At 44.7% G+C, this 72,089-nt stretch overlaps 2 protein-coding genes across 4 annotated transcripts in view; both read right to left on the bottom strand.

Annotated features, from left to right (window-relative positions):
• Tmem248 (transmembrane protein 248) overlaps window positions 1–8,625 on the bottom strand; it is an 18,983-nt gene extending 10,358 nt beyond the window's left edge. The window contains exons 1-3 of the mRNA XM_052755575.1: window positions 8,380–8,625; window positions 4,515–4,692; window positions 1,446–1,731 (exon numbers count right to left, since the gene is read on the bottom strand). Of these exons, the coding sequence (XP_052611535.1) occupies window positions 1,446–1,731; window positions 4,515–4,682 (454 nt within the window). The 5' untranslated portion in view covers window positions 4,683–4,692; window positions 8,380–8,625. The remainder of the gene's footprint in view (window positions 1–1,445; window positions 1,732–4,514; window positions 4,693–8,379) is intronic.
• A 9,634-nt stretch (window positions 8,626–18,259) lies between these two features.
• Window positions 18,260–70,873, bottom strand: Rabgef1 (RAB guanine nucleotide exchange factor 1). 3 transcript variants are annotated; one of them, XM_052755573.1, is made up of 9 exons: window positions 70,795–70,873; window positions 49,664–49,849; window positions 47,296–47,462; window positions 37,827–37,996; window positions 28,553–28,634; window positions 27,076–27,208; window positions 25,004–25,095; window positions 23,119–23,375; window positions 18,260–22,145 (listed from the first exon to the last, which is right to left on the bottom strand). In XM_052755573.1, exons 2-9 carry the CDS (start codon window positions 49,840–49,842, stop codon window positions 21,747–21,749), a joined length of 1,479 nt encoding a protein of 492 aa, XP_052611533.1. In that variant the 5' UTR covers window positions 49,843–49,849; window positions 70,795–70,873; the 3' UTR covers window positions 18,260–21,746. The 3 variants fall into 3 exon arrangements, with proteins under 3 accessions (XP_052611533.1, XP_052611534.1, XP_052611532.1); XM_052755574.1 differs by lacking the exon at window positions 70,795–70,873 and adding an exon at window positions 70,465–70,614; XM_052755572.1 differs by lacking the exon at window positions 70,795–70,873 and having other exon boundaries at window positions 37,827–37,993; window positions 49,664–49,866.
• Window positions 70,874–72,089: the final 1,216 nt, after the last annotated feature.

Below are 72,089 nucleotides of genomic sequence, written 5' to 3'. Positions count from 1 at the left end.
TCACTAACAGTGACTGGACAGGTGGACTTTGCACACAGTGACTTAGCATGATATTTTAAGTGGACACTCATCATGTGACCCCACTGCAGTCAGGTGGCTACAAAGCTATCACAGGAAGACCGTGTAGAGAATACAGTTAATTTTAAGCTTCTAAGATGCTTTTTGTTTTTACTTGTCGCATACACTGGCCTCAAACTCAATACGGATAACCTTGAACTTACGATCCTCCTGCTTCTACCTTAAGTACCACCATGCCTTTTTCTTTTTTTTTAATCCTCTGGGGTTTTTGTTTTGTCTTGGTGTTTTGTTTTGTTCTATTTGAGACAAGGTCTCAGTATATAGCCCATTGTTCTGGAGCTTGCTGTAGACTATGTGGCCTCAAACTTACACAGACCCACCTGTCTCTGTTTCTTGTGTGCTGAGATTAAAGGTGTGTGCACCAGCGTTTTTGTTTTTGAGGCAGGGCCTGAAACTCACAATCCTGCTGCTTTCCTCTCCCACATACTGGGATTATCACTGTGTACCAGCATGCCCGGCCCAATGCCTTCATGACCTAACACAGCATCTTCATATGTGCTTACACTGCTCTTGGGTCCAAATAGAGAGCTGAAGAGATGGCTCAGCAAGGAAGAACACTGGGTACTCTTGCAGAGGACCAGGGTTTAGTTCTTAGCATTCATATGCAGCTCACAATCATCTGTAACTCCAGTTCCAGAGGATCTAACACCCTTTTCTGCAGTCTGCAGGTACCAGGAACACACGTAGTGCACATACATCCATGCCAAACACCCAAACACACAAAATAGAAGCTTTTAATAATAAAAAAAAACCAATTATAAATGGACCTGTGCACACAAAACCTATGCTGGTCAGAGATCAATTATACTGAGACCAGAAACAGACCTTGCGGGCTGAGCTTCTCTCTCCTTCTCCTCCTCCCCCTCTCCCAGTGTTAAAGAGGAACCCAGGGCCTCACACACACAAGCCCTGTGCTCTAACACTGAGCTGTACCCCTGGCCCCATCAGTCCTGACTCCAGTGAGCCTTTAGTAAGAGACTGTATAGCCAGGAGTTGGTGGCACACACCTTTAATCCCAGCACTCGGGAGGAGGAGGCAGAAGCAGGTGGATCTCTGTGAGTTTGAGGCCAGCCTGGTCTACAGAGTGAGTTCCAGGACAGCCAGGGCTGCACAGAGAAACCCAGTCTCGAAAAACCAAAGAGAGAGAGAGAGAGAGAGAGAGAGAGAGAGAGAGAGAGAGAGAGAGAGAGAGAGAGAGACTGTGTATGATTCCTGAAGCCCCGACTGAGTGAAGATGCACAGCAACCATTCCTTCTTGACTTCATGAGGTCCACGTCTCAAGAGGAGAAACACCCGCAAACACAGAACACTGAACCTATCTCAGGTGCTGCCTGAGAGCTCTGAAAGGAAAAGTAGCTGGCACACACCTGAGAGTCCGATCTGATGTCCAAGGACGGTAGAGTACAGGTGTGTGACGTTTCGAGAGTATCCTCCAAAGGGCTTGAGAGGGTCCAGGGTCAAGGTAATGGCCACTGAGATATTGATGGGGCCTGACTCCTCCAGGGCCTGGGGCGGCTGGGTGGATGATCTGGCCTGCCCAATGGTCATGGTGCTCTCAGGGGGGGTGGTGTCATTGGAGAGATGCTTCAGTGTCTCGTTTTCTGATACACACAAGTCCAAATCATTAAAGCGCAGCAGAAAAGTATTCCAATCCTTCAGCAAAGTAAAACAGAGAGGTAGATATGAGTCCCAGCATCTCCAATGCAGGAACTGCCATGATCCTTAACTGCTACCACAGGACAAGAGGAAAAGGATGACTTGAGAGTGACCGTCAAGTCACAATACACCACCATCCTGCACCTGCAGTACAGGGTGATATAATGATGCTAGCCCTGGAAACCTGAACAGCATACTCTATACATTATCTGAGAACCCAGCAGATTATACTTAAGAGAAAAACCAACTAGCCTCAGATCAAACTTAAAGAGGGATCTTGAGGGGCTGGAGAGATGGCTCAGTAGATAAGATGGCCCTGCCAGAGATTCCCAACACCCACAGGGCAGTTAGCACTAACTCTTAACTCTAGTTCCAAGGGACCTGACACCCTCTTTTGGCCCTGAACACACATGCTGTAGATATAAATGTGGCTATACACATAAAATAAAAGTAAATAAAGGCAAAATAGGGCTGAAGAGATGGCTCAGAGGTTAAGAGCACTGGCTGCTCTTCCAGAGGTCCTGAGTTCAATTCCCAGCACCCACATGGTGGCTGAAAACCATCTGTAATGAGATCTAGTGCCTTCTTCTAGCATGCAGGCATACATGCAAGCAGAATACTGTATGCATAATAAACACATCAATCTTTAAAAAAATAAAATAAAGGCAAAACTAAAAAGGTTGTGAGGGTTGTGGAAATAGCTCAGTGGTTAAGAACACTTGCTGCTCTTATAGAGGAACCAAGTTCGGTTCCCAGCACCCACATGGTGGCTTACAACCATGTGTAACTCCAGTGCCAGAGTATCGATATGCCTTTTGTTCTCCTTGGGCACATAGTACACATACTTACATGCAGGCAAACACTCATACACATCAACTAAATATTAAAAAAAGTTATCAGCCAGGTGGTGGTAGCACATGCAGGTGGATCTCTGAGTTCTAGGCCAGCCTGGTCTACAAAGTGAATTCCAGGATAGCCAGGGCTACACAGAGAAACCCAGTCTAGAAAAAAACAAAAACAAAAACAAAAAGGAATCTTGAAAAAAAAAGCGGTTGACTGCTGTGGGATGTTCTGTATGGCAAATGTGTTGCTGATTGGTCAATAAATAAAACACTGATTGGCCATTGGCTAGGCAGGAAGTGTAGGCGGGACAAGGAGGAGAATAAAGCTGGGAAGTGGAAGGCTGAGTCAGAGACACTGCCAGCCGCCATGATGAGAAACAGCATGTGAAGATGCCGGTAAGCCACGAGCCATGTGGCAAGGTATAGATTAATGGAAATGGATTAATTTAAGCTGTAAGAACAGTTAGCAAGAAGCCTGCCACGGCCATACAGTTTGTAATCAATACAAGTCTCTGTGTTTACCTGGTTGGGTCTGAGAGGCTGCGGGACTGGCGGGTGACAGAGATTTGTCCTGACTGTGGGCCAGGCAGGAAAACTCAAGCTACAGGTTGACACATTAATTAAATCACTAATTCACACTCATTTAGTAGCTTTTTTGTTTCGTTTCGTTTTTTAAGATTTATGTATTTATAGCTGGGTAATGGTGGCTGCTCAAGCCTTTAATCCCAGCACGGGGAGGCAGAGACAGGCAGATCTCTGTGAGTTCATGGCCACCCTGGTCTACAAAGCGAGTTCCAGGACAGGCTCCAAAAGCTACACAGAGAAAGGCTGTCTTGAAACCCACCAAAAAAAAAGAAAGAAAAAGAAAAAGAAAAAAAAACTGTATTGGAAATAAAAATTTTTTTAAATCTCTTTAGGTTTTAGAACTCCTTTTTTTGTTTTGAGACAGTTTCTCTGTACAGCCCTGGCTGTTCTGGAACAAGCTCTGTAGCCCAGGTTGGCATGGAACTCACAGAGATCCACCTGCCTCTGCCTCCTGAGTGCTGGGACTAAAGGCGTGCACCACCACTGCCAGGGTTATGGGTTCAGCATGGCATCTTCATACACATTTCATTATACCTTGTTCTCACTCACCCCCCTTCTCCATGCCTTCTGACCACTTCTATCTGGTGCCCTTGTCTGTCAGTCAATAGGATCCCTTATCTACTAAAAATACCATGTGTACAAATGAGAAAACCAAAAGGTAGTATGTGTCCTTAAGTGTCCTAGTCACAATTTCAAAACAACAATGTAACATGTCTATCAGAAGAGGTGACTTCCCTAACTCACGCGCTCTCTTCCTCTCTGGAGATAAGGTTTTACTCCATGGCCCAGGACAGCCTTGAACTCAGACTTCTGCCTCAAGGTCCCCAGTGTTGGATCACAGGAGTACACCACCATACCCAGGCCTCTTCTGACTCAGGTATTTGCTTGGTTGTTTTTTATATAAACACACTCTTCCAAATAGACCTGTTTCACTACTGCAATAGTCTACATGAACCTCCTATTATTTAAAACAACTATTAGGTATTCCCTAACGAAGTAGTCACAGGGAAAAGGGCAGGAAATTCTGTATAATTATGTATCTTTTGCTGCATGTATTCTACGCACTTGAGAGGCAGAGACAAGAGGATCTGGAGTTCAAGACCAGCGTATGCCACATGAGACCCTGTCTCAAAACAACAATAACAAACCCCTCCAGGTGTGGTGATACACACACAATATAATCCCAGCATTCACAAAGCTAAGGGAGGAAGAGCACATCAAACTCCAGGTCAGCCAATGCACAGTACATTTCAGACTGGACTACAGAGTGAGACCTTGAAAATCAAAGAGAGCTGTGCCCCACTTCTCTATGAGGTCCATCCAGCACAAGTGGAAATGAAGAGTACACTGTACCTCAGCCATTTCTGGGGACTTAATCTCCTTGATCTTGAAGAAGTAGCCCAGGGTGAGGAAGGCAATGGCCATGGCGCTGACACTGATCATAAAAACCACCAAGGGCGGCCGGCTGCTGATGTACAGCTTCAGGTTCTCCAGGGGGTTAATGCTGAACATGCTTCTCATCAGCTGCAACCTGCAAGAGATTCGGCACGTGACTGGTGGCCTGTCTGCACACAGGAGCTGGAGCACTCACTCTAGTTTCATACAATAGTACTGTGAGATAAAAAGCAGAGTCTAAGGAATACCCACTCAATGAATTCATTTACAAGACTAAAAGGAGCCAGGCATGGTGGTGCACACCTGTGACCCCAGGAAGTAGAAGATCAGGAATCAAAATTCATCCTCAGCTACTAGCAGAGTCAGCCTGAAAATCTGAGACATATGTTAAAAAAAAAAAAAAAAAAGTGGAGGGGAAGGGTAGAGCTGTTAGCTCAGGTGGCAGAGTGCTTGCCTGGCATGCACAAAGCCCTGGGTCCCAAGACCCAGGCATGGCGGCACACACCTTTAAGATCAGCACTTGAGACACAGAGACAAAAGGATCATGAGTTCAAGTTTATCCTTAGACACATAGGACCAGGCTAGGCTACAGGGCACTCTCTTACCCACACAGTACATTAGTATTATTAGTTCATGCAATTAAGACTTTTATCTACTGATCTGCCTTGTAAAGGTAAGCAAGTGCTCTACCACTGAGTTACAGCCATAGCCTCCACTGCTCTTGGTTCTAGACACTTTGCTCCAATATTTTAAATTCTAACTTAGCTGTCTGTGATCTCTCTTGGATGTCATATAGATAGTTACACTGTTCAAGAACAAGAGCATTAGTAATATTTCTTTTCAAATCCTTTTATCTTTTTCTTTTTTTAACTACTTAAATGAAATATCAATAGTAGTAGCTATAATAAAATTCTGGCCTCACTCAGACTTTAGCAAAAGTGCTTTGTAATGCTTCACTATTAAATCTGGGACACAACATAAGCTTCTGACGGGAAGCTGTGCTGGCTAGTTTTATGTCAACTTGACACAAGCTGGAGTCCTTTAAAGAGGGACCTTCCACTGAGAAAATGTCCCCACTAGATTGGCCAGTGAGCAAGCCTGTGGTGCATTTTCTTGGTTGGTGATTAATGTGGGAGGGCCCAGCTCACTATGGGTGGTACCATCCCTCAGCAGGTGGTCCTGGGTGCTCTAAGAAAGCAGACCTAGCAAGCCACGTAGAGCAAGCCAGTAAGCAGCACTCCTCCATGGCCTCTACATCAACTCCTGCTTCTAGGTCCCTGCCCTGTTTAGATCCTGCCCTGACTTCCCCAAGCAATGAAGTGTGACCAGAGAGAAATGAAGAAACCCTTTCCTCATGGTGATTTATCACAGCAACAGAAGCCAAACTACAACAGACTTCTCAAAGGTAAGGAAATACTTACTCCTAAGTTTACAGAAAGATTTTCACTATGTTATTTCTTTTTTTATGGGGGAAAGGGCTGAGATAGGGTTTCCTATATTCCAAATTGACCTTGAACCCTGAGCTTCCTGCCTCTACCTCCCAAGTGCTGAGATTATAGACATGCTACCATGTCTTTCTTTCCACCGTCCCCCAACCTTGGTTCTGGGTATTTAACCCAAGACCTCTTGCTTACTATGTATCTATTGAATTCAGCCAAATACTACATTTCAATGAATGCCTCATCTATAATGTCTAAACCATCAATATTTGCCTTTTAATCTGTTGACATAAATAATCTGATTAATCTTGTTCATGCTAATTTCACTGTTTGAAGAATTTTGGAATGACTGAAGACTAAGAGCTTTGTTTTGGTGTTTGGGGGTGAACACCAGTCTTACAAATGCTAAACACATGCTAGATCACAGAACTATACCCCAGCCCCTGATCAGGACTTTTAAAAACTCTCAGTTTTTCTATGAATTCATAAATGAGATTAAGAAGAGAAAAACTTGGGGGATGGGGGGGGGGGCTTTAATCCCAGCACTTGGGAGGCAGAGGCAGGTGATCTCTGTGAGTTTGATTGAGGCCAGCCTATTCGACAGAGTTAGTTCCAAGACAGCCAGGTCACACAAAGAAACCCTGTCTCAAAAAAACCAATCAATCAATCAATCAATAAATAAATAAATGAAATGAAATAAACACACAATTAACAACAAGTTTTGGGGTGCTGAAGATAAGGCTCAGCTGCTCTTCCAGGGGACCTGGTTAGGATCCCAGGACCCCAGTGGCAGTTCACCAGTGTCTAAGATGACAGGCCTGTGCCACAGGCCTGGCCCATAGTTGGAATTCCACAGACTTTCCATACTGACAGAAACATCCTGCAGGTGCGCCATCCCTACACTATACTCTCCTGCCTCCCCTATCAGGACCACGTTTTCTCGGATGCACGCATAAAGGAGGAAGAGTACTAAACACGAGAGGGAAGAAGGGTCAAAAGGAAGCACGAAGCAGAAGACGATGCACTCTTGAACATGTTGAGACAAAAGCAAAGACTGGAGCCAGTGACAGCCTGGGAAAGCACAAGCTCCAGGGCGGTGACATGGCCTCGGCTTAATTTCCCGAATGTTAAACCCACACGTGGATCCAGAGAATTGGAGCTGCATGCCTTACAGTATGTGGAAATCACCCCTTGATTTCCCGTATTAAACTATGAGGACAGATAAGAATTGACCCCAACTAGCCTTGCCACACAGGCTACCACTACTCTGTTTTTGAACAAGGCCTGGTGGCACACACCTATCACCCCAACACTTACAAGGCTGAGGCAGGAGAGTCACAACTTCCAGCTATACTGAGAGTTTGAGGCTAGCCTGGACTACACACCAAGACTGTCTCAAAAAACTTTTTTTTTTAGCCAAGCTTAACCAGCATGGTGGTACACACCTGTCATCCCAGCACTACAGAGTCTGAGACAAGAGAATCAGGAGTCCAAGGTCAGCCTGCATAGAGAATTTGAGCTATCCAGGGTTGCATGGGACCCCCATTTCCAGGACTCAGAAGATTAAAACCAAAAACAATACCGTTATTACCCACACTATCAAGCCTGGCAGGGTGGCACACACGTGTACCTCAGAACTAGTGAATCTGAGACAGGAAGGTCAATAGTTGAAGGTAAGTAAGCCTTGCCTACATAGGGAATTCCAAGCCAGCCCGGGCAGCATGAGACCCTGTCTCGAATATACCTATGATTGTAACACCCAGAATTCCACTACTCCGTTTTGGGCTGGTGTAGCTGGGTGGCCCCCTCCCACCTCCTCTCCAACGGGACAACTATCAACACCACCCAAAGTCAAAAAAACTAAAACGGAACACAGAAAACACACACACGCACCCACGGAGGTCGGAGAGATGGCTCCGAGGGTTAAGAACACCTGCAATTCCAGAGGACCAGAGCCAGGTTCTCAACACCCACATCATCAAGCAGCTAACAATGGCCCGTGTAACTCTAGTTCGAGGGACACAACGCCCTCTTGTGGATTCCGTCGGTCCTTGCACTCACGTGCACAAACAGACACACACACACACACACACACACACACACACATTTCTAAGTTTTTCAAAATTGAATTTTTTTTTCTTTTTTTCTAAAGGACGCTAGCAGTTCCACCCAGCCGCGTCCAGACCACAATAAGCCCCGGCTCCGGGCGCAGGCCTCAAGCCTGGGGAGGAGGGCGCAGGCCAGGGCCAGCTTCCTACGGAGGTGAGCGGGGCCGAGGTGGACGGAGGAGCCTGAGCACCGACCCGCACCGACCCGGCCTGCCCGCCCGCGGGCCCCGGCCCCCAAGCCCGCTAATGCCGACGCCGACCCTGTCCGCGACTCACCGCCTCACAGACCGGCGGCTCCGCGGACGCCCGCGGCCTGGCCCTGCTCACTCGCGGCGGCGCGCGGCGGGTCCCGGGCTGCCCCGCACCATCCTCCCCGCCGCTCCGGAGACAGACAGCGAGCGGCTCCGCGGGGGCCAACGTGACCACCACCCCTCCCTCAAGACAGTCCGGAGCGCGCCGACGCGACGCCGGCTCCGCGCGCTGCGAACGCCGGGCTTTCCGGGTGAAAGCCGAAAACCACGTCACCACAAACGCCGCCGTGCCCTCTGACCCCGCGCGCGACGGCAGCGCGGCAGGGACAGAATTGCTCGCGCGCGCGCGGCCCTGGTTGAAGAGGTGGGGGGCGTGGCTTCGTTTTGTTAACAGGCGTTTAACAGAGAGGACGGTACTGTTGGGGGGGGCGGGCTGCCTGAAGTGTATCGCTCTCGTCCGCGGACTGCGGGGAGCTGGTTCGATTCCGGCCGGGAGTGCATTTGCGTGTCATGGTGTGAGAGAGTAAGGAGAGCACTATTTTTCGTTTTATTTTTGCTGGGAGTTGTGGTTTGTTTGGCGACAGGGTCTCGTGAATCGCAGCCTGGCTTCGTACTCACTATGGAGCCCCACTGTAGGTTTCCAGCTGTGTTGCCTGGCCTGACTTCAAGCCATCGTTGGGAAAATATAAGTTCAAAACTGGGTGTGGTGGCGCACCACTTTCATCCCAGCGCTCGGAGGCTGAAGCAGACGGTAGATATCTGAATTAAAATATATATATCTATATAGATATAGATATATATCTATATAGATATATATATATATCAGTGTCACACAAACACAGAAACAGAATGAAAGTATCCCCACAAAACAATTCATTTCTGTAAACAGGGTGTACCATGACCCAAACCAAGCTAGCAAGCGCACCAAAGCAGATGGGCTGAGCTCTCAACTTGCTGCTCAAGCTGCCATGCTCCCAGGCTATCATGGACTCTAACCCTCAGGAACCGTAAACCAAAATAAACTCTTTTTTTTTTTTTAAAGACTTATTTATTTATTATGTATATAGCATGGATGACTGCAGGCCAGAAGAGGAAACCAGATCTCATTACAGATGGTCGTAAGCCATCATGTGGTTGCTGGGAACTGAACTCAGGACCTCTGGAGGAACAGTCAGTGCTCTTAACCTCTGAGCCATTTCTCCAGCCCCAAAGTGAATTTAGATCTTTTTGTTTTGTTTTGTTTTTTGTTTTTTTTTTTTGGTTTTTCGAGACATGGTTTCTCTGTATAGCTTTGTACCTTTCCTGGATCTCACTCTGTAGACCATGCTGGCCTCGAACTCACAGAGATCCGCCTGGCTCTGCCTCCCGAGTGCTGGGATTAAAGGCGTGCGCCACCACCGCCCGGCCTAAAATAAACTCTTTCTTCCATAAATTGCCTTGATCATGGTGTCTTATCAGTTACAGGAAGGTAACTAATACAACCCTCCTCTGTAGACTGGACTCTGGTTTAGAATCCACTGGGTGCGGTTTCTATGCCTGCCTGGACAGCAGGACATTTCAAGCCATGTCTCAGTCCTCTGGGACCTTGGTGACCTTAGAAGAGGCAAAATACTAACTTTTTAATTCCTCTGACCACATTCATATAGACCTCCAAGTATGAATATTGAAAACCCAGAAGATCCGTTACACTTGTCCACCGGTCTGGTCTTGTCTTTTTTTTTTTTTTTTAAGACAAGGTCGCTGGGCAGTATGGCGCATACCTTTGATCCCAGCACTCTGGAGGCAGAGGCCGGCGGATCTTTGAGTTCGAGGCCAGCCTGGACTACAGAAAGAATGCCAGGACAGCCAGGGCTACACAGAGAAACCCTGTCAAAAAAAAAAAAAAAGAAAGAAAGAAAGAGGAAAGAAAAGGAAAGGAAGGAAGGAAGGAAAGAAAGAAAGAAAGAAAGGAAAGAAAGAAAGAAAGAAAGAAAGAAAGAAAGAAAGAAAGAAAGAAAAAAAGAAAGAAAGAAAGAAAGAGAAAGAAAGAAAGAAAGAAAGAAAGAAAGAAAGAAAGAAAGAAAGAAAGAAAGAAAGAAAGAAAGAAAGAAAACTTGCTGTATAGCCATGGCTGGCTAAAACCCGATATGTAAGCCACGCTGGTCTCAAACTCAAAGATCCACCTGCCTCTGCCTCCAAAGTTCCGGGATTAAAGGCGTGCACCACCACACCCACAGTCTTGTCCTTTTAACTGCTGTGTAATATTTAGATCGTACTTGGACAAAAAACAAACACTTTCAAACTTGTATTCTATGTTTTTGTCCTTTAAGGCAGTCTCTGCAATTATCAGAAAGAGCAAACCAATAACTCCATTGATATAAGCAGAGGTTTGCTATCAGTGTATTAAGCTTTAAATCTTAAGAGTTTTAGTATCAGGGTTGGAGAGATGGCTGAGCAGTTAAGAGCACTGGCTGCTCTTTCAGGAGACCCAGGTTGGATTCCCAGTATTCCTAAGGCAATGACAGCCATCTGTAACTCCAGTTGGGCAGGCAATGCCCTCTTCTGGCCTCTGCAGGTACTGCATGTATGTGGTGCACAGACATGCATGCAGACAAAAACTTCCACACACATAAAAAGTTTTAGTGTCAGCCAGGTGGTGGTGCACACCTTTAATCCCAGCACTTGGGAGGCAGAGGCAGGTGGATCTCTGAGTTTGAGGCCAGCCTGGTCTACAGAGTGAGTTCCAGGACAGCCAGGGCTACATGGAGCGACCCTGCCGCAAAAAACAAAAACAAACAAACAAAAAAAAAAAAAAAAAACTGAGGCTGGAGTAGCTATTGAGAGTTATTTTAGGCAGAGGGTCCTCTGTATCTCCTCCATGGGCTTATTGTCAACACAACTGTTATATATTTTAATTTGGTGCCTATAATCTAGCAAATTTTGTAGTGGTTTGAATGAAATGAATGAAAATGGCCCCCATAGGTCCAATATGTTTGAATACTTGGTCCCCAGTTAAAGGAACTGTTTGAGAAGAATTAGGAGGTGTGGCCTTGTTGGGGTGGGTGTGTCACTGGGGTATGTTTTGAGATTTTAAAAGTCCACAGCAGCACTGTGGAATAATCCTCTTGTACACTGTAAATATTTGTCACTCGAATTGGTTTAATAAAATGATGATTGGCCAGTAGCTAGGCAGGAAGTTAGGCAGGAAAGCCAAACTTGAGAATGATGGGAAGAAGGAGGGCAGAATCAGATAGTCACCAGCCAAACGCAGAGGAAGCAAGATGAGAATGTTGTACTGAGAAAAGGTACCAAGCCACATGGCTAAACATAGATAAGAATTATGGGTTAATTTAAGTGTAAGAGCTAGTTAGTAATAATCCTGAACTAATGACTGAGCCTTTGTAATTGATATGAGCCTCTGTGTGGTAATTTGGGAAGCGGCTTCTGGGTATTTGGGAGTTTCTGGCAGGACAGAAACTTCTGCCTTCACACCAGGCCTGGTATCATCTCTCTCTACCTGCTGCCTGTAGATCAAGATGTAAAGCTCTTAGCTACTGTTCCAGTGCCATCACTGTCTGCTTTCCACCATGGTGATCATGGACTAACCCTCTGAAGCTGGCCTGTAAGCAAGCTCCCAGTTAAAGTGCTTCCTTTAATAAGAGTTGCCCCAGTCATGATGTCTCTTCACAGCAATAGAACAGTAACTAAGACAAATATAGAAAGCAGAAAAAACAGCTTTTTAAAAAAATGGGATGAGATGACACCAGCCTGTTCTTTACTGTCGCCTGTCTATTCACTGTAACTGGAAACTAGAAACAAAAGCAAGAGTACTCAGGGTACAGGGAAATCAGTAGGGCACTGGGGCCAGATAGCAAGCAGAGAACAAAGGGAGTCTTAAGAGGAAAGAAGCCAGGGGTGGTGCGCACGCCTTTAATCCCAGCACTCGGGAGGCAGAGCCAGGTGGATCTCTGTGAGTTCAAGGCCAGCCTGGTCTACAGAGCGAGATCCAGGACAGGCACCAAAACTACACAGAGAAATCCTGTCTCGAAAAACAAACAAAAAAAAGAAAGAAAGAAAGAAAAGAAAAGAAAAGAAACAAGAAGGAGGAAGAAGAAGAAGAAGAAAAAAGAAGGAATATTCTATCTAAAAGAAGAACTAGTTTGGAGACTGTGGGCTGAAGGAACAGAATTAGGACCCAGCCAAGCTAAGCACCGTGGCTCATGGGAGACTCTCTAGGGACCCAGACTGTCTCCAGTGCTGTGCTTTTATTAGAGGCAATTGCATACAAAGACACTGTAGTCACTGAGCCATGTTTAGAAGGAAATCAAATGTTTTACTTGATTATTATCAGGGAGAACAAAGACGAGGAAGTACAGGAGGAAAAGCCTCTGGGAACAGAACAAGCCGGTACATCCTAAGAAATAGGTCTTCAAGTTGGTGCTATCTGTTGTAAAGATCATTTCCTTCTGTCCTTCGAGTGTCAAAGGTCAGCGCACTCTAGAACACTGGGTGAGTTTCCTTCACAGATGAGGCTACAAAACATAGCAACAGAAAAGCCTTAAGATATAGCACGGGGCTGGAGAGATGGCTCAGTGGTTAAGAGCACTGGCTGCTCTTCCAGAGGTCCTGAGTTCAATTCCCAGCAACCACATGGTGGCTCACAACCACCTGCAATTAGATCTGGTGCCCTCTTCTGGCCTGCAAAGACACATGCAGGCAGAACACTGTATACATAATAAATAAAATAAATCTAAAAAAAAAAAAAGATACAGCACGATCCATCTTCCTTGAGCTGGAAAGCCTGTTGCAGGGCTGTTTCCTTCTGTCCTGAGCATGCCAAGGGTTGGGGCGCTCTTAGATGCAGAATATGTTTCTCTCTCAGCCAAGGCTGTCAGCCACACCTAAGGAAAGGGTTTCGTGAATCTGATAGGTTCCACTCCCTCTTGGGGAGGTTCTTTACTCTCCGAATTTAAATGCTTCGTCCATCTCTGACTGATTCCTTCTCAGGGTGGTGGCCTATGTCAAGTACTTTTAGAAACAGGCAGGTTAGTACAATTCCCCAATCAGAACTGCCAGAAAGCTTATGACGTCACCAGGGACACCTGTGGAACTAGGGATTGACACCTTCCACTGTCATCCAACCTCCAGAAAAACCCAACCACCATAGAGTACTTTGCCATTTGGCTTTTTTTTTTTTTAAACCTGGATCTGTACATGGGATATTCTTGGATACCCTGGTATTTTCTGCTTTGTGGAAAAACTCCCTATCCTAGGTTCATTGCCAATTCAAAAGAGGGTCATTCCCCTGAGCCAATGCAACAGGGCCGTGGGACACATCTCTCCTAAGGAAGAGGATCTGAGCACTCCCCAGATGAACTTGAAATCTAAGATAAGCCCCCAGCTTGTTGGGGGAACTGATCTCAGTGTCACACAAAGAACACAAAGTGAAAGTAACCCCGCAAGGAAATCTGTTTTTGTAAAAAGGGTATATCCCATGACCCTAAACCAGAGTAGCAAGCACACCAGGGCGGGAAGTTCACTTCCTTCTGATTCTATTGCAGGCGATGCCGCTTCCTTGCACAGCTCCGTGGACTTATCTGACCTGGGGCCAGCTTAGAAGATAGTGATGTTTGCAACCCCAAGACATTCCTGAGTGTTACTTTTGACAAACAGATGGACACAGGGACAGAAAGCTGGGCCACGAAGTGGAGAAACTGCGGTACCCAGGAAATGCCATGTGTTTATGATATAGTCAAAGGGAGGCAGGGTTATTGCATACAGCTGATCAGGGAGGCGGGGTTATTTTATATAGCTGATGAGGGAGGCAGGGTTATTGCATACAGCTGATCAGGGAGGCGGGGTTATTGCATACAGCTGATCAGGGAGGCGGGGTTATTGCATACAGATGATCAGGGAGGCAGGGCTATTACATGCAGATAAACAAGGAGGTAGGATTTATGGGATGCAGCTGGACAAAGAAGACAGGTTTAGCTGATCTCAGTACGAAAAGCCTGTAGGCGGAGCAGTCTTCAGGCTGTAATATAGGGCAGGACAGGTTATGATGAACATTTTCTACATGTCTGTCAACACATGTGGACCAGAAGGGAAGGTTCCCCTGGGTCTGGGGCTAGGGTTGTTGGCATGGTTATGCCTGTATCAACAACGCACATTCACTCAGGGTTTCTTCTGTTCCCCATAAGGCAGTTACTGTGTCTCATCCCATCGGTGAGAGCTTGACCTCACAGTCTGACACATTGGAAGGTAGGCATGAAGGAGGAGGGCGTGATAGTCAAGTCTCAGGGTCGTCTAGGGGCAGGGCAAATAGGCCTGTCCCAAGATGACTTATAAGTTGAGCATGATATCACAAGCCTTTAATCCCAGCAGTCAGGAGGCAAAGGCAGGCGGATCTCTGTGAGTGCAAGGCCAGCCTGGTCTCACTATATAGTGAGTTTCAGGACAGCCAAGGCTATGTAGAAAGATCCTGTCTCAAAAACACAAAACAAACCAACAAAACCCAGGAAGGTTTATGGAATACCTTAAGCAAGCTAACTTTTGATAGGGAAAAAACAAAACCTCACAATTCCCCCATTATACATTTTTTTCCTTTAACCTGGCCAGGATATGCAGTCTTTTTAAGGTTTATAAACAGTAAATTATTATTATGATAAGTGACTGGGGTCACTTGGTGAGAGTGATTTTATTGGGCCTCTAGAAGAGGGCCCTAAGACAAGGGATTAATTATTCTCTCTGTCTCTGTCTCTGTCTCTGTCTCTCTCTCTCTCATTTGTTTTGTTTTGGGAAAAGGGTCTCTTTATGTAGTCCTGGCTGTCCTGGAACTTACTCTGTAGACCAGGCTAGCTGCTTCTGCCTGCTGGGATTAAAGGCTTGCGCCACCACCGCCTGGCTCCCCCTCTCTCTTTAGCATGGTATAAGGTAAACCTGCCTTCTGAGAGGTCCCTGGTTCCTTGGGGTCCCTGGTCCCTTGGCCAGGCAATTGACTGAGCCCAGCTGGAATGTTAGGGCTCCATGCAGGCTGGAGACTCAGTTCCTTAGACAAGAAAGAGTTTCCTCTTAACAAGCCTTACCTACCTACCATTTTAACATCCTCATTTGAAGAGCTAACCTGTTGTGAGTGACTGGCCTCTGCGCCAAGCAACTGCCATCTTTGAGAATTCAGCATGCCCCCCTTGCAAAATAACACCCCAGATGGCTTGCGAGAGTTTACACCTCACTCCTAAGTATCCGACTGCTCCCTACCAACTGGCAACTCTGCACAGGCCTGGGGGAAGGGCTGGAGTGTACACACACACACACACACATACACACACACAACCCGGGAAGAACAGAGGGTGCAGCATCCAGCTCAGCTAGGACTCGACCTGACTAGGAGCAACCGGGGAAGAGAAAGGCTAGACACATACACTGGGCACTCTGTGAAGTGGCACCAGCTACAGAAACAACCCAGAACCTCAGTGCGTGGGTTACGACATACAGAACAGGAGGAGGCATTAGCGAATCTCCGGTGTCTGTAGTGGAACAGTCTCAGGCTGCAAAACATCTGGGGGAGGAAGCTGCAGTTGCCATGAGCATTTTGCACACACTAATCAGTCCTTCCTCAGTATTCATATTTGCACACACTGTCCACAGTCACACTCCAGAGGAAGGCCTTGCCTTCATCCCTCTGAGCCTCCCCCCGGGGAAGGCTTTGCCAAATTCCCATGGGCCTGAGGTTCTGATCCTTGATCTGGTCATGCCCACATACACATTCATTCAGGACTTCATCTGCTATTTATACATCCACTCAGGGCTTTCTCAGGTCCCCACTAGAGGCGTTGGGTGGAGTAGGGGTGGAGTGAGCATTATTTATTTGGTTATGGAAGCCCTTGTCCCTACTGGTTAAGACTTTCCAGGTGTGGCTCGTAAGGTGAGGAGTGCCCACACTTTGTGAGTAACCCCTCACTGATGCTCTCTGTAAGGAAGCTGGATACATTCCCTGGCAATACTGAACTTGGGGGGGAATCGTGCTTTGGTTAGTCAGAGACCTTGGTGGTTAGTAGAGGTACACACAGCTAACCTCTTCTCCCAAGAAGGAATGTTAACAACATAACCCTAGAAACGTTTAAGAGCCAGATCACAGGGGCTGGAGAGATGGTTTGGCATTTAAGAGCACTGGCTAGTCTTCCAGAGGACCTGGGTTCAATCCCAGTACCCACATGGCAGCTTACAAACTGCCTGTAACTCTACCTCTGGGGATCAAACACCCTCACACAGACATACATGCAGGCAAAACACCAATGCACCCAAAGTAAAAAACAAATCAACCGGGCGGTGGTGGCGCACGCCTTTAATCCCAGCACTCGGGAGGCAGAGCCAGGCAGATCTCTGTGAGTTCGAGGCCAGCCTGGGCTACCAAGTGAGTCCCAGGAAAGGCGCAAAAGTACACAGAGAAACCCTGTCTCGAAAAACCAAAAAAAAAAAAAAAAACCCACAAATAAATCATTTTTAAAAAGAACCAGGCCGGGTGGTGGTTGTGCACACCTTTAATTACAACACTCGGGAGGCAGAAGCAGCAGATCTCAGTGAGTTCGAGGCCAGCCTGGTCTACAGAGCGAGTACCAGGACAACCAGGACTATTACACAGAGAAACTGTCTTGAAAAACCAAATAAATAACGAACCAGATAAGAAACCAGACTCTCCAAACACCCTTTGCATTTCTGGCCCCTGGTAAGGATGCTGATGCCAAGGGCATCTGGCTTTTACTCAGAGAGAAACTGGTTACTTTGGGATTTTTTTGCCCTCAACTGTCTAGTCAAATCTTACCTCCTGTTTTCTTCACATTCCCCTTTCTGAAGAGGTAACCCTAATTGCTATTATGGAGTCGGTATACTGTTGTAGAATAGAATATTTAAGTAAAGATGTGTTACATTTGTTTGTGTTGCAGAGTAATTGTTTTAACTATGTAAAGATGTGTTGCTTTTGTTTATGCTGCATTTAACTATGTAAAGATATGTTGCTGTTTCACCTTGCCTGCCTAAGGCACCTGATTGGTCTAATAAAAAGCTGAACAGCCAATAGCTAGGCAGTAGAGGGATAGGCAGGGCTGGCAGGCAGAGAGAATAAGTTGTAGGAGAAATCTAGGCTTGAGAGAGAATGAGGGAGAAAGAGACAGAGATGCCTGGGGCCAACTAGCCAGGAAAGTAGGACATACAGAATGAAAGAAAGGTAAAAAGCCCTGAGGCAAAATGTAGATGAAGAGAAACAGGTTAATATAAGTTGTAAGAGCTAGTGGGACAAGCCTAAACTAAGGCCAAGCATTCATAACTAATAATAAGTCTCCATGTCATGATTTGGGGGCTGGTGGTCCAAGAAAGCCTGCTATGTACGGTGTACCTCTCCAGTATGCCTATCTAGACCCCCCAAAGTGTTCTAGTAGTTCTAGTCATATAGCAGCCGGGTGTAGAGAGGAAAGGAAGTCTTTGGTTCTTGCAGAGGTGTGACGTGGAAACAACAGCAGTGTGAAATGTCCACACAGGCTGAGATGTGGTCACTTGCTCCCCGGCTCATGTTGATGGTTTAAGAAACTGTGGAGCCTCTCGGTGATGGGGGTTCCCCTTGTGGAAGTGGGTAAGAGGCAGCTTTGGATGATCGGTCAGTACTTAGCATTCCAGCTGCTGCTTCCTGGTCTGCCAGCATGTAAGGAGTCTCACTGTGTGCTCCCGTTACTGCGATAGACTGAGACTGCCTGAAACCAGGAGCCAAGATCAACTTCCTCTCCCCGTGAGATGTCACAGTGCATCTTCTGTCACAGCAACATAACACTAATACAGTCTTCAATCACTTTCTTTGAACCCTCCCAATCTTTATTACAGCAACAAAAAAAAATATTATGTGTATTCTTATAATTAGGAACCAAACATCAGTCTACTTGGAAGAAGGATGGATCATGAAACTTTTATTGATACGGACATCTTTCCCAACACTTGATTCAAATCACATTCACAATACATAAATACCACACTTTCACGTTCAGAAAACAGAATCTCTGGCCACTGGCGTGATGCTGACTAAAGAGAAATGTAAGCCTCTACCTGAGGCATGAGACCATTATCTCAAGCACTGGACCAACATGACATATCCACAGAAATTCAGTGAACAACCTGCAAGAAACACAGCAGTCACTTTTGTGAGAGGCTGAGGGGTACTTATTTTGGTTTTTGATACAAGGTGTTGTAGCCTAGATTGGCCATGAACTCCTAATACAGCCAAGGCTGACTCTGAACTATTTTTCTGTTTGTTTATACAGTGCCGGGGATCAAACTGACCTTGAACTCTTGATCCTTCAGTTTCTACCCCACCAGCTTTGATATGATTATTCTATTTAATAATGTACACCTAAAAAAACTGAATGTTTCCAGGAAAATTTAGACTATGTGGGCCTGGATTAGCACCTAGAAAGTAGAGAGAAAGAAAAGGAAAGTGTGCTAGCCACTGAAATCACCTGGGCCCACGTTACTGTGAGTGAAGATTCCAACTGGTTATGTGTGTGTGTGTGTGTGTGTGTGTGTGTGTGTGTGTGTGTGTGTGTGTGTGTAAGTCAGAAATCAACCTTGAATTTAGTTCCTCTGAAATGCTACCCAACCTTGTTTTTTGAAGACAGACAATATCTCTCATTGGCCTGGAACTCCCCCCAGGAGACTAGGCTGGCTGGCCCATGAGTCCAGGGATCTTCCTGTCTCCACTTCCTCAGAGCTGAGGTTACAAGGATACGCCACTAAGCCAGGCTTTTAACATAGGTTCTCAGGATTAAACCCAGGGCCTCATGCTTGCATCAGGCCATCTCCTCAGCCGCTTCACTGCATCTAAGTGTAATTCACTGCCTTCTGGGTGAACTTGGGGACAGCTGATTCAGCTGTTCTATGACTTTAGTAACAGTCAATGGGTCAAATTTGGTATATTTAATACCAGCTTAAATAAAGCATTGAAGTTTTACATTTCACTCTGGTGAGATGGCTCAATGGTTAACAGCACATACTGTTCTTGCAGAGAACCTGAGTTTGATTCTCAGCAACTATATCAGATGGCTTACTACTAACTGCCTGTAACTCTAGGTCCAGGGGATCTGATGCCCTCTTCTGTCCTCCACAGGTACCTGTACTCACACGCACATGCACACAGAGACATACACATAATTAAAAACAAACTAAATATTTTTCAAGTTATATATTTGCCCTAGTTTTATTCCAAAATTATTATACTACATTTTTGTAGTAAACATTTAGGAAAATATGTTGAGAAAGGAAGAAAGCCTTTCTCAGCTGCTCGAATGCCATGACACTGTTCAAGAATGGTGTCCTGAGGAATTCCTAATTTCACAAGGGTGCTGATAACCATGTAGAAGAGTCATCCATCCATGATATAATCATGGTATAAAAAGTTTCACAAGGATTAGAGAAGGGTCCCCACTGCAGGGCCTCTCTGAGGGAGACATCAAAAAGTAGCTTTAGACTATATATAATCAATGCAATATTCTTTGGTTATAGCATATTAACTAGCAGGAGCACAAACCCCTTGCTTACAAGAGACCGGTGATTCTGAGCAAGAGCTAGCTAGCTCTGTCCCCCAGGAGACATTTAATAATGTCCAGAGACAAGTTTAATTTTTCTTTCTTTCTTTGAGACAAGATAGCCACAGCCCAGGCTTGCCTCAAACTCACTATGTGTATAAGGATGACCTGAACTCCTGATCCTCCTGCCTCTACCTCCTGAGTACCAGGATTGTAAGTATGTGTCACCCCAGGAATGGAGACCGTTATCCCACAAACACGGGGTGGGGGGGGCCTGCTGGCATCTACTGGGTACAGAAAGCAGGAATGCTACTCAACTATCCCACAATATACACAGCAACAGGATTCTCAGGCCACTAATGTCAGTTCTGAAAGGCTTACTTAACCTGTTGACTGTTACCTGTTGATAAAGGAGACTGGAGGCTACAAGGCACCCTCTTGCTTGAAGTTCCCTGTCAACCTCCGTAAGCCTCATTCACTCATTCCAACTTCCATCCAAAACCAAGTCTCTGCGTCACAGAACTCAGTGATGACATGTCTGAATGAGCTGAGTGTGGTGGTACATACCCATAAGTCCCAACACTGGGAGGCTGAGGTAGAAGGATCAGAAGTTTGAGGCCAGCCTGGGTAACACAGCAACAGCCTGTCTCAAAAACAAAACAAAACAAACAAAAACCCCTAAAAAAAAAACAAAACAGAAAAGCAACAAGCCCCTCGACAGTGGGGGCAGTTTGTTGGATGATTAAGGGGGAGGAAGCTGGAAGCACGGTTCAAAGTCAACCATACTAACCAGCAACTCTGTATGTGATGTGTTCATGTGTGTGTGGTACACATGCGTACACAGGTACGCAGGCACATATGTGGGCATGTGGAGGCCAGAGGTCAGCCTTGGGTGTCATTTCTCAGGAGCCGTCTGTCTAGATTTACAGTTTAGACAGGGTCTCTCACTGGTTAGGTGAGGCAAAGCTTGCTAGTCATGGACCAGGCACCTGCCTGCCACTGCCTCCCAGCAGTGCCACTGCAAGTAAGTGTCACCACGCTGAGCTTTTGACATGGTGCTGGACACTGAAGTCAGATCCTCACACCAGTGTGGAAAGCACTTACAAACTGAGCCACCTTCCCAGGGTCCCAGAACAACACCTTATGGGACCTAGAAGTTGGTGTCACAACTTCATACGATGTACCTGAAAGGACCTCAGAGTTAGGGCAGTTAGTGTGAACATAATGTTAAAGGTGAAAGCCCAAAATTTTTAATTATTTTTAGTGGGACAAAACAAATAAAATGGTGCTAAAGGCAAACATTCAATATATTTCATTTTCACCTAAAAAATAACAAACAGCATGTGAAATGCCATGCACGCGGACACCATCCCTCCCCCACCCCTATTTTTTTTACATATTTACAATTTTACATATTTACTTATTAACATATCTTCTATCTTTACAATTACAAAATTACTTCACACTGGGAGAGTGTGGGAATATTGGATTCATTTCAACATAGACTTTGTAGTATCTGTTTTATCCTTTTAAAGGTATATTTGCCCCAAACCAACAACAGTGTCTACCACAGAGGAAGCCCATGGGAAAATCAAGGAGGACATAAAAGATTGAAACAGAATTCACACAAACCTACTTCACCAACTCAAATAAATAGTGCATTATTATTTACTAGCTTCCCCTGCTAACAAAAAAGGAAAAAAAAAGAAAAGAAACAAAACAATCCCTAAAACTGTACCTTAAAAATACTTTGATGACTTAAGCAGTTACTTCGTATTCCAGACCTGAACAGTGGAACGCAGCAGCTCCCTGAACTCAGCCCCAAGTAAATACGGCCATGAGCAAGACATCACCCTGCGTACACCTGCGGCTGCAGTGGGGGCGGGAGCTTGTCGTTCTCCACGTTTTCAGAGTCAATGGCTGCTAAGGGTTGGTTTGGGGGCTTAATCGCAAGTGGGTATTTCTCAACAATGTCTTGAACTTCCTTGGCAATTCCGTCTGTCCAGTCTATTAAGTCTTTTTCAAGTTTCTTGGCTTCATTCATGATCCTTTCCTGCCGTTCATTCAACTGAGACAGGAGGTCCAAGTTCTTATACATTTGCTTCACACCTAAGCAGGCTTCAGGGGACCAACTCTCAGACTCCTGCTTCCTCGGGGAAGTCTGGCCGGACATGTATCGGTCAAAATCCTCCTGACTTAAATTCAACGACTGAGCATCTAATTTCTCAATGAAAGCCACAGCGCAGCACTACAGAAGAAAGAGAACAGCGTGGTAGTCAAGGCAGTTCAGCAGATTTTAAAATCTTTTCCCACCCCAAGTATTGGGGATTGAACCCAGGGCCTCATGCAGGCTAGGTAAGTACCCTGCCACAGCTCTTTCTTGTATCTTTGAGATAGCTGGTAGCCCGGGCTAGCCCTAAACTTACTATATGGCCATGAATGATCTTGAGTTTCTGATCTCCTGGATCCTCATGATTACAGGCATGGGTTACCAGGCCCGGGTTGTTCTCTTTTTAAGACAGGGTCTCACTATGTAACTAAAGCTTATATCTATCCACCTCATCTTCTCAGCTGCTGGCATGTGCTAACATGCCCAGTTTTCTGGACACTTGATTTTCCCTCTGTTCAGGAATTTCTTTGGTCCAGTGGCTTCACAGTTCCACAGCTCAACAGATTCTGTCCTCTGCTCCCCATTCTGTCCTCTCTCTTGTCTCTCCCAGCTCTGTCTCCTTAGTCCCAGCTGTCCCCCACCTACGAGCATTCACGGGTCTGTGCTGCCTGCCTTCAACTCACCCTGAGCTCGGGTTATTACATGTGAAACATTTATTCAAATCCAAACAGCTTCCAGGTCTAGTGAACTTTCCTTTCCCAATCTCCCCTATTCATGTCAGTGGCAGTGCTGAACCTCCCCCAGGAAGTCAGCAGCACCAGAAGCAGGTGACTCCTCCTTGCATGCAGCAGATCACATGGGGCTGCAGCGATGCAGATGCCAAACAGGAGCCAGGCAGCATGCTCTCCTCAGATCTCCTCAGGAGAGGATCTGCTCTGAGTAACAGTACACTTCTGGACAAGGGCAGGGAGAGAGAACGTGTGTAGACTGGTCACCTCCCCTCTGACAGACAAGCATCCCCAGGAGCTCTAAGCTGTCACAGGTCTGGGTCACATCCCCCAGGCAAATCCCCTCCTGGGTCTTCTCCCTGCCTTCAGGAGTCAAATCTTACCAGGTTAGTGAAGTAGTAGCCATCTTCGCCTGTCATAAGCCGGCTGGGATTGCAGAAGCGAGTGATGTACTGGATGTTGGACTGCAGGCGAGGGGGGTTGCCCTTCAGGACGATGTAGATGAGGGTGGGCAAGAAGTCGTCGGCAGAGGCTGGCTCATTCTTGGTGATCTTGATGGCGTTGAAGATGTGTTTGCTGCACCTGGTGATGCAGGCTAGCTTGTCCCGAGGCACACGCTTTGAGTCCATCTCAATGATGTCTGAAGCAGAGGGACAGTGCCACCGTGAGGCAGTTACCACACAAGAAGCAACTGGCCAGGCAAGGTGTGCACACCTGCCACCCGACCACGAGATGCTTCAGCAGAGCTATACAGTGAGACTGTTTTTTATCTTAAAGGGGGAGGACAGCACTGGGATTCAGAGGTGTCTCACTGCCCAGCCCTCCAGCAGTTAACTTAGTAGAGGAGGAGCTTAGATCCCAGAGCCATAAAGACAAATTCCTATCCACAGAACACACAGCATGAACCAGGCACGCCACCCTTAGACCTCCATCTCAAACTGGGTTGGTGAATGTCAGAGGGGCTGCTGACTGTCCAAGATCATGCAGGGAGCAGAAGGCCCAGTGGGAATGACACAAGTGTGCCCAAGAAGCCTGTGGGAAAGCACCCCTGAGCTCCATGGGGAAGCAGAACAAGGCTCTAAAAAAGTGTTCCGCTGTTTCTTTTTGTTTGTTTTTTTGTTTTTACTTTTGTAACAGGGGCTTATATTTCCATTCCAGGCTGGCCCGGAGTTCTCTATGTAGCAAGGATAACCTCGACATGATCCTTTTACCACTACCTCCCACATGCTGGGATGATGGGTGTGCACCTCCACACCCAGTTAATGCAGTACTGGACAGAACACCGGGCTTCGTCAACTGAGCCCCATCCCCAGCCTGTCCTAACATACTGAGCCCCATCCCCAGCCTCTTCTGGGTACCTTTAAACTCAGTCTAGAATGTCTTTGTTGCGCACACTGCTTTTCAGGGTTATGGCTACTAACAAGCTCTCTCTTAGACACAAAAGCCAGAAGAGTCGACTTGAGTGGAGAAGAGTAGCAGCCATTGTCACGTCTAGTTGTATTTGACTTCAGTTTAGCTCCATGACCAAATAATGAGACTTGGGCCAGCAGGATGGGTTGGCATGTGAAAGTACTTGCTGCCACTCCTGACAACCTGAGTTTGATCCCTGTGGCACACATTGTGGAAGGAGAATTGACTCCCACAAGTTGTCCTTTGTCCTCACACTCAAGATATAGTATGTTGCCCCCCCAAAAAACAAACAAACAAACAAATAAATAGATGTATGCTACTTTAAAAATATATATCAAAATCATGGGGCTGAAGAGATGGCTTAGCAGTTAAGAGCACTGGCTGCTCTTCCAGAAGAGCCAGGTTCAATTCCCAGCACCCACATGGCAGCTCACAACTGTCTATAACTCCAGTCACACAGACATCCATGCAGGCAAAACACCAATGCACAGAAAGTAAAAATAAATAAATCATTTTTTTAAATATCAAAAGCAGTTCCAGTGAAAAAGAGAACGCGGCCACAAAACAAGAAGGGGAAAGGAGGTTTCTTGCTGTAGTGTGTAGTACCCCAGCACTCAGGTGGCAGAGACAGACAGATCTCTGAGTCTGAAGCCAGCCTGGTCTATCATAGCAAGTTCTGGGCTAGCCAGGATTACATAATGAGATCCTGTCTTAAATGAATGAAGAAAAGTAAGGAAGAGGGAGAGAAGGGAGGATGGAAGGGAGGATAGATTTTAAGGGCTTTTCTATGGGTTAATATTGCAGCACCGTGTTAACCTATGGAGAACATCCAGACGTACAGCTCTCAGCCCCACTGACCTGTGATCGCTTTCACCACCATGTCAGACACTTCCGGGATTTCCTCATTGACAGGGACACAGAGCATCTGAGGTGTCACCCAGTGCAGAGCCCTGTAGAGAGAGGGGTAGTCAGGAAGAGGCCCAAGAACAGAAGGTGGATTCTAACCTTGTTGTTTCCTTCAGTCAAAGGAAAATGGGTACCGCTGACGTATTAGGCAATCCCAAGTTCAAACATAATACGTTTTTTTGGTTTGTTTTTTTTTTTTTTTTTTTTGGTTTTTCAAGACAGGGTTTCTCTCTGTAGCTTTGGAGCCTGTTCTGGAACTCACTCTGTAGACCAGGCTGGCCTCGAACTCACAGAGATCCACTTGTCCCTGCCTCCTGAGTGCTGGGATTAAAGGCGTGCGCCACCACTGCCCAGCAAGCACACGACTCTTGACCATGTAAGAAGCTTAGCTGACATGACAAAGTAAGACCCTAAAATGCCATGCTGCTTCTGCACCACACAGAGGGCAGAGGGCAGTCTCCTGGCTCAAAGGAGATTCTGCCATGAAAGCTGAGGATCTGCTGCTTACTGTCCTCACAGTCCACAGCTGGTCCTGCAGCGTTACACCCTATCTTTATGTCCAAGACACATGGGAGCCCCTGAAGAGGATGGCATATGTCTCCACAACCCGAGTCCCTTCCTGGCTCACCTGCCTTTACACTGGCCTCTGCTGCTGAGTTCTCGATCAGCACGGTCAATGCTCCCAACCACCCCTCACCTGACACCCACCAAACTTCTAGTCCCTGGCCATGGACTCCATTTTGCATCTGCCCTGTGTCGACTCCTGGTTTTGGTATGGCATCTCCACATACTTATCCAATTCCCGGCCATTTTATCTGAGACCTCATTTGAGGTTCCTTGGCCAAGGACATGGGGGCCTCCAGACACTTCATATGACTGAGCCTTGGAACTGTTCACACACTAGGTGCTGTGATGGTTAACCTTCCTGGTTAACTTGACTCCATTTAGAATCCTCTAGAGGACCCCTCTGGACTCTCCAGTGAAGGCTTTTACAGAAGATGAACCAGGGAGAAAAGATCTACCCTCAATTTCAGCCATCCATGGGCTGGGGACTCAAACTGAAGAAAGGAGCATGGTGGGAATGCCTGTAATTCCTTGAACTTGGGAGGTAGAAGCAAGAAGATCAGGAGACCAAGGCTAGCCTCAGCTACATGAGACTCTGTGTCAAAAAAAAAAAAAAAAAAAAAAAAAGGAAAGGGGGCTGAAGAGACAGCTTAGATAGCACTGTCTATTCTTGCAGAGGACCTGGGTTAGGTTCCCAGCATCCACATGAAGACTCTCAACCATCTCTAACTCCAGATCCACGGATCCAATGCTTCTTCTGATCTCCATGGGTTCCATGGTACACATAACATATACTCAGGCACATACATGTATACATACAGTAAGTTTTTACAGGACCAAGAGAGAAGAGGCGTCTGACCCATAGAGTCATAAGGAGCATCAGCTGTCTGTTCCTGTCACAGGCCTGCCTTCCCCACCATGATGGACTATACCCTTCTAAACCACAAGCCAAATACTTCCTTCTCTTCAGCTGTTTCTGTCAGGTGTTACCACAACAACGGACAAGTAACTACTCCAGGTGGTGTGTTAAAAGTGTTCCACTGCTGCTGCACTGCAGAGTCTGGGGTCACTCCATGGGTTCCCTAAGAATGGGTCAGTAATCATCATCACCAGTTCAGACTGGCAAAGATGTGCCTGCAGGGCTGCCTGGAGACTGCAACCCAACAGGGTAGGAAGGAGGAAGATGATATGCATTGCCTTGAGATAGACAGTCACAGTTCCCCTCCTGATGAGAAAACAAGGAAACAAGAAAACAAGTCCTCATGGTCCTTGAAAATGTTAGAGATCTAGAACAATCTCAAATATCCAACCCAGGTTCCATCTCCAGCCAACTGAGTCAGACGGAAAAGCAGGTTCCCAAGAGCCTGGCTGAGAAGCCCCTGTGCTGCACTGTTCAAGGTTGGAAGCCCACATGCTATCATTCCATTCTAGATAGCAGATAAGACAGGCAGGGCAATCACCTGATCCTCTTTTGAATGGCAAGATCTTTCTTCTCATCATCAGTAGTCTCAGGGCAGAACACAAATTTATAGAGACGGGTCATGATGTGCTTCTCAATCTGATCCATTATCTTCTCCACTTTCTCTGGAGGCACTGGAATACACAAATGGGTATAACAGCTCAGGAGAAGGTTTCCAAATTGACTATGCTCTTAATAGTATTTTCTACACAGAAAAAAATTAATTCACAGCTGGGCGGTGGTGCACACGCCTTTAATTCCAGCACTCAGGAGGCAGAGGCAGGTGAATCTCTGTGAGTTTGAGGCCAGCCTGGTCTATAGAACGAGTTCCAGGACAGCCAGGACTGTTTCACAGAGAAACCCTGTCTCAAAAAAACAAAAACAACAAAAATTCCCCTTTAAAAATTGACAACTTTTTGGGCTGAGGATGTGGCCCAATTGGTGGAGTGCTTGACCAGCATGCATGAATCCTGGGTTCCACTCCCAGAACTGTATACACTAGGGATGGTGGTACATGCCTGTCTTCTCAGCACATGGGAGGTAGAGGCAGGAGGATCAAGAACACAAGGTCATCCTTGGCTACAATCTAGTTAGAGGCCAGCCTGAACTATGTGAGACTCTGTCTCAAAACAACAACAACAAAATTACAACTTAAAAAAAAAAAAAGATTTATTTATTATGTATACAGTGTTCTGCCTGCATGCTGAAAGAGGGTGTCAGATCTCATTACAGATGGTTGTGAGCCACCATGTGGTTGCTGGGAATTGAACTCAGGACCTCTGCAAGAACAGCCATTGCTCTTAACCTCTGAGCCATCTCTCCAGCCCCAAAATTACAACTCTTTAAACTGTGTCTTACAGAATTCCCACCTATTTGTTAAGCTGTTTCACTGAGACCTAACAGGTATATGCCCTCCCAAATGGGAAGACTTTCTGTGGTCCCTCTCTAGTTAAATACTTGGAATTCCTTAGGCTGCCAAGTGCTGGCAGATCTCCGTTCTTCTGAGTTTTCCCATAAAGCCACCATGTTCTCTCTGAAGCACACACATGGATATCACGCATATGCGAAACACATCCTAAAGTATAGTGTCAATGGAAGGTCAGTCCCAGACAATATCTACAAACCCAAAGGTCTAAGTTGGTGAATCTCAATTTCTTTCTGCCTCAACTCCTTTAGGATTATGTCTTCATGAACAATGACTCACCAAAATGGCAATTCTAAGGTGGAAAATTCATATAGAGAACTTCCTGAGCACTTTTGGTCTTCCTCACTTTACCCATAATAAAGGTATTACATTACTCAAAACACTACCAACTGTTCTGGTCATACATAGGGAGGAAAGACATTTAAAGGTGTTGGGAGGTATGAGGTGGCTGTCAATGTCTGGATGTGCACCAGCCAGGCCAATCAGAGGAGCAGAGGACAGCTAATTCAAGCTATAACCAGCTGCCCCTAACAGCTGGCTAACAACACATTACCTTTCCCACGAGTCTGCATTCTTTCAGCCACATTCTGATAAAAGTCCTGAGTACATTCTGACTGTTCCTCAATGCTCAAATCCTGGAATCAACAGACAAAAGACTGGTGAGCAGCTGAAAAGTCTGAGAACACTATTAACAAGTTTCTAAAACACACTCCTTGCAAAGCCAATCCTAAAAGCACTTACAAATTACACATATTCTGCAAGAAAAAAAATCTACTATTCATGATTTTTACATTTCACTGTATATACATATAATTTGTGCATATTCCATTTATTTCATTTCCATCACTCTCATTATTATTATTATTGCTGTTGTTAATTTTTTCATGACAGGGTCTTGCTGTGTAGTCCAGACTTCTATCTAGAATTTGATGGTTGTAACATGTGGGGATTTTATTCCTTTTGAGTTGATTTTTTAAAATATTTATTTATTTTATGAGTATGTGTATGTGCCTGAGTGTATGTGTGTTCACAGAGGTCAGAAGAGGGTGTTGGATGGATCTCCTCAAACTGGAGCCACTGTTAGTATCTCGAACTGGAGATACTTGTGAGCCACCATGTGGGTGCTGGGAATCGAACCCAGGACCTCTGGGAGAGCAGCCATTGCTCCAGCCATTTTGTTTTTTACACTGATACTGGAGATTGGTCCTAGGGTATCATGAATGCTGAGCAAGTGCTTTCCAACCTAACTACATCCCCACCTCATTTTAAGTTTTGTACATGCATAAAGAGTCCACATTTACTTTTTTAAAAATTTATTTTATTTTGGGATGCTGAAGAGAGGGCTATGCTGCTCTTGAAGAGGGAAGAGCCCATGCTGCTCTTGCAGAGGACTCAAGTTTGGTTCCCAATATCCATGGCAGGCAGTTTATGACTGCCTCCCTGTAATTCGAGCTCCAAGTGATTCAATGCCCTCCTCCAGACTCTGTGGGCAACACACTCATGTGCACATACCCACATATTTACATAATTTAAAAATATATATATTTTTTGGTTTTTGAGACAGGGTTTTCCTGTAGCTTTGGAGCCTGACCTGGAACTCACTCTGTAGCCCAGGCTGGCCTCAAACTCACACAGATCCACCTGTCTCTGCCTCCTGAATGCTGGGATTAAAGGCATGCGCCACCACCGCCTGGCAATAAAATCTTTTTAAGCAAAAGAATTTTTAAGTGTGTGTGTGTGTGTGTGTGTGTGTAGTACCAGCAGAGGCCACAGAGGATGTTTGACCTGTTGGACTCTATGGAGCTGGAGTTACACATGACGTTCCTAACCCTGACACGTGTTAGGAACTGAACTCAGGTCCTCTGGAAGAGCAGTACACTCTCTTAACCTCTGAGCCATCTCCCCAGCCCCACTGGGGTCTCACTTCTAATCAAGTATTTTTTTCTCCCTTTAAAAAAACCTTCAACTGCTCTCTAGTAACTACATCTTTATGGGCATAGTGATACTTCTATCCAAGGTGCAATGAATAGAGACCAAGGCACCTAGCAAATAATCCTAGACTTGTCAGTGTGCTGTAGCAGAAATATCCCAATTCCTTTCCACTCGTTATTTAGAGATACACCATTAAGTGTCAACAACCATAGTTTTCCTACTGTGCTGAAGAACATCAGAGAGGCTGGAGAAGGGAACTCAGAGGTTAAGAGCATCTGCTGCTCTTCCAGAGGACCAGAATTAAGTTCTAGCACCCCATAAGGTGACTCACAACAGCCTGTAGCTACAGCTCCTGAGTTCCCACACCCTCTGCTAACCTCTTTGGGCACCTGCATGCATGTACACATACTGACATGTGGAAGCACACACACACACACACACACACCCCGTTTAACCTGAGTGCATCTTTGTATCTGCCCTCCTTTCCTCACTCCTCGAGGCACTGTTCTGCACTCTACTTCTACAACGTTGACTTTTTCAGCTTCTGCGGATAAGTGAGAACACACTTCTAATTTTAAAACTAAGTCTGTGCTACTTCCTCCCAGCTTCAAGAATTAAAGCTTGTTTTGATGAGTCTTTCTTTAAACAGATCCTTCAGGGTTCTATCAGTGACCATACAGGGTAAACTACCATTTGGGTTAGAATATTGACGTGGGTCTGGCAATGTGGCTCTGTGGGTAGAGTGCTCAACTAGAAGGCAAAAGGTCCTGGGACTGATTCCCAGCACAGTGCAGACCAGTGGTGAACACGTGTGATTCAGCACTTGGAGGTAGAGGCAGAAGAATCAGGAGCTCAAGGCCAGTGTAGCTAAATGAGACCTTGTCTCAAAAATAAATATGTTAAGAGTGAAGTGTTCAGTAAAACCTTTTTAGGGTACAGGAAGGCTCTTATCTTTCCATTTATTCTGGCAAAGTGCAAGGGAATGAAGATGCAACCACATTTTAAACTACAATCTCTTCATTTAAACACAGAAAAAGTCCTTTTCCATAAGCATTAATACAAGGCAAACTGTAAGTTAACACAAACTCATCAGTAGCAATTGTTTTGTTTTGTTTTGTTTTTGAACCAGCGTCTCTCTACATAGCCTAGGCTGTCCTGGAACTCCCTATGTACACCAAGCTGGTCTCCAACTCAAGAGATCCACCTGCCTCTGCCTTCCAAGTGCTGGGATTGAAGGCATGCTCCACCATGCCTGGCTATGGCAAATTTTAACAGAAAGACTGTCCAGGGAAGAAAACCAATGAAATGGCCTATGTTATGCTTGACCACTTCCTTAGTAGGGAAAGTGAGATTACACGGTAGCTGCTCATATAGAAACTGGGTTTTGTTTTTAAAGGTTTATTTTTATGTGTCTTTGCCTACAAATATGTATGTGCACTATATGCATGCTTGGTGCCCTCAGAAGCCAGAAGAAGGTGGTGAGCAGCCAAGCCCTGAGTGCTGAGAACTGAACCTGGGTCGTCTACAAGAGATGTAAGTGTTCTTAGGCACCGAGCCAGCTCTCCAGCCCCAAGGAAATTGTGTTTTTAAAACTTGAATTAAGGGTCTAGAGAGACAGACGGCTCAGTGGTCAAGAGAACTGGCTGCTCTTACAGAGGACCTGGGTTTAGTTCCCACCACCCACATCTGCAATTCTAGTTCCAGGGGATCCAGCGCCCTCTTCTGACCTCCATCGACACAGGGCAATCAAGTGGTGCATAGTCTTACATGCAACCACAGCACCCACGCACATAAAATAAAAACTTTAAATTAAGAAAAAATAATAAAACGCAAACTGAGCAAGGAGGTGAAAGCAGGACAAACACGAGTTCAAGATTGTCTCTGGCTGGAGGGCAAGTGGGAGGCTACAAGAGACCCTGCCTCGAAGAGCAGAGACAAAAACAAGCAAGCAGAGGAAAAACCTCAATCAAGAAAAAGAGTTCGCCGGGCAGTGGTGGCGCACGCCTTTAATCCCAGCACTTGGGAGGCAGAGCCAGGCGGATCTCTGTGAGTTCGAGGCCAGCCTGGTCTCCAAAGCGAGTTCCAGGAAAGGCGCAAAGCTACACAGAGAAACCCTGTCTCGAAAAACCAAAAAAAAAAAAAAAGAAAAAGAGTTCAACTTAAAAAGAAATTTAGGGTTTTACTGCACTATCCAACAGAGTAAAGGCGATGTACCGTGGGGGTGGTGAGGTTGTAGAGGATTAACCCTTTCAAAAAAGGGCAGGCTGTTATTCAGAAGAGGCAGAAAATGAGGACCTATTTTTTAACATTTTGTTTTGTTTTTGGTTTTTCGAGACAGGGTTTCTCTGTGTAGCCCTGGCTGTCAGGGAACTTGCTCTATAGGCCAGGCTGGCCTCGAACTCACAGAGATCCACCTGCTCCTGCCTCCCGAGCTGTTCTATACCTCACAGTACAGCCCAGGCCATCACTCCATCTGTCTTGTAAGTGCTGAGATTAGAGTCACATGACACCATACCCAGTTGATTTTTGGTTCTGAGACAGGCTCTCATTGTTTTGTCCAAACCGGTCTCAAATTTGTGGACTCAAGTAACAGTGCTGAAAGTGTAGGCTTACATCAACACACTCAACATGTTTTCACATAAACAGACTTGAAGAAAACAATTCTTTTTGTTTTGTTGGTTTTTTGAGACAGAGTTTCTCTGTGTAGCTTTGGAGCCTGTCCTGGATCTCACTCTATAGCCCAGGCTGGCCTCGAACCTACAGAGATCCGCCTGCCTCTGCCTCCTGAGTGCTGAGATTAAAGGCGTACACCACCACTACCCGGCGCTTTTTTCTTTCTTTTTCAGATGAGGTCTCACTAGGTAGCTCTGGCTAGCTTCGAACTCACTCTGTAGACCAGGCTGGCCTATAACTCAAGAGATACAATCCACCTGCTTCTGCCTCTTGAGTGCAGAGATTAGATACCGCACTATATAGGTGACCATATACACCCTTGAACTCATTATTCTACCTAACTGAAGCTTGAGTCTTACAGTAAGATTATTTACTCAATATTTTATTTTTAATTATGTATACAAATGCATGTGTGGAGGGTATGTGCATGAGTACAGAGCTTGCAGAGGCCAGAAGAGGGCAATAGGTCCTCTGGAGCTAGAGTTACCAGAAGTTGTGAACACCCCAACAAGGGTGTTGTGACTGAACTTTCGAGTCCTCAGAAAGAACAGGACCAGCTTACTCTTGATCAATGAGTTATCTCAAGATAGTCCTTATAATAAGATTGTTTTATTCAAGTAATTTTATACAAATAGGAAGGACAAAGAAGCCAGGCAATGGTGGTGCAGGCAGGTGGATCTCTGAGTTCAAGGCTAGCCTGGTATACAGAGTGAGTTCTGGGACAGCTCAGAAAAACCAAGCATTGTAAGTTCTAGCTTCTTTGTAACTCTCCTCCACTGACTTCCCTTTTGCTTTTCCCCTTTATTTAGGTGCTGGAGGCTGAACTCAGAACTTTGTCCACTGAGCCACACACATGGCCTCTCCTCTTTCTTTCTCTTTTCTCTCTCTCTCTCTCTCTCTCTCTCTCTCTCTCTCTCTCTCTCTCTCTCTCTCTCTCTCTCTCTCTTTTTGTGGGGGTGGGTTGGTTTTTTGCTTTGGGTTTTTTGTTTGTTTGTTTGGTTGGTTTTTGGTTTTTCAAGACAGGGTTTCTCTGTGTAGCCCCGACTGTCCGGGAACTCACTATGCAGATCAGTGTAGCCCCAAACTCAGAGATCTGCCACAGTCTACCTTCTGTGAGCTGGGATTAAAGGCAGGCACCACCATGCCTGGCAGGTCCCCTTCAACTTCTTTCTCAGTACTGGGATTGTGTGCTGGGCAAGCTCTCTACCACTGAGCCATATTCCCAGACTTTCTCCTTTGTTTTCTTCATTTTAAAACATTTTTGTGGTTGGCTTTTGGAGACAGAGTTTCAGTCTGTGGCTCAGGCTGACTTGAAACTCACTATGTAGTTCAGGCTGGCTTTAAGCTTGGTGATCCTCTGCCCTAGATCTCCCAAGTGTTGAAGATTACAGAAGTGATTCATGCAAGAATGCTGTGTTAATTATGGACCTGCTTTCCTCATTGCAATGGAAACATACCATTCTAAAGACTATGGAGAGGTTCAATAATATGTATTAAATCAGGTAGCTAATCACCTGAGTCAGATGTGGTGGGACACAGTTATAATCTCAGTATTTAGGGGATTACAAGTTCAAGGCCAGTGTGAACTACATAGCAAGACCCTGCCTCAAATGAAAGAGAACCCAGTAGGTAATAATACAGTTAAATAGAAAATGGGGGGGGGGGTTTGCTAGAAAGATGGCTCTGAAGTTAAAAGCACTTGCTGCTCTGGCAGAGGATTTGAGTTATGTTCCCAACACCCACATGGCAGCTCACAACTGCCTATAACTCATGCACCAAGAGATTCGATGCCCTCTTCTGGCCTTGTGCAAATATCCACATAAAGAAAAATAAATCTTACAGGAGAAAAAAGGAGTGATTCTCAGAAGAGTCCACACATATTCATACTCTAGGGTATGTCTTTCTTCTGGAGTGCCCCTCAACCTTTAAGCTTAAAATTTGTTTCAAAATATCTTTAATAAACTAACTCTGCTTTTAAAAATGAAGGTAAAATAAAAAAGCTTCAGAAAAATATTAGCAAAAAAATTTTGTTGGATGGTAAAGCGTTACAATACAATCTTGTAGTGGGTCTAAAATATATAGTTGCTGAAATTTTAGTCAAAAGGAATAGTATTTAGGAATTTTTTTAAAAGCCTAAATGCAGACTAAGTATTTTGGGACCCAGATCAAATGTCTGGGAAAGACATTTAATGCAATTCTGAAAACAATTGTCTACTCTTGGCCCACATACAGAACAGGTTGTTCAACCCTGTCACAAACTAGTTCTGGAGAAAACAGAAATGATGCAGAATCAGACATAAGCAAGAGTGGGTCATTGTTCTACACCAGCAATGTGGGGAAAGAATCTGTGCAATGCAATGGGAACACAGATCAGCATATATCAAGGTCAGCAGGCTATTTCTACAGATAAGGGTTAGTTTCGTGCTGACTAGACCCATGGAGCAGTGTCAAGAAAGTTTAAATGGAGTGAAGGTTTGTAAGCACATCTGAAGAACTCAATACAGAATGCACCTTAATCTACAGTATATTTCAAAATCTCCAGGAACTGTCCCCTACACTGTACTTAATAAGTCTATCTGATTAGTGTCTTAAAGCTAGAGTATGTGAGTTCAGGCATGAATAACAAGTGTTATAATAACTTGGAGACAAAGGCCAGTAGGGATTCCTTCAACTACCCAGTGAGGTGGCTTAGTGGATAAAGGCACTCGCTGCCAAGCCTGGAGGCCTCAGTTTGATCCCTGGGACTTCCATGGTGGAGGGAGAGAACTGTTGCCCCCTGACCTCCATACATGCACGCTTATACACAAGCATATACACAAACACACAAACAAATACCATTTGTACATAAAAAAATGTATCAGGTATGTGGTCCATCATGCTAGACCCAAAGACACACAGGACACATGGGTTAAGACTGGGGGACACTTTAAAAAGACCACAAACAGTTGGTGCTAGTGTAAAGTACAAAATTAGTTGCACAGTAATTTTTTTTTTTTTTTTTTGCTGCTTTTTTTTTGTTTTTTCGAGACAGTTTTGGTGCCTGCCCTGGATCTCACTCTGTAGACCAGGCTGGCCTCAAATTCACAGAGATTCATCCGCCTGGCTCTGCCTCTCGAATGCTGGGATTAAAGGCGTGCGCCACCTCCGCCCAGCATGCACAGTAGTTTTTAAAACAGGAGAATTTGAGGCTTATCGGCGTCTCCAGTATCAATTAGTGATGCCCTGAACACACAGCATGGTGGTATCTATAAGAGCTGCTTACTTTTTTTTTCTATGTATTTACTTATTTGAGACAGGGTCTCACTGTGCAGCCCTGGCTGGCCTGGTCTACACACTAGCCTTAAACTCACAGAAATCTGCTTGCCTCTTCCTTCAGAGTGCTGTTCTTAAAGGCATGCATCACCATGCCAGGCTTGCCTCTTTATTTTCACAGATTCACTAAAAAGTTAATTAAATGATTAGAGAACAAGGGTACATTTTGCTTCTCATAAGAAAAACAAACCCAAATCGAAGTGTTTCTGTAAATACAATATAAACACAGTATATATATTCTGTACATACTGCAGCGTAAATGCAAATTTAGTAGAGCTGTCCTTTTGACCATTCTAGCGCAAGAACAAAAAACCTCAAGCTTTACTTTTTACACATTAAAGAAGCCTGTCATTGCGCATACACACACACACACACACACACACACACACACACACACACACACACCCCAGGGGTAGTTTGCTTGAACTCTAAATGTCACTGTTTCTTCACAGATACTTAAAGGAAAAGAGACAGTTACTTGCTAACACAGGGTCATGACATCCCCGAAGAGGAAGAAAGTTTCCCCTTCGAGAACTGGACTTTTTTTTTTTTTTTTTTTTTTGGTTTTTCGAGACAGGGTTTCTCTGTGTAGCTTTGCGCCTTTCCTGGGACTCACTTGGTAGCCCAGGCTGGCCTCGAACTCACAGAGATCCGCCTGGCTCTGCCTCCCGAGTGCTGGGATTAAAGGCGTGCGCCACCACCGCCCGGCGAGAACTGGACTTTAGAACACTTGGAAAGGTTGGACACAAACCCACCACTTATTAGGCTAGGGATGCCTGAGCAGGAGAGGCACAGTTAAGCAGCTCTGCTTCCTGCTTACCTTCCCTGTAAGCTTTCTTCACCTCACAGAAGACTTTTAGACCTAGTTGAGTTTAATGCTGTAGAAGGTACAAAGACTTCATCTTTACTTACAAAATAAATTCTTTCACAAGTACTCTTATGAATTACAAAAACTGAAATTACAGATAAGAAATTCTGGACTAAAGACACAGGTGTGAACGAGCATGATGGCACACAACACCTATATATAAATGACCGCAGCATTCCCGAGGCTGAGGAAGGGGGAATCATGAGTTCAAGGTCAGTCTCAGCCATATTGCAAGTCTGAAGCAGACCTGGACTACACATTGAGACCACACATCAAAAACCCACCAAACAAACCCCCTACCAGGCATGGTGGTATGTTCCTGTAATCTCAGTACTGTGAAGGCTGCAGCAGGAGGTGGGGAGCTAAAGACTATATAGTGAGATGCACGTGGAAGCCATAGCTCTAGCCTACCACTGGTGAAAACCCTAGCAAGGGACCAGACAGTTCACTTATCTTCTTTGGTTTTCAACGTCCTTCATCTACAAAACAAAAGGACTGAAATTGTAGCTGCCAAGCTGCCAGTTGTAGCCTTCAGAGTCTACAGTGTATCTTTTTTTTCTCTAAATGAACATGAAGAAGAACATTAAAAACGTAAATACATGCCAGGCATGGTGGTGCACTCCTTTAATCCTAGGAGGCAGAGGCAGGCAGATTTCTGTGAGTTCGAGGCCAGCTGGGCTATACTGTGAGACCTTGTCTCAACCGGGGAATAAAAGGGGGAAAAGGGGAAAGCTCCAAATACAAAAAGTAAAACAAGTAATAACCAAGTCTACTTCATGCTACCAGCCTAAGAGTTGAGCTAAATGTCTATGGAGCAGGCTACTCCATTACAAGGTAACTCTCTGACTTCAGAAGTTCCAGAGATGATCAGAGCACAGTGGAAAAGTACTAGCCTGGGAGTCAGGTGTTAGCTGAGCTAACAAGGCTTGTCTTAGGTAAATATCACCTTGTTCTTCTCAGGTGTAAAATGACAAGATTACAGTTATCGCTAACCCTCCCTAAAACCACAGCTCTTGTTTCCAAGTGGTTAGTCTCAGCCTACCCTTTTGTAATGCATTGCTTCCAAAAACATCTTCGTCTGTTTATAGATTTCTTGGCCTGTCTTGTGGAAGGTCTTGAGAAAGTCTATGAACTCTTTAGTCACTCGATCCGTCTCAATGCTGGTTTGCCGGTTTATGGAGGGACTGGGAGCTTTGGCTTCCTGAATTTCTGCTGAGAAAATTAAACACAGTAAGTTTTGTTACCCAGAAGACTGATGTATGGAATTACTCTATGTAGCTAACAAGATTACTGAAATTATATGTAATCAAAGTTAAATTGATATCACTTTATAGTTAAACATTTGGATGAGTGTCCTTAAAGTAAGGAAAATGTGAGGGTATAAGTAGATAAAACTACACGATCTAAAACATATTTAGCTGGACTGGAAACGTGGCAGTTGGTAGAGTGCTTGCCTACCATGTACAAATCCCTGGGTTCCAGTCCCAGCAATGCATAAACTAGGCATGGTGGTGCACAACAATATCCCAGCACTATAATCCTTGGGAAGTGGAAGCAGGAAGATCTAGGTCAGTTCAAGTCATCCTTGAGTGAGTTTGAAGTCAGCCTGGGCTACATGAGACCCTGTCTCAAAAAGCCTAGTGACCTGAATTCAATCTCCAAGACCCACAGAATGGAAACAAAATGACTCCTAATTGTTCTCCGTGCTCAACAACTGAATTAGGACACAACTATTCTTAAAAATACAAATACAAGGCTGGGAATGGTGGTGACAACCTTTAATCCCATCAGAGGCAGAGGCAGAGGCAGAGGCAGACGGATCTCTAAGTTGAGGCCAGCCTGGTCTACATAGTGATTTCCAGGCCAGCCAGAGCTACAAAGTGAGATCCAGGAAATAAATGAACAAACAGAAAAAGCAAATCAAGTAATAACAAAAACTCTCAAATTGGTGCAACGATCTTAACAACTGCGTTAAAGTGAGTTACAGTGTAGGAAGGCAGGATACTTTTATAAGATAAGAAGTGAAGGGGGCCTGTGCTCCCTCAAGTCAGAAGTTCAACAGAGATGACCCCTGAGTGCAATGGAAAAGTACTAGCTCAACCCTGCCCCCAACCAAATAAAATGTAGAAAAATAAAAAATAAACAAACAACTAACCATGGGCCAGTAAGATGGCTCAAAAGGGAAAAGTGCTTGCCACACAGGCCTGGAGATGTGTTTTATCTTCAGAATCCACATAAAGTAGAAGGAAAAAAACTCCACAACATTGTAATGTTATCTCTACAGGTAAACAGACACACACCCAACTGATAAATTTTTAAATTTTTTTTAAACTAGCAGAAAACAAATAAAAGATACTAAATAGAAGTTGCTCATTAGCACTCTTTTAGCCAAAACACACAATCCTTTGAGCTATATCATTAAAAACTAATACTGAAATGGTACCCTTTCTTGAACAACTTTCTTAATGATCACCTGAGTCTGTCAAAAAAGTCAGCAACCAAAGTAACCATCAAGGGAGCACAAAGGCATCAGGTAACACACGGCATTAGCAAACCTTCCAAATGACATTTCACCTGCCAAAAAGACAAAGGCCAATTTATTTTTCCACCATTCAGTGTGCAAGTCACACTGCTCACAGTAAAAAATGCATCCAAGCTGGATGTAATGGCACATGTCTGTAATTCTAGCACTCAAGAGGCTGAAGCAGGAGGATCAAGTTCTAGGTCAACCTGGACTACACAGTGCATTTGATAGCAGGTTTATAGCAAGATTCTAATGCTCTCACCCACACATTCCAAAACACACACAGGATCCTCCTGCCTCAGCTTCCTCAGTGCTAGGACTACAAGTGTGCACCACCATGCCCCACAAGAAAAAGAAATTGAAAGGCATTAAAATCGACCAACTTCACACTATTATTTTATTGATCTGTTTTTTGAGACAGAGTCTCACGATGTAGCCCTTGCTGACCTGGACCTCAATAAGGAGGCCAGGCTGGTCTTGGACTCACAGAGATCCATCTGCCTCTAACTCTTAAATTCTGGGACTAAAGGCATGGGATACCATGCCTAGTACCACATTATTTAGCAGAAAACCCTGACCTCTCCACACATGAGGACATACCCCTCCCCTCACAAAACTAGATAAACAGACAGAATTATTTATGTATTTTATGCATAGGGGTACTTTGTCTGCATAACAGAGGGGCATCAGCTTCCATTACAGGCAGTGGTGAGCCACCATGTGAATGCTGAGCCATCTCTCCAGCCCCAAGGCCAATAATCTTTATAGGGAAGATGGGCACTTCAAGCATGACAAATACACAAAGTAAAACCACAAGAAGATGCTATTCAAAAAGTTAACTTGCTGGGCAGTGGGCACACACCTTTAATTCCTGTACTTGGGAGGCAGAGGCAGGTGGATCTCTGTGAGTTTGAGGCCAGCCTGGTCTACAGAGCTAGTTCCTGGATAGCCAGGGCTACAAGTGAGAAATCTTGCCTCAAAAAAATAAATAAATAAAAAATAAACCAGAAAAAAAAGTTAACTTAGTAATTTAGTAATAGTAAAAATCATAAAAATCTGTGGTGGTTTGAATAAAAATGCCCCATAGGCTCATATATTTGCATACTTAGTTCCCAGTTGCTGAACTGTTTGAGAAGGATTAAAAGTATTAGGTGTGGTCTTGTTGGAGTGTGTCACTGGGGGTGGGCTTTGAGTTTCCAAAAGCCCATGCCAGGCCCAGTGGCCCTCTGCCTGCTGTCTGTGGATCAGGACATAAAGCTCTCGGCTACTGCTCCAGCACCATGCCTGCCTATACACTGCCATGCTCCCCATGAGGATAATGGACTAAGCCTCTGAAACTATAAGCAAGCCCTCAATTAAATATTTTCTTTTTTTAAAAGTTGCCGGGGTCATGGCATCTCTTCACAGCAAAAGAAACCCTAACTAAGACAAAATCTGAAATTTGATCTTGACAAGAATATTACAGCCTCTTAGACTACGCAGGTGGAATGCAAGTGACAAAACTTTAAAGGGTGCAGTTTGGTAATAACTGCCAAAGTTAAACCCACATGTCCAGCTGGGCATGGAAGCTGCACAGTAACCCCAACACTCAGGAGGCGGAGGCAAGAGGAATGTGGATTCCAGGCCAGCCTGGGCTACAAAGTGAGACCCCATGTCACAACAACAACAAAAAGGCTGAACTGGGAACTAAGAATAGGAAAAAGATACAGTCAAATAATCAAAAAGAAATTACTCCCAACCACCAGCAAGGACATTTCACAGGAAAGTCAACTCTCCAAGACACAGCAGTCCTAAATGCATATCTAACAAGGCAGCTTTAAAATGCAAAAAGGAAAACCAGAAATGTAAGGAATGAGAAACAAATTCACAACTGGAGAGTTCAATCCTCCACCGTGAGTGACTGACAAAGCAGGAAGTAGAGAAATCAGTAAGAACACAACACTGGGGCTGGCAGGATGGCCCAGCAGGTAAAAGACAAGCCTGACAGTGAGTCTGGAGCCCACACAGGAAAGGAGAAAACAACTTTCATATATTGTTCTCTGACCACCACATACTCACCAATGCCTACACACATATACACACTCGTGTGTGTGTGTGTGTGTGTGTGTGTGTGTGTGTGTGTGTGTGTAATACAACACTTTCTTAAAAACCCACAATCTTTGTACAATACCATGGATACATATGACCAAACTAAAATTTACAGACTACTCTAAACAGAAAAAGAATATACACCCAGGTGACAAGATAATGAAGGTAATGGCTTACAGTGAGTACTACCGTATATTAAGTGCTTCTACGAGACTGCTATGCAATCCTCACACACACCAGGTAGGATCCCTAGAATGAAGCAGCCGAGGCTTGAAGGTGTTTAGAAACTTCAATGATCTTCAGTTGCTTCCATGGTTAAGGGCAGAACTGAACTAGAGTCGGAACATCTGACTCCTGAGCCAGATGCCTCCCTATACTCCCTTACCCCAGAGGCAAAGAATACCGTGGGACTGGAAGCTTCAGGGTCAAAGGCAAGCAAGAAAGCCCAGTCATCTCCTTCACTGTTTCGCTTTTGCACACTCCTCTCCAACAAATACTTCTGATTAAACGAAGGGGGGAAAGTCCTCAGCTGAGCAACTGCTCATATCTATAATCTCAGCACTTTCAAGGCTGAAACAAAAATTGTTGGGAGTTCAAGGACATCCTGAATTACAAAGTGAGACGTTGTCTGAAAAACTCAGACTACCTCAAATCCCCCTTTAAAATGTAAGCAGAGAGGCTGGGGAAGAGCTCAGTGCTAGAAGATGGGATTGGCTCTATTGGTGCTCTCCAGACAACACAAAAACCTTTCAACAAAACAAAACAAACAAGAAGAAAGGAGATGGAAAAGAACAATCCAGTCACATTACAACTGTAGTGTTTGCTAGGGGCCAAGTAGCCAGAGCTTGCACATCAACTTATCTCGAGTTTCTCAAATAGAAACATAATTTACAGTTCAAGTCCATCCAGTCAAACAAGATTCTCAAGCTGTCCATCACAGCTAAACAGTTTACAAGGCTTTCCAGCTGAGCAACCCTGTACCAGAAGGAAAGTAGTGTTTCAGCTATCATTCAAGAAGCACTTAGTAGGTGCCAGACACTGTACTCATTAACTCGTTACAATTTCACAAGGTGGGTGATAGTACCACCTTACATATGAATCTTAGAGAACCTGCCACTACCTGTCCAAAGCCACGTGCTAGTAAAAGGAAGAGCTGGGATTTAAAACCAGATTGGAATCCCAAGCCCAGACAGGTTCTTTATAACTACACTGTACCACCCTGTGATTATTGCAGCATCTGTTTATGTCTACCTAAATCAGTCCCAGAGGGGCTCAAAAGATGGATTAGTGGCTAAGAGCACATACTGCACATACCCAGTCTAGTTCCCAGCACCTATGTTGAATGGTTCACAACCCATAACTATAGCTCCAGTGGACCCAATGCTATCTTTTGGCCTCCCTGAGCATGGTACTCACATGGATACACTCATACAAAATAATAATAATAATAATAATAATAATGCCACCAAAGAAGAGGGTACAAGTATGCCAGCATGCCAAGACAACAGGCTCACTTAAGTCCAGGAGTTGGAAGCCAGCATGGGGAATACGGTGAGATCTTATGTCAGTCACTCAACTAAAAAAATCTGTGAGTACTAACCAATCACCTGCTATGTATGATAGTTAGAAAGACAGACCAAATATTATATCAAACTTAGCCTTTGATATCTGAAGAGAATAAAATCTAATTGTATTTGAATGGTTATGAAGAATAAGACAGCCTGAGGAGGTGGGGAGGGTCAAGTATTTGTAACACAATCCTGGGAACCTGAGTTTGATTCCCAGCACCCACTAAAAAGGCCAGGTGAACTGTCATGTCTGTAATCCCAGCAATGGGATGGCAGATACTAGAGCTCACTGCTAGTCAGCCTATCCAAATTGGTGAGCTCCAGGTTCACCAAGAGACCCTATCGCAGATAGTAAGGTGGAAAATAACGAAAGAAGGTACCCAATGTCGACCTCTGGTCTCCACACTCACTCACACACAAATGCACACACCCACACAAACACGTACATTTACCACACACACAAATTCTTCAAATCCCTTAGAAGATTGTGCTTTGTTTGCAACCATACTCCCTTGGCTTAAGACCATTCTTTTGTCCAACTAATATAAATAAACTAACAGGAGCATGTATTAAGGAAGTAAAATAAAGACAGAATAATAAAGTTGACCACTGGTCTAGACTGTAAGTTGAAGCTGCACCTGGTATCAGCTGAGTGTGCTCACAGAAAGGCCAAATGAGCAAGCAGGCTGAAGTGGAAAGCTCACCTGACAAACTTACATAAGCAACCCGTGAACTAACAGCCAGCAGCACCTCACTGAGAAATGAAGGATTTTTAAAGTCTCTGAAGCTTTCTACCTGCAAAACAGCTACAATGTTAAAAAGCTGGAGTCCAACTCCTAACACTGAAAAAGCAAAAGGCGGATGTGATGGTGCATGACTCTTACTCCAGCAGGAGATGAGGGCACAAAGATTGCAAGTTTGAAAAATCTTCAAGGTGAGCCTGAGCTACACGGTGAGTTCAAGGCTAATCTGAGGCTCTAAGCATGACCCTGTCTAGAAAAACCCAAGGACTGGGGACATACCTGGTGCTACTAGAGCCCTTGCCTAACTCAGGAGACCCTAAATTTAATCCCCAGTATTGAGGAAGTGGGTAAAAGATAGAAACTAAAGGAAAAAGTAGAACTCTCTATTGGTGACAACGTTTTCCTAGAAGCTGGAAAGGCAACAAGGCAGCTGACAGACAAAGAGCTAGCCCACAGGAACATTAATCAGTCCCTCCTTGCCAACATTTCAGAGATTTGTGCTGGCATTGCTAGGAAAGCTACAGAATTCCTAAATTTAATAGCTACTTTCCAATACTCAGAATCTGAAGACTGGGCCAAGTATCTTTTTAAATTACATTTACTTAGGCATTTGGTTAGTGTGTGAATGTGTATGCGCGTGCTTATGTATGGGAGTACACATGTTGCAGTGCACCTATGGAGGTCCGAAGACAATTTTTGGGACTCAGTTTTTTCCTTCTACTACATAAGCTCTGGGGATCACTCAAACTCAGGTCATCAGGCTTGGAAAGAAATGCCTTTATGGACTGAGCCACCGTGCTGGTCCAGTCAAATCTCTCTCTTTTGAATTTAAAAAACTGCTTTTTCACATAATATACTTTGATCATATTCTTTACCCTACCCCAAACATCTTATAGAAAGAATGTGGCAAGTGAATGTGACTCCTGGCCTCAGCTCCATGTCAGTCACTGGAGTCCCACCAAGATCCCCCAGACAACAGCCAAACAGCACTTCATTGAGCAGATATGCTTCAAGGAATCTGTTCCTTAGTTCTCAGAAGAGGGATGCAAAGGTAAAAGCTATTTTGCACACGAGTTTTTACAATGCAAATCTTTTATTGTATGGGATCGTTTATCTGTACCGTGCAGTGCTGCATTGGACTCCGACTACACAAGAAGCTTTTACAATGAGACTTTCCGAGTCCAGCAACAGAGACCGAAAAAGTGCATGGGCACCAGGTGCCTAAGCAATAGGAATTGCTCATTCAATATATGGACATACTTAATACGACATTATATTTAACATGTACTTATGTTATATACAAAATGACTACATGAGGCCTGCATATGCAGAAATCACATATGTATGTATTATATGTAAACAGCAATAATCATCATATCTGGAAGGGCAGAAAGGGTCTTCCGGGGGCTATCACTGCTCATTCTGCCTGTAAGCAATGCATTTGCTATAGGAAGCATGCAGGGGCTCTGAGAAAGCAATCCTCCTGCCAGCATCTATGTGTACCCTCAGTCTCTCTCACCATTTCACACTTACAGCATAAGGCTGTGAGGCTCAGACACAACCAGTATCTTTTCAGCCTCACTCGAACCTCTTTCAACTGGCCTGTGTGCTCACTGAGCCTTTAATTTTATTTATTTCTTGTTTTAGTTTTATTTCATATGGATGGATGTTTTGCCTGCATAAATGTCTGTGTACTAGTTCTATGCCCAGTGACCAAGAAGGCCAGAAGAGGGTACTGGATCCCCTAGAACTGGAGTTACAGATAGCTGTCAGCTACCATGTGGGTGCTGGGTCTCAAAGCTGGGTCCTCTAGAAGAGCAGCTAGTACTCCTGACTGCTGAACCATCTCTCCAGTATCAAATCACTATGCCTTTAATGACAATCTTCTTTACACAGCATTTTATGCATATTTATCATTTGCGATTGTGTATATGTGTGAATAAATACAGGTGCCCACACAGGCCAAAGGCATTGGTTCCCATGGAGCTGCAGTCCTGACAGAACTGGAGTCCTCCACAAAAACAAGGGCCCTTAACTACTAAGCTATCTCTCCAGTCCTCACTGACCATTTTAGGAAGCAGTTGAGGGCCAAGAGAGCCTCAGCGGTTAAGAGCACATACTGCTCTTCCAGAGGACCTGAGTTCAGTTACCAGCACCCACATCAGACAACTCACAACTACCTGTAACTCTAGCTCCGGGGATCCCGCTCCTCTTGTCTCTTCAAGCACTTGCACTCACATAAAAAATTAAAAACTTTTTTTTTGTTTTGTTTTTTTGTTTTTCGAGACAGGGTTTCTCTGTGTAGCTTTGCACCTTTCCTGGAACTCACTTCTGGCCTCAAACTCACAGAGATCCACCTGGCTCTGCCTCCCAAGTGCTGGGATTAAAGGCGTGCGCCACCACCGCCAAAACTTTTTTTTTTTTTTAAGTGAGAAAAAAAGTAGATAAAGGAGCAAGGGAGAATGTAAAATGCTTTGCTGCATAAGCATGAGAACCTCAGTTCAGCTCTCAGAGTTCATACCAAAGCTGGCATGCTGGCACAAGCCTGTAATCCCAAGCTTGGGGGGACAGAAACAGGAAGACCCCTGGGACTCAATGGGCAGTCAGTCTAGCTAAATCAGGGAGGTTGGGGTTCATTAAGAGACTCTGCCGCAGAAAACAAGGTGGAAGCTGAGTGGTGGTGGTACATGCCTTTAATTCTAGCACTCAGGAGACAGAGGCAGGCTGATCTCTTTGAGTTCAAGACTAGCCTGGACTATAGAGAGAGTTCCAAGACAGTTACATTGAGAAACCCTGTCTCGAAAAACCAAGAGAGAGAGAGAGAGAGAGAACACAGATGAATGAGGAGCTGGAGAGATGGCTCAGTAGTTAAGATCACTGACTGCTCTTCCAGAAGACCCAAGTTCAATTCCCAGAACCCACATAGCCCCTCATAACTATCTGTAACTTCAGTTCTGAGGCATCCAACACCCATTTGTGGCCTCTGAGGCACCAGGCACAGTGGTACACAGACATACAAGTAAACAAAACACTCATACACATAAAGATTTGTTAAATAGATGAAAGACTACAAATCTGTCTACAAGAAAATACTCACACTGAGTTACTCAAGAGCCTCAAATGAGCCTTCTCCTAGCTGTATGTTTCCTAATAGCACAGTAAATAAGCTTTGGGAGAGAAACATCTCTCGGGTGACTTTCAATCCCAGAAAGAGCCACTTCTGATAACGTATGAACAGAGTGGGTATTACACAAGGAAAACAAGAATCCAAAAAATAAAGGTTAAAAAAAAAAAATTAAGTAGCCAATGGTAAGTAGTTGGATGAGAATGGAGAGTCTTATAAACAGAACTACACATTCAATTCCCTTTAGTTCTCCTGTGGAACAGCTTCTTTGAAAAACAAACGAACAGTGTCTCTGAATCAAAGAGAAAATTATTTCATGTATTGTCTGGCCATGAAACTTGATTTCTGTGTTAAAGCTGGACTAGAATTCTCTTAGGCTTACAGATGTAAAAGGCTGAGTCCACCTGCCTTCTAGATCCAGTCTGCCACTTATTCAGTCATACAAGAAGAAGAGAGAAAATTACCCTTCTTGGATCCAACCCTGGAAGAGGCACTGAAGAACTTCTTCACAGTGGTGACCTTGCGGGTCTTCTCATTGGTTTTCTTTTCCTCGAACTTGGAGAATGTGAGGGACTGGGCTCCTTGGCTGCTCTGGCTGCTAGCGAAGGCCTCTTCCTCTTCCCGCTGAAGTCTGAAATTCAGGGAGAGAATAAAGATCTGGATCCCCTCCAAGCTTTCCCAGGGTCTAAAAGATCTTGTTTAAATGACTGAAGAGGATCTGAAAACTTTATAAAAAGGAGCTAAATATACCAAATGGGTCTGAGGGCTCTAGCACATAGCTATAAGATGAAATTCTATACCTGTTGAAGAGTTCAATGTATGAGTTTAATCCCCAGGACCTCAACAAAACAAAACAAACAAAAACCAAACAAACAGGCTTTATACTTATAATCTCAGCATTTAGGAGGCCGAGGCAAGATTGCTGAGTTTGAGGTCAGCCTGGGTTATAGACTAAGACCCTGTCTCAAATTACCATATTAAGAAATGGTGCTGGGTGATGGAGGCACACACCTTTAATCCCAGCACTCAGGAGGCAGAGGCAGGTGGATCTCTGTGAGTTCCAGGCCAGTCTGGTCTACAGAGTGAGTTCCAGGGCAGCCAGGGCTACACAGAGAAACCCTGTCTCAAACAAACAAACAAAAAACCCAAAGAAAAGAACAGGGCTAAGGAGGGTTGGTGAGATGGCTCAGTGTGTAAAGACACTGGTCACCAGCTTGACCTCTTGAGTTTGACCCCTGAGCTCCAATGGTGGAAGGAAAGAACCACTGCAGTTGTCCTCCGTCCTCCAAACAAGCACTGTGGCACCTGCACACTCACACACACAATAAATTAATGGAGGAGCTGGACAGATGGCTCAGTGTGCAAAAGCACCTGCTGTTTGTGTAGAGGATCTGGATTTGGTTCCCAGCACCCACGTGGCAGCTCACAACCTCCTATAACTCCAGCTCTAGAGAATCTGACTTCTTCTGGTCTCCTCAGGCACTGAACACACATGCAGGCACCCACACACATAAAAATAAGCCTAAAAAAATATAGAAAGAAATGTAATTTTAAAAATTTAAGGCTTAGGCTGTAGCTCAGCTGATAGACTGCTTGCCTAGCACTCACAAAGCCCTGAGTTCAGTCCCCAACACTGCATACATGGTGGCACATACCTGTATTCCCAGCATTGGGAGGTAAAGGCAGGAATATCTAAAGTCTGGGGTAATCCTCGATGACATAGTAACTTTGAGGTCAGCTTGAGATATAGGATGACTAGGAGTCTACTACACGAAAGTATAGTTTCCAACAGGAACTTAGACATAAAATGTGGCTTCTAGCCAGGCTTGGTGGCTCACACCTGTGCCTCCAGCACTTGGAAGGCAGAGACAGGAAGATCACTGATAATGAGATGGACTATATGCTGGATACACTGAAGTTTCCAGATGATGACTAATTGACTGCAAACCAACTATCATTCTGGAACTCATTCTGTGGCAGAGAACCCAGAAAGATTACAAACCCATGAAGTTACCCTGTTTATATCTGTACTTCAGCACTTACCTCCAGGAGCTATATAAAAACCTAAGAGGCTAGAGATGGCCCAGCAGTTAAGATCACAGGCCCTGGAAGTAGATCACAAGCCATAATTCTCTGAGTTCACCACAGATGTGAACGTGAACGGCACAGTTACTCAACAAATACCAAATGACTAGACATGGAAGAGCAGCAAGCGCTAGCATCTGGTTTGACCCACTGAGACAGCATCACAGTCAGCAGGATGTCATGGCAAAGGATCAGCTTTACTCCTGGCATTTTCCAAGCCCCTGCACTTCTACCTTTTAATTTTTGTCATACTCATATTCGGAAATGACAACTACTTTGGAGTGATCCCATTTTAAAAGAAAAACTGAATATCCCCAATTCAAGGACCATGTATATAAACTAGTGTTGATTCCTGAGTGTTTTATATGGTGCTACATGCCTGCCATACTGGGTATGTCAAAAGAATGAGAAGAGCAATACTTGAGCGTCACTTGCCAAACCCTGTGTGCAGCATATCACATGTATGATCTCAGTTCATCTTCACCACAAAGTATGCTTGCCTTCAAAAGAGGTAAGAACAGCACACTCAAATGCAAAAACAACAAACACAAAATGAAGAAATCACTAAAAGTGATTTAATGAGTATTGACCAGAAAGAAGAAAGAATCCTCTCTTGATGACAAACTGACCTGCTGATAGATAGCTCTTAATAAGAGAGAAGGACGGCTGGGCAATGGCAGGACTTTGTGCCTGGTTATGTCACTGATAGTGGCACCCCACCTCCACCTAGCCAGTGAGTCCTTTTACCTTTCTGCCAGTTCCCAGTCCTCTTGGATCTGCTTCTGCCGGGCCTTGTGGTACTCCTCCCTCCAGCACTTGGAGCAGAAACCCTGCCAGGCAGGGTTGCCATAGTAACCGCATCCTTTCTTGCACAGGAGCTCAGATTGATCCACATGAATTCCCCGGCGTTCGGACTTCAGGCTCATCTTCTTCCTGATAGCCAAGGAGTGAGAAAGCATTGAAAATTAATTTACTACCATACTACTAAAATACAACACTCATGAAGAAAAATTCAAGTGAGTCCAAGATCTTCAAGACGTAAGGGGAAAAAGGAAGAAGAGAGGGAGGGAAGACAAAACAAAACTCAAAGTTAAACCTGGCAAGTTCAAGCAGAGTCACACTAAAGAAAGACTTCAATCTGATGGCTCAAAATACACAGTGCACCTTAACAGACTAATACTGGATTAAAGACCTAAGCATAAAGCTTTAAACTCCTAGAGGAAAAGCCTCCTGACACTGGCAAGGACTTCTTCACTACACCGAAGCAACAAAAACAGACAAATGGGACGACAGCAAGCTTGAAAACCTCTGCACAGCAAAGCAATCAGCAGAGTAGAGGGGCAGCCTATGGACCGAGAGAGGACATTTCCAACATCTACAGAAATGGCAAAACCCAAATCATAAAAAGCACACTGACAATCCAACAAGATAGACAAAGAACTAGAGTAGACAACTCCAAAGAAGCAATAAAAATGGCCAGCAGAAGCAAGACCCTGTCTCAAACACACACACACACACACACACACACACACACACACACACACACACGGCTGAGAAGATGGCTCAGCAGCTAAAGATTCTGCCCGGCAGAAGCAGATCCAAAAGGACTGGGAACTGGCAGAAAGGTAAAAGGACCTCACTGGCTAGGTGGGGGTGGGGTGTGGCCACCAGTGACATAATCAGTTGATTACCTGAGTTTGATCCCGCCGACTTGCATGGGAGATGGAGAGACAACTCCCAAAAGTTGTCCACTGGCCTCCTCACATGTGCTGTGGCACATGCTTACACACAAACAAAATCAATAAAATATACTGAGATGGTAGTGCACGCCTTTAATCCTAGCACACGGAAAACAGAGGCAAGTGGATCTCTGTGAGTTCTAGGCCAGCCAGGAATACACAGTAAGACCCTGTCTCAAACAAACAAACAAAAATGACTAACAAAAACTGGGCATGTTGGCATATGCCTATAATTCCAGAAATCTGAGGCAGGAGGATTGCAGGTTCTGGGCCTACTTAGCTTACAGAAACTTTATCTCAAAATAAATATTTAATAGTCAGCAAATGCATGAGAGAAACTATTGGAATAAATCAAAACCACAATGAGACATCACTTCACATTGGTAGGAAATTCACCTTACACACACACACACACACACTCACAAATTGGAGGTGTTGTTGATAGGAATGTAAAGAAATCAGAACCCTTCTGTACTGTTGAGTAGGAATGTAAAGAGATGCAGCCACCTGTCCATTATATAGAACCTGTTTTTCCATCCAGAAGACTGGGAATTGGAGGTGATTAATAGCCTGGTGATCTGTGTTATCTGTAGGGCCAGGCCATATCAAGCTCCCACAACCAGGACCAGAGGTGGCTAGTAGTCTAAATGATCCTTACATTATCTGTCTAGCCAGGAGCTCCTCCAAGCTCCCACAATCAGGACTGGAGATGGCTAATAGCCCAAATGACCTGTTCACTATCTGTATGACCAAGACAACACCAGATCCTTCCCTAGGCCCTTAAGCTAGTACAAGTAGCCTATCTCTAGAACCCATCTTCTTGGAAGTAGTGACATGCACTTTGAGTTGAATTTCGATATAATTATACCTCCTTGTACACCAGGGATTGTATGACATCAGGAACTTTTCCCCAAATTGTACTGTGTTTAAATACGCTGCCAATAAACCACTTGGCATCAGACTCCCAAAGATCTAGCCACGGCTGGCTAATTTGGGCTGAACTGAATTTTCATTTTCATCTCTTTGAGGTGTGTTTCTCTACCTGCCATGACACTTGCAGGAACCCCAAAAGACCCTATCTCAAAAAAACAAAACAAAACAAAAACAACAACAATTAAAAACAAAGTCAGGTGTAGTCCCACAGGTCTTTAACCCCAGACAGGCGAATCTCTGTGAGTTTGAGGCCAGCCTGGTCTACATAGAGTTCCAGGACAGCCACGGCTACAGAGAAACCTGTCTCAACATTAAAACAAACAAACAAACAAAACAAACCAGTAAAATATTTTGGTTCATGGGCTTGTAGATGGCTCGGTGGGTAAGTGACTCACATGGTGGAAGAAGACACACCTCTTTAAAGTTGTCCTCTGACCTCCATACACAGTGGCGTGTGCACAACCCAGCCCTACACATGCACAAATAAATAAAAATTTTAAAATGTTAAAAAAAATATATAAAGAGAGGGCTGAGGATCTACCTCAGTGGTAGAGTACTTGCCTAGCATGTAGGAGGCCCTGTGTTCAATCCACAGTACTAGAAAAATAGAAGTATATAAACTGTACTAAAAACAAGTAACAGAGAAGAGGTTCACAGGCAGGTAAGATTACATTTTTTTTTCGACTACACTATCTGCAACTGCTTGTTCAAACTCACACACATGCACAAAAATTTCAGTGGGACCACTGTCTCCCATACAAATAATGCTCAGGCCTCAGCTGACAACTTTCTTTTTTAGTTGTTTGAGCAGAGTGAAGGTAAATTTATTAAGAATAAGTGAAGGAAAATGCTGAGTGGGAAGGACTTCAAGGGAGGAATACCCTAGAATCATTAGCTACACTTTTGCTTTTTCAAAGAAAGATACACCTATTCTAAGGATCCTCTGTTTCAGACATTGTTGCTACAGCTCCTTTTTCATGGTGAATAAGCTTTCCTTTAACATCTGACAGAGCTGAGAGCTTCCAAAAGATAGAAAGGTACTTGCCTGTGGCTGGAGAGGTGGCTCAGCAGTTAAGAGCACTGGCTGCTCTTCCAGAGGACCTGGGTTCCACTCTCAGCACCCATAAGGCAACTCTCCATGGGCGTCAGTTACACACGTGGTGCACAGACATATATTCAAACAAAACACCCATACACATAAGAACTTTTTAAAGATATTTGTCTAATAAAGAAAAAAAGTTGGCTAAACATATTGACAGCCACCTAACACCAGAGCCACCTCCAGCTCATCAAGCTCCATCCTAAGGAGAAGCCATGTAAGCAGGAGACCATGGTGGGGCCAGCACATAGCTAGCTGGCTGCCAGCAGACCCATTAAAGCACCTGCTCACGAGAGTACGCCCTCTCTGGAGGGGTGAGGAAGCCTCATCGTGCAGCCCTGCTACTGCGGCTCTCTATGAGACAAGTCCACTGATCGGATTCTCAAACTTTCCTCACAAATTCAGACCTGTGCTTCCAGAAGGAAGCTGTTGGTGCTCTTCTGGAGGGGAGAGGGGTGACCTGATTGGCACATTTTTAAAGAACACAATCTATGTGCTAACATGTGACCTAAACATGTGACCATTATGCCAAAAGATATCCAGATAGCACACTGGGCACATGGAGAATGTGCATATGAGTCCACAATAGGGTGGGCATGATGGTTCAGCAGAAGCCTGATGACCTGAGTTCGATATTAGGAAACCAAATATAGGTGGAAGGAATTAATCAACTCCACCAGTTGTTTTCTGACCTCCACAAGCATGGTGGGTTCTCTTTATTCACACATACATGCACATACTACTACTAATAATAATAATACATGAGTGACAGGAAAGGCGCAAAGCTACACAGAGAAACCCTGTCTCGAAAAACTAAAAAGAAAAAAGAAAAATAATAATAATAATAGAACTTCAAGCCACTGATAGGGAATGTGTCATTCCATCACTGTAACAAAACAGATGACATAAACAACTTATAAGAAGGAATGGTAGGTTGTTTGTTCATTCATTCATTCAGACAGGGTCTTGCTATGTAACCTAGGCTGGCATCATACCTGCAATGCTGTCAAGGACAACCTTTAACTCCTGAGGGAACAAAAGTACATAAACTCCACTAAAAACTAGCAACAGAGAAGGGGTTCACACACAGGTAAAATTACAGTTTTCTACTATGCTATCTGCAACTGCTTGTCCAAACTCACATATCTGCACACATTGTTTTTCAGCAGAGGAACTGGCTGCTCAGTCGTTAAGAATGCTTACTGCTCTTGCAGAGGACCTGTTAGGTTCCCAGCATCCACGCTGGACAGTTCACAACTGCCCATAACTCGAGCTCCAGGGGATCTGACACCCTATTTTAGCTTCAGTGGGAATCTGCACTCACATGCACATACTTACACAGACACACACCCACAGTACCTCTATCAGGTACTTACAACTGCCTGGAACCCTGACCCCAGGGTACAAAGAATGTAGTGTATGTGGGCACCTTCACTAGTGCATGGATAAACATGCACAGGATAAAAATAACAAAATAATAATTTTAAAAGTTTTTTTCTTTTTCTGTTATCAGTAATTCTGAATGTTAGCTATTTTCCCCCAATGGGTCAAAAGGTAGCTAAGCACAAGATTAGGAAGAAAAAACACCAGGGACAGAGATCAGGTCCTAGCAGTTTTTCCATATCCATGTATGTAAATTCTTAAGATAAATTCAGAAATAGAAACCATTTAAACAAGTCAGAATGTTTCAGGGAACCAGTTTCAGTAGTTCAACTCTGAAGTCATCTTAACTATGACCTCAGCAACTGGGAGGTAGTAGCAGTGGCATCAAGAGCTCACGGTCGTCCCTGAACATAGCAGGTATGATGCCAGCCTAGGCTATACAGCAAGACCCTGTCTGAATGAATGAACGAACCAATCTACCGTTGCTTCTTATAAGCTCTTATCTCGTGGTTTTTTTTTTTTTTTTTTTTTTTGTTGGTTTTTTGAGACAGGGTTTCTCTGTGTAGCTTTGCGCCTTTCCTGGAACTCACTTGGTAGTCCAGGCTGGCCTCGAACTCACAGAGATCCGCCTGGCTCTGCCTCCCGAGTGCTGGGATTAAAGGCGTGCGCCACCACCGCCCGACTCGTGTGTTTTATTACAAGATGGAACACTTACAGCACTTGAATGACGACAATATTCAAAAACAACTGGAAAGATTGATTAAAACTGGGGCTGGGGAGATGGCTCAGTAGATAAAGTAACTGTTGCACAAGCATAAAGACCTGAGTTCAGTCCCCAGCATCACCTCAAAGCTGGAACGGCAATATGCTATCCACCTGTAACTTCAGTGCTGGGCATAGAGACAGGGAGATCCCTGGGGCTTGCTAGCCAGTTAGACTAGTGGTGATAGGCACAGTCACCTATATTAATTAATGAACTAATTTTTAAAAATTTGATACAAGGTTGCATTATATAGCTCTGAATGGCAAGGAACTAGCTCTGTAGACCAGGCTGGCCTCCAATTCAGAGATCTGCCTGTCCCTGCCTCCCAAGTGCTGGAAGTAAAGGTGTGTGCCAGCACATTTGGCAAATAAAAATATTAAAAAAAAATAAGGACAGCAATTGAAGAAGGTAGTCTACCCAACTTCAACCTCTGGCTTTCACACACATGCACACACATGTGTACCTATCTATGCACTCATATGGACACATACATATACCATGCACAAACCAAATAGATGAAATTCCACCTACTAGTGGATCTATGTATGTGCCAAAGTATGCGCTCAGACTTCAGACTCTCATATGTTTTCTGGAGCTACCAAGTTGCCTCTGTATACACAGGTTCTGCCCCTCAAAACCAAAGCCCTACTGGCCAGATAGGTTTGAGCACAATCTCACCCTTTAGCTGAATATTTAGGCATGCAGACACAAGGTGAACCCCAGAAGGAAGTCAGGCATAACCTGAAACCAAAAGCCGATCACAGAGATGAGTGGATGCAGACACAAAGACCTGACACGGGAGCTATAAAGACAGAAAGGGCACACTGAACACTATCTTCTTAGGATGCTCAAAAGTGAGAGGGAGGGGAGGGAGGGAGGGAGGGAGGGAGGGAGGAATATATGAATTAGGGAGAAGATCAGAACTCAGTATCTCAGTATCACCAAGTCCTCAGTGAGATCGCCATTTCCCTCCAGCATCAGACACTGGGCCTGCAACACAGGGAAAGCTCAAGTTCTGGCCAAAGCAGGAGAAAGGCACAGGGAGATCCTTCTAGTCTACTGTGTCTAGTGGTGTGTGTGGGGGGAGGGGTGCGAGCGCATGTACTCACATGGAGGCAAGAGGTCAACCTCAAGTGTCATTCCTCAGGACCGTCCTTCCCCCGCCAAGGCTCCCACTCACCAATTAGGCTAGGCTGACTGGTCAGTGAGCCCCAGGGACAGACAGTCTCTGCTTCCTCAGTGCTGGGATTTACAAGTCTGCTCCCCCCACCCCCGCCCCCCACAGGTACTTTCCTGACAGCTCTCTCCCCAGCCCCTACTTTACTGCCATCCCTCTCTTAACCACAGGGACAGACAACCCTGTACACCCGCAGCAGTGGCTGGAGTAGGAGCCAAACTCGGGTTCTCCCGGCTCTGTGCTGCTCCTGGGTGGTGCCGAATGCAGAAGCAGCAGAGCAGAACAACAGAAGAAAGGGAAGACAAGCCCCCAGAGAACAAAAATACAGGAAAAATGTCTCAGGCACAATTCCCAAGAAAGAACTTTCCAAGCTGGAAGGTGGTGGTGCACACATTTAATCCCAGCATTCAGGAAGCAGAGGCAGGTGGATCTCTATGAATTCCAGGACAGCCAGGTTTACAAATCAAGGTCCAGGACAGCAAGAGCTGTTATACAGAGAAAAACCAAAAAAAGAAAAAAGAAAGAACAAACTTTCTGGCCAGATGATGGGGTAATCCAAGTACTGGCCAGACTGAGGCAGGAGGATCATGAACTCAAGGCCAGCCTGGGCTACACAGTGAGACTCTTTTTGGGCTAGGGCTGGCAAGATAACTCAGTAGTCAGAGCTTGCTGGCCAGCCAGCCAATCTGAGTTCAACCTTTGGGTCTGAAATGGTGGAAGGAGAGAACAAACTGCAGCCAGCTGGCCTCTGACCTCCACACACACAGCATGATGTGTGTGCCTCTACAAACATACACAAAACATAACTGAAAATGTAAAAAGAAAAGAGATACAAGTGTTCTTTTCCAGAACAAGGGGAGAGTCTGTTTACTGTGCAGTCCAGTGAGTGCACCACGTCTCTCCCCATGAAAGTCAATAGACTAATAAAGTCATGAAATCTGGGTTCCTTAATCTTGAACTCCTCAGCTGTGACTGCCTACATGGGACTTGTGGGGCAAAGGTACTCCCTATGACGTAAAGCCTATTCTGCTGATATCCTGAACAGCGGGTCCCTTTGTTCCTGTCTTCTGTCTGTATCTATCAACTTTGGCAGACTCACTTGCTAGCTGTAAGCAGGGCAAAAGTTCCAGTCCTTTACTGTCCTTAACAATTCCAGCAAGGAGTACATGGGAAACTATTACCACCCTTAGCCATGAGAACATTACAAGGAGAAGCCACTGGATGGGGGTGGAGGTGTAGCTCAGTGGTAGAGCACTTACCTAATTTGCTCAAGGCCCTGGGTTCGATCCCCTGCACTGCCCAAAACAAAATAAACAAATAAAAACTCCACCAAGCGTGAGGCATCACTCACACCTATCATATTGACACAAATACTGGCACTACCCACGGCATTCCTGTACACTCTGAGGGGAATGTAAAATAGCACAGCTGATAGGTGATAGCTTCTTTTTCGTTATTTTGGTTTTCTGACATAGGGTCATACTGAGATGCATACTGATGTCAAACTCATAGCAATTCTCCTGCCTCATGCTCCTGAGTGCTGGCATTATAGGTGTGAACCACCACACCCACCTACATATTCTATAGTGTTTACTCATAAAATACAAATATTTTTACATACTGACAGACACCTGGGCCACTACCATAAGTAAAAAGCTCTGTGGGTCTTACTGTTTAACATGGGCAGTATATAGTTTAGAGCCTGAATAAAGAAATACTATTAATATTGAATAATTATTCTTTTTTCTTTTTTTTTATTTTTCTAGACAAGGTTTCTTTATATAGCACTGGCTGTCCTGAAACTTGCTCTATAGACTAACTCAGAGATCCACCTGCCTCTGCCTCCAGAGTGTTGGGACTAAAAGCATGCACCACCATCTTCCCACTGAATAATTAATCTTAGAACAACTAAATTTCATGAACTCATAACAAGCCAGTTATGTGTATATGAAATCTATGGAACTCTAACAATTGCTGAATAACAAGATGAGGTACAAAATATCTCACCCACAGTAACGTCAACATGTAAAAACACCTAGGAAATACTTTAATAAAAAAGTCCTGGGGCTGATGTAAAAATACTGACATATGAGGCATGGTCACAGACACGAATACTCCTAGCTCTTGGGAGGTTGAGGTAGGAGGGGGTCCATGTTCAAGATCAGCCTGGACTCAGAAGACAAAAATGGAAATGAAGAAAGCTAATGGTAAGGCTGTAACTAGTCAGACGTACAGTGACACCGCATAAAACACACATAAAACATTAGGAAAGTGACTCAGGTCCCAAGGTCTATAACCTTACTACAAATGACAGTGAAACTCTCAAGACTTTTTGGACCTTGGCAAAATGATCCCATATCTCACCGGCAACAGTAAACAGTACAGTTTTGCTGGGCGATGGTGGCCCACACCTTTAACCCCAGCACTGGGGAGGCAGAGGCAGGTGGATCTCTGAGTTTGAGTCTAGTCTACAGAACAGTTCCAGGACAGTCAGGACTACACAGAGAAACCATGCCTCAAAAAAAAAAAAAAAAAAAAAAAAAAAAAACCAAAAAAACCTCCATGAGACAGCTTTTAATTTTCTTTTTTTTTCAGTTTTTAATTTTCTAAATTAATTTTCTGAATTTTTTCCTGCATACTAGTTAAAACAGTATGAACTAAAAAAAAAAAACGACTAAACAATACAAAACTTCCAAATGAATTCTAATATGCCATAACACATAAAGGAAGGAAGGGAAAGGAATGTTTAAATAAATAGTTGTGAATAACTGGCCAGCAATCTGATATCCCTCAAAATAACTGGAAAGATGTGTTAAAGAGGCTGGAGAGGCAGTTCAGTGGTTAAGAGCACTGGCTGTTCTTGCTAGAGGACCTGGGTTCTATTCCCAGCACCCACAGCCGCTCACAACTGTAACTCCAGTTCCAGGGGTTTTGATGCCCTCTTCTGGCCTCCACAGGTACTGCATGCAAGCTATGACAGACAAGTCAGCAAAACACCCACACACATAAAACTCAGTGATAGCAAGGTCTGGGATGGACTAGGTTGCATGAAAACCTGTCTCAAATAATAAAAACAAGAGGCTGCAGAGAGGGATCAGTGGTTCTGTTCTTGCTGCTCCTGCAGAGCGCCTAAGTTTGATTCCCCAAATCCACAATATGTGGCTCAAAATTTCCTGTAACTCCAGCTCCAGGGGATCTGATGCCATCTTCTGGGTTCCATGAGCACCTGCACATGGGCACAGACAAATATATATGCATAATTAATGAACTTAATAGGGATCCACCTGCCTCAGCTGGGATTAAAGATGTGCACCATCACATCAGACCTTTTTAAGAGGGAAGAGATGACCAAGTTTCCAATTTGTCACACTATGTAACCCAAGCTGGCCTGAGTCCTCCCAACTCAGACTCCCATGTGATGATTGCAGTGTCCACCATCACACCATCACAACTTAAAATATTTGAAGAGAGAAAGAAAGATGAAAGACCTAACATCACACATTTCTGAAACTTCTATACCTAGAGGCTACAGGAAAATCAAGAAGGAAGTGAATCTGAATACACAAATTTAAACGTCCATCTAGTTTTAAAAAGGCCTCACCTGTGACCAAAATAGAGCGGCAAAAAGAGAGTGGAAAATAACACTGACATGTGCCAATGAGGCAGTCTCTTATACAGAGAGATAATATTAATAAAAGCCTGAGATTGGCTGGCAGCTGGCAGGACAAGAGCATGGGCGGGTTCTTTGCAAACTGAGCAGCCTCCTTGAAACCCAAGTGGAAAGTCCTAGTGCATGCATTTGACATTTTGATATACGCCTCCAAACAGGCCTCAGAAAAAGGCAATGTCTGTCCTGCCTGCCATTCCACTCCCAGAGTAAGGGGACCTACTTCCCACAGCCTCAGAAGCAGCATCAGAAAACTTCCATTTTTGCCAATCAACAGTTATCCAATGTTATTACTGTTTGCCTTTAAAGATTTTATTTTTAAGCTGGGCAGTGGTGGCGCACGCCTTTAATCCCAGCACTCGGGAGGCAGAGGCAGGTGGATCTTTGTGAGTTCGAGGCCAGCCCGAGCTACAGAGTGAGTTCCAGGAAAGGCGCAAAGCTACACAGAGATACCCTGTTTTGAAAAAAAAAAAAAAAAAATTTATTTTTAACTATGTGATGTATGTGCGGGGGCAGAGGGTGTCCTGTGCACATGTGAGTGCAGTTGCTCAAGGAGGCCAGAAAAGGGTGTTGGGTCCTAGGGAGATGGAGCTACAGGTAGTTGTGTGCCTCCAACATGGGTGCTGCAGGTTCTCTGTAATGGCAGTATGTGCTCTTAACCTGAGCCCTTTCTTCAGCACCTGATTAACAATTTTTATTGGTATTTGTTACCACACGTAAATTTTTTCAATAAATTAACTACTGATATTCTCTGCTCCCACGTTGGTATCTCTAATTTTCCATTTGATTCCCAAGTGCTCTTTTTGAGTGATCTTTTTTTTTGCCTTCTTTTATGTTATGAAGGCACTATCACACAAAGACATGGCATTTCAAATCTGTATACAGGTTTCATCAACTTCCCTGCTTGATACACATTCCTTGTAAAGCAGTATTTTGTGTATACAACTGACGTCAGGCTTCCGTGTTAACTGCTACAAAACAAAGTATGTAAACACTACTCTGTCCACGTCATCCTCAAAGATAATCAATCCATGAGACACAATTTAGAGAGTGAGCTGAGCCAGTGGAGGGGCATTCTTCGGGACTTCCAGGCAGCTACCCTTTGCTGTGCTCAGCCACAACTTCTTCACTTGAGCACATCAGAACTCTAATCTGAGCACACCATTCCCAAGGCCACCTACCATCCTCCTCTCTCAATACTCTTCTGGAGAAGCAGTCAGCACTGAGAGGGACAATCACTAAGTGCCTAAGCAAACAGACTTGGCCCCACCCGAGGAACAGCACTTTGGTACATAAAGCATCTCCACCACAGGAGGGTTGTTTTCAGTTCTATCTGACTTAGTTCTGCTTTAGCCATTTCACCTTTTCTCATACACTTCTGAGTCACAAGGTCTGAGAATCTGAGTTTATCCAGGTCCTAGCAATGCTACTGGGAACCACCTTGGAAATTACGGCTAGAAAGAAAGCGCCACAGGTGTGAAGCGACTCATCTCTCCTCCTGACCCCAGGAGGGGATGCCCTTTTCTTTTTCAATTATTTTTCTTTTATTCATATTGGTGTTTTGTCTGCATGTATGTCTACGTACCACATATGTGCCTGGTGCCCACAGAGACCAGAAGACAGGCTCTCTAGAACTAGAGTTACATACAGGTGGTTGTGAGCCACCATGTAGGTGCTGGGAATTGAACCCAAGTCCTTGAAGATTAACAAGTGCTCATAACGACTGACCCATCCCTCCAGCCTAAGATGCCCTTTTCTGAGTATGATAGAAGCCTGTGCCAACCTCCTGCTAAGAACTAGAAAGCTAGAAACAACATGAAATATCAGTGTTTAAAGGCACTACCACAAATGCACTAAGAAGCTTCTGAAGTATTTCACACTAGGAGGGTCCAGGTCCTGGAAAATGGGCAACAGTTTTATAAGGAGGTGACTCCAGGAAAAGGCAGAGAACCCAGGATGTGCTGCTAGAGAGAATAGAGGAAAATTTGGGAAGAGATAAAAATCAAAGCTTGGTGCTAGGAAGGCACCAGTTGATGAGTGCTTGCCTAGCATGGAGGAGCCCAAGGTTCCATCCTCAGCACCACATAAACTATATATGGTGACATATGCCTATGATACTAGCAGCCAGGGGGTGGAGGCAGGAAGATCAGGAGTTCAAAGTCATCCTCAGCTACACAGCGAATAGGAGACCAACCTGGGATACTTAAGACCCTGTCTCACAAAAAGAAAAGGAAAGGGAAGAAAGAAAGAAAGCCATACAAGTATAAGCCCAACACCTAGGAGGCTAAGACGGGGGACTGCAAGTTTAAGGGCAGTTAGAATTAGCTAGCCAAACTCTATGTCAACAAAAACAAAAACAAAAACAAAGGCTGGTGGTAGTGTCAAAACACCTTTAATCCCAGCACACCAGAAGCAGAGGCAGACAAATCTCTGTGAGTTCAAGGTCAGTCTGGTCTACAGAGTGAGTTCCAGGATGGTCAAGGCTACACAGAGAAACCCTGCCCCAAGAAAAAAAAAACAAAACAAAAACCAAACAATATATAGGAAGTTATTAGAGGCTAGTGAGATGGCTCAGCGGGTAAAGGCATTTGCTGCACAAGCCTGATGACTTCAGTTCAATTCCTGGAACCCACATAAGGGTGGAAGGAGAGAACCAACTCCAGAAAGTTGTCCTCTGATCTCCATACATATGGCATGGTATTTGCAGTGTGCATGCAAGCGCACACACACACACACACACACACACACACACACACACACACACACACACAAATACACACGTACAAGTAATAAAGTTTTTAAAGACGTTATTAGAGGGGACTGAGTGATGGCTTAGTGGTTAAGAGCACTAACTGCAGAGGACCTGGGTTCTGTTCCCAGCATTCGCATGGTGGCTAACAACTGCTATAACTCCAGCTTCAAAGGATCTTCTGGCACTGCATGCACATACGTGCAGGCAAGACACCCAAACACACACAAAAAAATTATTTTTAAAAAAGAAATTAGAGAGAAAATGGAATAAATGTGACTCTAATGTGTGTATGGCTGGGGGTGTAGTGCAGAGGTAGAGCACTTGCCTAAAAAGTATGAGGTACTGGGTTTGATTCCCCAGCACCACAATATATATATATATATATATATATATATATATATATATATATATATATATATATATATATATATAGCTGAAATATGCTATTTTAATGTTGTCTCTGTCATAAAACATTCTATTTTGTAGGGCAGGTAACAATATAATAAAGTTTTGCAGAAGAGTCAGTAGTTACTAATAAAGTGGGGAGGGGTTTGGTCCTGCCTCAAATGAATGTACCAGGCTTAGCTATCCCCCTCCATGGGAGAACTCACCCTGTTGGAGGAAGGAAGGAGGGGTGGGGGGGAAGGTGGGGAGGAGCAGGAGGAGGGATGAGGGGGGATCTGTGGTTGGTATGTAAAATGAATAAAAAAAAGAAAGTTAAATAAAGAGTCAGTGGTTAGCATATGGGTATGAAGGCAACTTTGCCATCTGAATCTCACCAATAGTATTAAAAGTGATATATTTGTGACTGGACAGTATCTGAAACCTTCCACAAACTACACAATTACCACATTAGGTTCCAACTATAGTAGCTAACAAATTTTTGAAGACTGAAACATAATTTGCTACATAGATGCCAAGCATATTATCCCAAGACACTAATTATAGAAAACTTTGGGGGTTTTTTGGTCTTTCTTTTTCTTTCATGTACTTCTGAAGATGAAGGCCAGAGGTCTGTGCACACTATGAACATACTGCATCACTGCACTGAATACCAAACCCTGTGATAGATTTTAGTCAATCTATCTCACTGGCTGTCAATTCTGTTTCTGTCTCTAGAATTCACATTTGCATTATCCTTATTATAGTCAAAGCTTTGGTCACTGGTCCAACTCATTCTTCAGGGCACATTAAAAAAACAATGTCCAAAGTTGATGGAAATGTAATTAAGGAGCCACAACATTGCACAACTGTATTTAGGCAAGGATGGTCCCACCTACTGTTTACTAAGGGTAAATAAGAACAGTCTCCTGGCCACACCAACCATGCTGGCACTCTAGAAATCCTAACTATTATTCCTGAAAGAGTTACTTTTCAGTACCTAAGTGGCTATGTTCCCACCTTAAAGTAAGTCCTATGTGTGGGCTTTTCAAGCTAATGATCTCTGTGCTGAAGCTAGTATCTCAAAACCTACTTCTAGAAATAAATCCTCACTCTGGTTTTGTTATCCTTTCAGCCCATCTAACACACACACACACACACACACACACACACACACACACACACACACACACACACACACACGGTTCTGACTGCCCAACAACACAAAACAGATCTACTCAAGGTGCTTTCCAGACAGCACAAAATCAAAGCAAAAGCTGAAAAACAAACTACTTCTGAAGACTGTACAGTCTTATCTGGATCATGTGAAACAGACCCTTGATTAAATGGTAAGATTGAAACACCTGGATCACATGAGGCCAGGGGTAATTCAGCTAAGATGGGACAGAGCACACAGTCCTTCCAAAGCAATTAAACAACAGAGCTGAGGAGTTTCTGATTATCTTTCAAGGTCACTAAGCCATTATATTCCTTTCTCAGCTGGCTGCTAAGAGCATAGCCACCTCTTTAGCCCTCAACCAGAAACTTCATATTTCAGCCCAAGCATTTGGTACAGAGCTGGTCCTTGTTCCCACCTTAACTCTCTGTCTACTCCAAATCACTCATCCACTCACTCATCTCGATTGGTATGTTAACAGCAGCAGGTTGGGCAAGTCTTCACACGTCATTAAGAAACCTTTCTGGAACAAGATGTGATACAAGAGATACGCTCTACTTAAGAAAATTATGGCATAATACAAGGAGATTTTCATCCATTAATAAGTATTTTGAGTTCATTCTCTAAAAGCATCTTTTAAATGTGCTCCAAAGTCCTATCTAAAGGGGGGGAAAACTGCTCTAGCAAACAGCAAGCCTAAAATTAGAAAATTCTATAGAACCTGTTATAGAGGAACTACAAAAATAAAATATTGTCATTGTGTATTTTTAACTTGAAAACACATAGAAAATTATAAATATATCCTATGTAAAAATTCCCCAAATTGTGAGACATGTATGATAAGGTCACATGAAATACATTATTTTTTCACTTTTACACTTAAAAAAAAAAAAAGCCAGGCAAGGTGGCACATACCTTTAATCCCAGGGAGGCAGAGGCAGGCAGACTACTGTGAGTTTGAGGCCAGCCTGTTCTACACAATGAGTTGCAGGCCTCAAACAAACTAACAAAAAGAATAAAAATGTAGACCAGTACAATTTTCATATAAAGAACCAATGGTACTTTTAGGTTACTAAAGTGTAGGTTAACACAAATAAATACTTTTGTCAGAGAAAAACACATAGCGGTACCTCCATACTAAAAATCACAAAATACAAAGATAACCAATACTGCACGTGCACCTATCTGAAGACACTGTATTTCCTAATTCTGATGAACAGCAGTGGTAGTAGTAGAAGTATAAAAATCAGAAATTGGGGGCTGGCGAGATGGCTCAGAGGTTAAGAGCACTGACTGCTCTTCCAGAGGTCCTGAGTTCAATTCCCAGCAACCACATGGTGGCTCACAACCATCTGTAATGAGATCTGGTGCCCTCTTCTGTATACATAATAAATAAATAAATCTTTAAAAAAAAAAAAAAAGAATTCCTTAAAAAAAATCAGAAATTGATAAGGGACATTTAGTATTCTGCTCTTGAAAAGTTAAAAGCTCATGTAAAACTTTTTTATTTTTTTTAAATCAGAGCTTATTTTTATTTTCTAAAAAAAATAATAATAACCCCATTTTTCTTCCAGGGCTGGGGGGATGGCTCAGTGAGTAAAGGTGCCTGCTGCCAGGTCTAACAACCTGAATCTGATCACCAGGACCCACATGGCTGAAGGAGAAAACCAACTCCCACAGATCGTTCTCTGACCTCTACACACACCCTGAGCATGCATTCACATGTGGGCATGCTCACACACATACAAACTAATTAAACACAAAAATGATTTTAATCCTGTTTTCAACTTTTAAAGATTTATTTTTATATGTGTGAGTGTTTGCCTTCATGAGTGCATGTGCACCGTCTATGTGCCTGGCGCCTACCAAGGCCAGAAGAGAACATCAGAGTCCCTGAGACCAGTTACAGACGGTTAGGAGCCACCATGTGGGTGCTAGGATTCAAACCCAGGGCCCCTCCAAGAGCAGCCAGTGCTCTAACCATTGAGCCATCTCTCCAGCCTCACCCCATTTAAAAATTTTAATTCCTACATTTAATTTTAAAATACTACAAACTCAATTATAATGGCTACGGCGAATGGCAACTCAGTAGACTAGCTTGAAAAGTGGTCCGTGGATTTTACTCAAGAACCAGGTGTGGTAGCACAGTCTACACAGTGGTCTACACAGTGAGGTCCAGGACTGCCAGAGCTACACAGAGAGCCTCTGTCTCAAAAAACAAAGCAAGCAAACAAAACAGATTTTACTCGGTTTCTTCATAGCACCACTCCCTAAGGTTAGAGCCCGCAAGGCTCTGGCTACTTTCCTGCTTCAGATCCTTTAACAATCTCTTCCACATCATTTGGGAAAAAATAAAAAGCTTATGACTCAGGACAGGGAAGGTAAATCAGTGGTACAGTACTCACAGAGCATGTGTTCCAGGTGCCCTCAGTACTCCCATCCCCAAGAAAGCCAGTCTAAGAACCCCCACCTCAACATGTAATGTTCTATGCTTCCTAGTCAGGATGAACAATGTTTGTCCCTCTGATCATAACTTAGGACTCCTGTTACATCTAATTAACTGATCATAATCACAATTATTGGCTGTCCTAATGATCACAAGCCTGTAAAGAATGCTACCAGAGCCGGGCGGTGGTGGCGCACGCCTTTAATCCCAGCACTCGGGAGGCAGAGCCAGGCGGATCTCTGTGAGTTCGAGGCCAGCCTGGGCTATCAAGTGAGTTCTAGGAAAAGGCGCAAAGCTACACAGAGAAACCCTGTCTCGAAAAACCAAAAAAAAAAAAAAAAAAAAAAAAGAATGCTACCAGAAACAAGGAAAAAGTATGCTCCTATCCCATCAAAGTTACACTTCCTACCCCAGTGGGAAGAGCTTCGGTAAAAACAGAAGCCTCTGATAACAGGCATGATGCTGGAGAGACAGCTCAGGAGTGAAGAGCATGTACTGCTCTTGCAGAGGACCCAAGTTTAATTCCCAGCACTATATCAGGGGACCTAACAACCTCCTCTGGTCTCCAAGGGCACATCGTGTACACATACTCACACCCACACACAAATACACACATACGCATAATTGAAAAAATAAATGCAGCCATCAGAGTCTCCAGTATGTTAGGCAAGTGCCTTACCATGGAGTGACAACCCAGGCCTTCTTTTGCTATTCTGACAGTCTCACTAAGTTGTCCAGGCTGGCCTGCTCTGGCAATCCTCTCATAGCCTCTTAAAACATTTTAGGAACTTTACTCAAGCATTAAAAATACCAGTTAAGCTGGGCATGATGGCACATGCCTTTAATCTCAGCACTTGGGAGGCAGAGGCAGGCAGATCTCTGTGAACTCAAGGCCAGCAGCCTGATCTACAGAGTGAATTCCAGGACAGCCAGAACTACACAGAGAAACCCTGTCTCAAAAAAAAAAAAACAACAAACAAACAAACAAACAAAAAAACCAGTTAAATAATAATTAGTGTAATAGAAGTCAATTGTTTCCTCTGTACATACTACTTCTTACAGAGTTGTCTGCTAAAGGTGAACATTGGGTAAGATTTGCAAAATGTTCTATTTCATTTTTAGCATGGTAACTTTATTATTAGGCTAAGAAAGCCACTTAGCAGCATTTCTACTGACACATAGGTGTTGATTGTACAGATAACCTCAGCTAGAGATGCTTATCTCACAGCCAATAAAAAACGAGTGCCAGAATTTAATTGCACACAGTCAAGATTTAAAAGTCTACAGTACCTAGCCAAAGACTGGGAGAAGTCCATGGAGTGCTCTCATGCAGTCAGCAAATACTCATGAAACCAATAAATGTCCAATATAAATTGAGAGTGGAGAGATAAAAGTAGATTTCCTGTTATTGGAAATTTATAATGGAGCCGGTCTTAATAAATGAGTACACAATTCAACCCAAACACTTAATGACCAAAAAAGAGAGCCATGCAAGACAGTACCTAACCCTGTACTACACCAGACACAATCATCTCCAACCACAGAGCAGCAGCCTGTGTGTGGGAGCTGCTGCTTAAAGTTTATCTGAACCACAGGATGACCTTGCTTGGATGACCTTGCTTCATGCCCTCCCCTGGCCCTGTCACCAGCACAGAAAAGCCCCAACTGGCATCTCTGCCCTGCACATCCCTTCAACATCTGCTTCATGTAGTTGGGTGGCCTTTTCTCCTGGTCCCTGCTCCCCCAACAGACACACTAACCTGCCTCCGAAATTCCTACTCCAGCTTGTTGGTCTGGAGTGTTACACATTCTTCAAGACACTTTAGGAAGGTATTTCCTGATCCCTTCTTCCACCTTCCACACTTGACAAGGTTGGCCTGTGTTCTAGTCCTCAGAGCTCTATGCAGCATACACCATGATAGAATTATATTGAAATATTTGTGTTATTTCTGTTTCTTTGTAGTGCTGGGGATAGAATCCAGGGCCTTGGTGCAAACTAGGCAAGCACTCTACACCTTAAAGTAATATTACTGTTCACCTCCGTGATTAAAAAAAAGATTTATTAATCTTTATGTATGGGTATTTGCTTGCATGCATGCATATGCACCATGTGTGTGCCAGGTGCCCTGGAGGCCAGAGAAAGACATAAAATCCCAGGATCTGGAGTTGCAGACAGTTATGAACTACCATGTGGGTGCTGGGAACCAAACCAGGATCCCTTGCAAGAGCAGCCAGATCCCTTAAGCACTGAGCCAAGTCTCTAGTCCAATTTTTTTCTAAGCAAGTAAAAATTCAAATCCTGACTGCGTCTTAACTCCCTGATTAAGAATCAGTAAATCAACAGGTGGTGGAGCACACCTTTAATCCCAGCACTCGGGAGGCAGAGGCAGGCAGATCTCTGAGTTCAAGGCCAGCCTGATCTACAAAGCAAGTTCAGGACAGCCAGGGCTACAGAGAAACCCTGTCTTGAAAAACAAAATAAACCAATAAATCTTGGAGACTCTCTTGAGGCGTCCACACCTGTGTTTTGAAGGTGTACTGTCCTTTTAAGTGTCTCTCCCTCTCCCTTAACACCTGTGCCTAAACCTATAAGAAAACTGTTTCTTAACCAATTCCAACTTCATTTCATCAAAAGCAAAAAGCAGGGCTGGGAAGATAGCTAGATCTGCAAAGCACTTGCCACACAAGCATGAGAACCTGAGTTCAGATCCCCAGTACACACACACACACACACACACACACACACACACACACACACACACACACACAGAGTACTTCGTCTGTAACCCCAGCACGTGGAGGCAGAGACTGGGAGATCTCTGTAGCTTGCTGGCCTGCTATGGGGTCTAGCCAAACACAGCTCCAGGTTCACAGGTTCACAGCCAAACACAGCTCACAGGTTCCTGAGAGATCGCGTCTCAAAAACCAAGGTTAGTAAAAAACTGAAGAAGATATCCAACATCAGCTAGCCTCTGGCCTCTATAGTCACACACTGTGAACACACACACCAAAAGAAAAGGACAGAAAGCAATGGCCCACGCTGGCAATCCCAGTACTTGAGAGGCACAGGCAGGAAGATCACTCCAAGTTCAGAGTCCTGTCTGGTCTACATATGGAATTCCAGGCCAGCCAAGGCTACATGATGAGACCCCGTTCCCCTCCAAAAAAACAAATATAAATACACAACCAAAATAAATAAATAATCCCCCAAACAGTAATCCGTAAAGGATGAATGGGAGCTGGGGATGTAGCTCAGTTTAACAGCCTCTATCTAGCACATGCAAACCTCAAAGTCAGTCATACTAAGTAGCAAGTTTCTTGACAAGACAATTTTATTTGGGACTCTTCTTTTAACTGCGACTGGGGGCGGGGTGTGTGTGTAGAATTTCACTCTATAGCCAAGGCTGGTCTCAAACTCACTAGGCAGCCCTTGTTGATGTTCACGTCGAACTCCCAAGTCCGTTCTTGCCTCAGTTCCCAAACAAGTAAAAATTTGACCCAAGTGGGTAACTAATCGGGTCTTTCTTTTAAAAGTAATTTTAAGTTTGCAGGTTAAAAGGCCCAACTGTTAACTTCCAAGAGGGGGAGAAAAACTCTTCACACAAAACCAGGTGACTGCTGTAAACTTCTGCCAAAATGTCACATCTAAACTCCACAGGCTGACAGAGACTACCGCATCCAGCCACACATTTCCCAACCACAGGGATTGGTCACCAGCTCTGAGACACAGCCAGCTGCCCGTGACCTAGTCTCCAAGGCGCTTCCCTCTTCGGAGTCAACTTCCGCGAGGGGATGGATGGAGGGACATCCCCTCAGCTCTTCTCCTAGACATCTCGGCATCAGGGGGCTACCTTTACTTTTTTTCCCTCCCCCAAAAAAAAGGTCTTGCTATGTGGCGGAGGCTGGCCTCAAACTCGCGGCCATCCTCCTGCCTCAGCTCCAGGACTTTCTCATTCAGAGACACCCCCATAACCTTGGCCACCACCGCCCGGCAGAAGTATTTCAAAACCCCGCGCCACAGCAGCCCGCACCATCCATCCCCGAGCCCCACGCCGGGTCCGAACGTGACCCTCCCGGCCGCAACCACAACTCGGGACTCGGACGGGACCGGAGCGGCAGCGGACGACCGGGCATCGCGTCCTCCCGGGAGCCCGAGTCCCGCCGAGCTGCGGAGAACTCGGCCGAGGCGGAGAGAGAGGCCGAGCGCGGAGCTCTGGCGGCCTGGCCCTCCGCGCCCGCCCGCCCGCCCGCCTCAGTGGCGGAACGGAGCGGCCCCGGGTCAGCGCGCGGGCCGGACGCCACCGCCGCCACCCCGCTCCGAGTGGTGAACGCGCCTCCGTGGGCCCCCCGTCCCTCCGAACCTGGTCCGCGGCTCCGCCGGCGTCCGACAGCCGCTCCCAGCGCCGCTTCAGTCAGTCGGCTCCCTGCCCCGCCCCTGCCCCCGCACGCCCCGCCCCCGGCACCACGAGCACGCGCGCGTCGGCCTGCGTGTTACGTCACTTCCGTGACGCTTCGGATTTCCGGGGTTTCGAGGCTGCCGGCCGGAAAAGGTAGCCTACGCTCGGGAGGTTGACCGCGGGAAAGGCTGTAGGGTCCGGGCTTGGGAGCTTGGCACACCGAGTGACCCTGGGGCCATCGCTGGCGTGTCCGCGACTCGCGAGACGCCGCTGTGTCCCCCTGTCCTTCCTCACTCCATGCTTTCAGCTTCTGCTTGCACTAGCCTGAGGGCGACAAGAAGCCCCGAGGAGTAGCAGGAATAGGTCGTCAGAAGAGAGGTCGCAGGGAGAGATAACGCATGGCTGCTGGACGGTAAAGATAGATAACAATCCCACTTTACAGTTGAGAAGCCACCTCACCGCCTCTGTTATCTCCCCGGGCCAAGAACCATCCGGGTGGAGGAGATAAAGAGGAAGAATGAATAGAGAAAGAAAAAATGAGAGAGCCCATGAGCTCTACAAATGATCAACCCTGAACTATTAGACAGTCTCCCAGCTCTGGAAAAACCACCCTTCCCGAATGCTTTTTTTCTGTCACAATTAATGCCTGTCTTCACCTTTTCTGAGCCTTTACTTTTTTTTTTTTTCAAGACAGGGTTTCTCTATGTCGTTTTGGTGCCTGTCCTGGATCTCACTTTGTAAACCAGGCCGGCCTCGAACTCACAGAGATCCGCCTGGCTCTGCCTCCCGAGTGCTGGGATTAAAGGCCTGCGCCACCACCGCCCAGCGAGTCTACTTTTTTGTCCCTGGGCATTCAATTCTTGTTCACCTCTAGGAAGAACCTGGTCACCTGGGCAGGTGGCCCACAGAACTGACACTCCCGGTTTGCCTTCACAGATCTCAGAACTTTAAAAGGGTTCGAGTTTGAACCTGAAGGGAATTAGTCCAAAAAGCAACCAGGCTGTAATCCCAGTACTGGGAAAGTGGAGACAGGAGGATCAAGAGTTCTCATCCCTGGTGTTTCTTGGCCTGGGTGACTTAGAACCTGTCTGAAAATTTAAAAGGTGAAAAAGGCCAGGTGTGGTGGCGTATTACTCTAATCTCAACACTTGGAGGCTGAGGCAGGAGGATGACAGCATGGGCTACAGTGTAACCTTGTCTCAAAAAGAAAAAAAAAGTGAAATGAAAGCTCTGGGTATAGCTTCCTCAACAGGGCACAT

This window comes from Peromyscus californicus, unplaced genomic scaffold (assembly GCF_007827085.1).
Source record: "Peromyscus californicus insignis strain IS unplaced genomic scaffold, ASM782708v3 Scaffold_2__1_contigs__length_46816999, whole genome shotgun sequence".
Taxonomy (NCBI): domain Eukaryota; kingdom Metazoa; phylum Chordata; class Mammalia; order Rodentia; family Cricetidae; genus Peromyscus; species Peromyscus californicus.
Note: the sequence above shows the minus strand (reverse complement) of the source record. Positions and strands in the feature narration are given on the sequence as shown.

Excerpts from the sequence above, each read along its gene's own strand:
- Rabgef1 (XM_052755573.1), bottom strand. The coding sequence starts at position 49,842 with ATGAGCCTGAAGTCCGAACGCCGGGGAATTCATGTGGATCAATCTGAG. Across the intron at positions 28,635-37,826 it reads AAGCAATGCATTACAAAAGG|GATTTGAGCATTGAGGAACA; the intron begins GTAGGCTGAGAC and ends TGTTGATTCCAG. Across the intron at positions 22,146-23,118 it reads GCTACTACTTCACTAACCTG|TGCTGCGCTGTGGCTTTCAT; the intron begins GTAAGATTTGAC and ends TTTCTTCTGTAG.